Source organism: Camellia sinensis, chromosome 8, assembly GCF_055761805.1.
Source record: "Camellia sinensis isolate YWXY chromosome 8, ASM5576180v1, whole genome shotgun sequence".
NCBI classification, from domain to species: domain Eukaryota; kingdom Viridiplantae; phylum Streptophyta; class Magnoliopsida; order Ericales; family Theaceae; genus Camellia; species Camellia sinensis.
Window position 1 is genome coordinate 51,666,500 of NC_138968.1, and position 72,089 is coordinate 51,738,588.

Sequence of the window (72,089 nt, forward strand, 5' to 3'; positions counted from 1 at the left end):
AAATTCTTTACGTAGAGGTCACTATTTGAGGAACCCCAGTTAAGGGAAGCTTTTGACTGAGCTACCTGTTCTGTTTTCTGTGTTGTTGAAGGCAGTAGTTCGTCTGTCTGAACTTTAGTAGTCCCCCAATTGGACCAACCACTTCGCTTTGAGCTTGTTTGTTCAGCCTCCAAGTTTAGTTTTCTGTCAACCCCCCATTCGTTACTAGAGTCATCATTTTGACTGGGCTTCCAGGAATTTGAAGGTGATTCTTTTTTATTTCCTGATAGAGATTGAAATTCTTTACGTAGAGGTCGCTATTTGACAAGCCCCAGTTAAGGGAAGCTTTTGACTGAGCTGCCTGTTCTGTTTTCTGTGTTGTTGAAGGCGGTAGTTCGTCTGTCTGAACTTTAGTAGTCCCCCAATTGGACCAACCACTTGGCTTTGAGGTTGATTGTCCAGCCCCCAAGTTTAGTTTTCTGTGAACCCCCCATTCCTTACTAGAGTCATCATTTTCACTGGACTTCCAGGAATTAGGAGGTGACTCTTTCTTCTTTCCTGATGGAGATTGAAATTCTTTACGTAGAGGTCACTATTTGAGGACCCCCAGTTAAGGTAAGCTTTTTGACTGAGCTATCAAAAACGGTTTTGCCAATGCCATTTTAATGAAAACGGTTTTGGTAAACCCGTTTCACCCTATATTGGGAATAAAGTAGAAAACACAACCTATAAGTCGGACTAAAATATTCAAAATGCCCCAAACAGGGAAATTGCCCAGTCAATCCCAACAGCCGCACCATTATCAATCAATCTTCCATCATAAACCCTAACCCTAATTTTCTCTATTCAGCCTAACAAAACTTCTTCAATCTAACACACTTAACCCTACTAGTTCAATAAAATATAAACTACCCTTAACAACAACAACTACTCAAAACAAAAACCCTATTAAATCAGACTTCAAATTACATGTGCTACATATAGCAATGTTTTCTCAAGGCTGATTTCCTCTTCCTCTTGTAATTCCTGGTGAAAATGATCTGAGAATTCAAGAAAAGTTTGAATTTGGAATTGGAAATGAGAGATCAGATTGGATTGGATTGGTCTTACAAAGATTGGATTGGATTGGTCTTACAACGGATTTGAAAGTCACTACTCAACATAAAAACCAGAATAAAAGAGCTCAAGATAAATAAGAGGTGCAACCATAAAGAAAGGAACAAGTCTTTATCATTATACACAAAATTGTCAATAGACAATTCTACTTCAGCAAGTCATGCTGCACAACCAATAAATTCCTCCACTTGTTCTTTAAAGGGTTGAGAATCAACAAACATAGCATCTAGAGCACAAAAAATGAAACAGGCCTCTAGGATCATAGACTCATGATCATGAAAATCCTTGGACTTCAAAACATTGAGAAGATCATCCTAAAGGCACACTGCAGCCTGCTTGAATACCTGAACAATTGAATTTGTCATGATGTTTCCTTGTAAAATTTTGGGGGGAGGGCTGAGACCTGATGGCCCCGAAAGAGAAGAACCTAAAGGCTGACCAAGTGGAGTAAGCAAAGATGATTTGTTAGATTGAGCAGGTGACAGACTCGGCATTGCAATGTTTGGTGCTTCAGCATCAAATGTGTCGACATCTTGAGGGACAAAAATGGGATCAAATGCAGGGACAACACCTGAGAAGAAATGCAAAATAAATTTGAAACTTGGTTGCCAGACGTGAAGAAAAAGCTAACTGAAGTATATAGTCATACTTACAACAAAAGAAAGGCTTAGGAGCAGGAAATATCAGGCATTGAGATGGTGAAAACACAAGCCGTCCACACCAGCCCTTAACATTAAACCCTAAAATTTGACATATGGTCGTTCCCTTCAAACAATTATCTGTCAGGGCCAATGTGGTCGTAGGCAAGGCAGAATCATTGTGGTAGTAAGTAAAACCTACACAAGGTGAATTCATATAAGAACCACATTGACAAAATTATTTCTCCACAACCATTCATTCATTCTATTATTCATCCAAAATTATTTCTCACCTGTAACCTGTGCATATACAAAATTATTCATCCATCCATTCATTCATTCAATTCTCAACCATTCAATAAAAATATTTCTCCACAACCTGTAGCATTCAATTTTCAACCATATACACAACTTAACTATTAACCGTACATATCAAAGAAAATAAGAATCCATAAATATAGTATAATCTAACAAATACATATACTATCCGAATGAACAATTACAATTCAAACTTAAAAAAAAAAAAAAACTTAATAACAAAACATATCAGCTGTAAATGTTTTCCATAAACAAAAAATATAATGTAAATTGCGCCCATGCAAACATCATCAATCTGGCCCAAAAACATCACTGTATCTATGCCAACATTATCAATCTGCAACAAAAACCAGTGAGGTAAGTAATAAAAAATGTAGAGCTTGATGTTTGTTTAAACAGAATATGGTTCAATTTATTTAACAAGTAATTTAGCTTATGGAGAAGGAAAAAATTAGATAACTAACTCGGATGAATTTAGATGAATAACACAACGAATATACCAATTAATATAGCAAGACTATATTAATAAAAATCAGTCAATGATTCCTTTTAGCTTAACATATTGTTATTTCAACTAAAATAGGCAAATAATGATTTATGAGGATATAACACACAATATCAATTATACAGCAACAACGTGAGTTTATCAATTAGCTTTTTCGCACTCTTAACGCCCTTTTTACTTTTTCGCACCCTTAACGCCATTTTTCGATTAAGTTTAATGCATTTTCAGCTCTAACTCTCAACCTACTCTTGCTAATTACATTTCGTCTGTTGTCACAGGTCCTATTTGTCACAGGCAATGTAGCCGTGACTTCCGTAACGTGGTTCGGGGGCTGTATCGCAGTTTCACCCCTTTAATGCCAATTTTCGGTTAAGTTTAAGGCGTGTTCGGCTCTAACTTTCAACATACATGTGCTAATTACATTCTGTCTATTGTCACAGGTCCTATTTGTCACGGGGAAGCTGGCCGTGACATTTGAACGGTGGTTCAGAGGCTGTTTCGCAGTTTTGCCCCCTTAACGCCCTTTTTCGGTTAACTTGAAGGCATTTTCGGCTCTAACTCCCAGCCTACACGGGCTAATTAAATTTTGTCTATTTTGACAGGTCCTATTTGTTATAGGGAAGGTGACCGTGACATCCGAACGGTGGTACGGGGGCTGTTTCGGAGTTTCGCCCTCTTAACGCCCTTTTTCGGTTAAGTTTAAGGCGTTTTTGGCTCTAACTTCCAACATACACGTGCTAATTACATTCCGTCTATTGTCACAGGTCCTATTTGTCACGGGAAAGCTGGCCGTGGCATTTGAACGGTGGTTCAGAGACTGTTTCGTAGTTTTGCCCCCTTAATGCCATTTTTCGGTTAAGTTTAAGGCGATTTCGGCTCTAACTCCCAACCTACACGAGCTAATTAAATTCCGTCTGTTTTGACAGGTTGTATTTGTTATAGGGAAGGTGGCCGTGACATCTGAACAGTGGTTCGGGGGCTGTTTCGGAGTTTCGCCCTCTTAACGCCCTTTTTCGGTTAAGTTTAAGGCGTTTTCGGCTCTAACTTCCAACATACACGTGCTAATCACATTCCGTCTATTGTCACAGGTCCTATTTGTCACGGGAAAGTTGGCCGTGGCATTTGAACGGTGGTTCAAAGGCTGTTTCGCAGTTTTGCCCCCTTAATGCCCTTTTTCGGTTAAGTTTAAGGCGATTTCGGCTCTAACTCCCAACCTACACGGGCTAATTAAATTATGTCTATTTTGACAGGTCGTATTTGTTATAGGAAAGGTGGCCGTGACATCTGAACAGTCGTTCGGGGGCTGTTTCGGAGTTTCGCCCTCTTAACGCCCTTTTTCGGTTAAGTTTAAGGCGTTTTCGGCTCTAACTTCCAACATACACGTGCTAATTACATTCCGTCTATTGTCACAAGTCCTATTTGTCACGGGAAAGCTGGCCGTGACATTTGAATGGTGGTTCAGAGGCTGTTTCGCAGTTTTGCCCCCTTAATGCCCTTTTTTGGTTAAGTTTAAGGCGATTTTGGCTCTAACTCCCAACCTACACGGGCTAATTAAATTCCGTCTGTTTTGACAGGTCATATTTGTTATAGGGAAGGTGGCCGTGACATCTGAACAGTGGTTTGGGGGCTGTTTCGCAGTTTCGCCCTCTTAACGCCCTTTTTCGGCTCTAACTCCCAACCTACACGCGCTAATTACAATCCGTCTATTGTCACAGGTCCTATTTATGATGGGGAAGGTGGCCGTGACATCCGAACGGTGGTTCAGAGGCTATTTCGTATTGTCGCTCTCTTAACGCCCTTTTTCGGTTAAGTTTAACGCGTTTTCGGCTCTAACTCCTAACCTACACGGGCTAATTAAATTCCGTCTGTTGTTACAACTCCTTACTTAGCTTCATGTACTTCAAGCAAAATACAATGAGTAATTATGATGAAATCCCAATTGAATCATACCCATAAGGAATTTAGATGAAGCAAAGTGAAAAAATAAAAGGCACACATGAAGAAAAATATGCAAAGATGTTACTGGAATAAAAACACTAGTGGTACAAAAAACAAAGAATAATAACTATGCACATATAGTGATTAGTTTACAACACCTTGCTTTAGGGCAAACGGCAGCTGGAGATAATCAAAAGCTTCAGGAATTAGTTCTACATTCTCCAATAATACTTCTTCTGCATGAGAAAATCATCAAAAAAATTTCAATGCACATGCCATCTAAATGTAAAAAGAAACATCTTTGTACATATCAACATAGGGATGATAACAGCAGACAAACTATTATATAAATAGATTTTAGAGAGGTTGAAAAATTAATACTAATATCCATCCAAATAATAGTAATTACAAAAGAAGAGAGCATAATGATAAGAAAAGGGAAACAAATAAAATTGGTTACCATTCCATAGGCTGATCCTAAGTTGTTCCTTTTCTATATCTTTCATGTATTGGCCAAGATAACCCACAAGCAGTTGGCGAACAAGCCCTTCAAACATTGCCCTCTTTTTGAATCAAGAAACAGCAAGCAACCAGAATCAGCTACCCCTTCCTTCAAAATAGTAACAAAATAGTTCCAAGAGTTTGCTACGAAACACTGCTGCTCTACGTCCATGAAATAAAATAGTTCCAAGAGTTAGAAAGTTTGAAATTTCAATTCAAAGCTCTTGTTTAAATTTGATGCAGATAATCATGATGTACAATTATTTATGATTTAATGATGATTATATCCTTTTTAAGACAAACAAACAGTCCTTTTTGATACAACTGTAGATAATCTGAGACCATCATCTCCAGAGTTACATAATCAGCTGCAAGATTGGTTGTCCTAAAGATGATGTCGTTGTAAGGAAAAAAAAATTAAATTTTCATACAACTGCAGAATGTGGCAGATCAATAATACCAATATTTTAATCAAAAAGCATTGAATAACCTGAAATTAGGTCCACATATTGCTGAGGTGGTCGGTTGAAGGCAAGATTACACGTTGGATTTAGCTGAACTACTTGTTTAGGTGGATTTTCCCTATACAAATAGAATTATTAGATATTATAAAGAAAACTAAAATGGATAGTTAAAAGACAATCATATGTAGTAAATTAAAATTTTAATATTACACCTTAGATGAGTTCCAATCTCCTCCAAAGCTTTCATTACTGCAGAAACATCTCCTCATAACTGAATTTTACACAATTGATTATCATTTCTCAGCAGCAAAATTAACAGAAGGCATAATAATCAAGCATAATGTTGAGCCCAAGAAAAATCACTACATGTTAATGAATATAATTTCATGAAAAATGATCAACATTCTAAAAATATTCAGCAATTGCAGAACCTAATCCAGTGCACAATCAAGTTCCACCAATGGTGTGGGAACAAAGGGACGGTTCTCTGAAGCCTTAGCCTCGGTGCCCATCAACCAGGATAGTAGAGGACAGATGCATGCCATATTATGTGTTTCCAGAAAATACCAGGTTTAAATAATAGTACTTGTGACACTAGTCCAAAGCATATACTTTCTTTTATATGTAATTTAAACCACACTTAAAGATACTTGCATATTCAGGTCAGTCAACCATTACTTTGTTTATGCAGAAGCATCAATATATTTACGTTTTTTCAGCTTAAATATTGTGGTTTGTGATTAAAAAAACAGTAGATAAGTTCTCATTCCTTGCTTCCTCAATTAAAATACCATCAAATCATTCATCCACTAGTAAGTGACAGAGGCAGAACAAGCATAATATAAAGACTAATTAGAAACATTATAAAATTTGGAAAACCTGTACTCCTGAATCTTGCTTTAAGTTCATAACTGGAAAAAAATAAAAAAATAAAAAATCCTCACCTGCACCACTCGATCAGATTCATGTGCAGATGCACATAAAGGCAATTGACTTTGAGCAAGCACTGTTATTGTGGCACCAGAGGATATCCTAGGTTTCTCAATGTTCTGACCAGATATTCCAATCAAACCACCTGCTTGGAAACCAGCAATCAGAAGCCTTATTGTAATTGCAGCTACATGACCACCACCAACTTTCAGTGCCTCTAGATTTCCATCATCGTCCTATATGAGAGCAGAGACAATATGTTTTTCCATCAATCAACCATGACAAGGTAAGCAACTTAACTTCTAATCAGCTATATATGGACTCACAAAATGGATAAATAAAACCAATCCATAGGTAACATTTTTTAGAATCAACAGAATCAAGCAAACAAGAGTTGAGTTATGACAAGAAATATAGGCTGGCAACAATATGATGAATGCTATGAGTGCATGTCAATATATAAAAATTGAGAAGCAATGTGGTGGGGATTAAAATATCACAAAGTTTGAAACACTTTAATGCACTCTGTTGGGATCCTTTTTACTGGTTGGCTTTTTAGTTTTTTTAGTGACTTTTTGACTTTTTGGCTAAAAAAATAACTTGCAAAACGAGGCCTAATTGGTAGACAACATTTAAAACGCCAAAAGCACAGAGATGGCAAAAATTTTCAAAAAGCCCCACATTATAAGGTATATTTCAATTAAAAACGCATGAAATATTAAATTATATTCCACAAACACGATGTAAGAAATCTGGCTTTGACCCTATAAGTGCACAAAAAATTAATTTAGGGTTGACAGCTTGGCTATTCAATTTCAACCAAAACAACTGACTACCCATTAACGGTAGTAAATTGTAAGAAGAAAAAATTAACTAATGTATATAAATATATAACCTCTTGTTTCACAGAACAGGAAAAATATATATATATATATATATATGGAGAGGTTTCAAATTTGAATAGATTAGAAACATTATAAATTTAAATTCAGAAAGAAAAAGAAAAAGAAAAAAGGAGAAATCAAGGAGCATATCACATGCATTTGTTCATTGTGATGCTGCAATGGATGGACCATGAGGCACATATATTGTAAAATTAGCAAATACATGAAAACTCATAACTTTGACTGGGGGCCATTACAGATTGCATGATAAAATATATGCATTTTCTTTCATATGCATGATGTGTTAAACTCACACCATTAATGAACATGGGTATGATTATGATAACTGTGCATAACAATTTTAAAAAATGATAACCATCACATCATTGTAATTGAGCACATCAAATACATCACAGCTTTATTACATATTGAGAAATTACATGACCTTGAGAATCAAACTGGCTATTTGACGGCGTGCGTTTTCCACATCAGAAATTGTGTTGTCGCTATCTTTAGAGCTTATAATAATTACACGGTCTTCATGTCGCTGCAAACATCAAAAGGCAGTGAAAAATGTTGCCACTTTCAATAAGCAAATTATGCATGAAGTAGCTAAACAAATAGAAAATATAGGTATTCCAAATGTTCAGAACAAGCTTTAATTTAGTGCTTAAACTATCAATTCATTGACTTCTTTAGCTAATAGTGGGGAGCTGCAACACATCCAAAGCTATTTTAAGACCATAAAATTCATACCTAATTATCAGCTCACTGATCCAAGCCAGCAGCAGCAACACACAGTCGGCAGCAACCAGAATGAAGAAGCAGCAAGCAACCAGCAACCAGCAACCAGTAACACAGCAAGCAGCTACCCCTTCCTTCAAAACAGTAACAAAAATAGTAGTAGCATCAGCATCTAGAATCTTATAAAATAAGCCACAATTACAAGATAAGATAAGCCAAAAGCCAGAACTATAAAATAAGCCACAACTTAAACAATGTAGACTAATGTTGATTTAAACAATATAGACTAATCCAAGTGAAAACACCACCTGGTAGGTGATGTTTGAATATACTTACCAATGTTGGTTGTTCCTAATGTCCTAATTTTCCCCCTGTTCCACAACCCCTTCCATGGGTTTGTCTCCTGGGTCTCTTACTATATACTCTCAGTATATCTTGCGCTGCTGTACGTACGACTCCCTCGCCCGCTTCTGTAGAAGCTGGCTGCACATCACCAATGGTTGCAGTACAATCATTTGATACCATCTCCGGAACACCTTCACATACGGCACTAAGCTGTGAAACGCCATCATCCGTTGCATTATTGTCATGGTCTATTGCTTGGCGTCGCCCTCGCTTTCGCCCTCGCCCTCGACCTCTACTTACACCACGACGGCCGCCACAACCTCTACCCCTACTTGTCCCTCTGGTAGGTGCATGGACCTAGCCCTCTCCCTCCCCGTCAATGTGGAAGTCATGGGTAATGAGTGGATCAACATGGTAGGTGAAGGTTATATGTGGTGTAGGAGATGATGGTGGGGTAGGAGATGATGGTACTGTGAAAGGGTCGGGTGTGGTCAATGTCGACGCAGAGGGAATCATAGTAGACAGACATGTAGTAGACAGTGGTGCTAAGGGAGTCACCGGGGTACCAACCGCTGTCCTATATGGGGGTGGTGACCAGGAGGGGTCCAATATATGGCCATGGTGTGTGGAAGTATGTTCAGACATTAGAGGATCTACCTCAGGGGCAAACTGGGATGTGTAATTGGTACATTCAGGTGGGGAAGTCTGCGGTGTATGCATTGCTGTAGATGGACCATGAGGGGACAGGCCCATGGAAGCCCCCTCACCAAAGTTCCATATCGAAATAGTCCGATTGATGTGCATGACGTGCGGTAGGATGCGGTGAAGGTATTGATGTCGATGGCTTAGTGGATGGCATATTCGGGTGCGACATTGATGTCACTATGATATCTACCCCCATATAAGGATCCTCGCCAAAGTGGCCGAAATCTAGTCGGTCACGTCGGTGTGCCTGTTGCAAACCATCGTACAATAACTCCCGTATCTCGGCAATGGCATCCGATTTTTCTCTAGCATCGCGTGTAATATGGGCAGCGTCTGCCATGTGATATGCCCTCGCAACTCTACGAACCTGTAATGTAATGGTAGCTGTGTTACATAACCATCAATGCCAAATAACAAACATACACAAACTTAAGCAAATGTTGTTTTAGAGAATATAAAGAACTTACCAATCCCTCTAAACTACCTCCGACGCCTTGGTATCCGAAGGCAGCAATGTCACTCGGATTACTAAGTACTAGACGTGTATGACGGCGAAACCATAACATGTATGGGTCCGAAGATGTAAGCACTTCATTGCTCCTCTCAGCATGGACAATGGTGTTGCGTCGGTTGTTCCACTCACCAATAAATGTCTAGTATTCCTTTGTCCAATCAATGGCCATTTTGCCACGCCTATCTCTAAAATGCACAGCCAAGTGGGCGTCAAAGCGATCAGGCACACTCTGAACTCATCCAAATTGTCTAAGCACCCGGTCGGGGAGATGCCAGTCAATGATATCGAAGCATATAAGTGGCACTCGCGCAATCCATATGTCTCGACCAACGGTACAATACGATGGGAAGCTGGTCATGATGTCATCCTCTGTCCCATAAGGCTCCCATATGAACTGCAATAGCAATGCAATAATTTAGAGATCTATTCGTACAACGGAGGTTGACAAACAAAAAAATGGGTAAATTCATATGAACAAATTACAAACCTCCCCCTCCACCATGCGGTCAAACTAGTCCCGGAAGATGACACCGACATTAGTCGATATCACCTCATGGCTGAAGGGAACCCTCCACCTGCAAGCTCGCGGGCCAGGTGGTAACAGCTGGTCGCCCTCCCCTATGGCACGCTCGCCAGCAGCAATGTTCGACTTCTGACTAGGGGCGATCCTGCTCAATCTCTCCCACGCCCAAACCTACAATGAATGATGCCATTATTAATTTATTACAGTAGGCACTTTAGAAAACATGGCAATTGAGAATATGAGATAAAACTACAAATCATTGCAACTCACTTGTAACAACACTAGTGGGCCAGCGATCTCCTTCGTATCAACCTTAGTTGCCCGACATAACATCCTGTACAAACATGCCAATGTGGCACCACCCCAGCTGTACTCCTGGATATGGTCAAAGTCTCTAAGTAGTGGCAAAAACATCATCTTGACTATATTTTGTGACTTATCGGGGACGAGTACCCCCCCAATAAGCCACAAAATATAGGCTCGAGCATAATGATGAACCGTCTCATCGGATGCATCATGTGGAAGGTGACAGAAATGCTCTGATATCCATTTCAACTTAAGCGATAAGCCTATGAAGTCTTCTGCTGTAGGTGCTGCTCCTAACAACTCCACACATAGTGCTATTAAATCATCCAACTTATTTCCTGGGTCTTTTCCAGTGACTGCGTGTCCGTCAATCGGTAGGCCAAATAGAATAGCCACATCTTGTAATGTAACTGTGGACTCTCCAACAGGAAAATGAAATGTGCGCGTCTTTATGCGCCACCTCTCTACGAGAGTTGTAACGAGATGGTGGTCCAATTGAATAGGCCCAATTCGATACACCCCGTAGAACCCCGCACGGAGTAGGCAACGTAGGACTCCATGGTCCAAGGTGGTGTCCCATATGCCGGAATCAGATCGTCGGCATTTCAATTTCGGCTGATCTTTCGCCTGCACAAGACAACGTTGTGTGTAAGAGACATAATGCTTGTACAAATGACAATTGAAATTTCATAATGAACCCATCTTCTATTAACTAAAACAGTGGGTGAGATAACCAACATTTTAGTGGTGCATAGTGCGTAAGTGGTGTAAATGTACAAAGATAAATACATACAGACACAGATTTGCAGTGTCATGATATAGATATAAAAGGCTCCATCAAAACTAATATAAGTTTTAGAATGTTTGGTACACTTGTTAATGAAGTTGGGTTGTACCCTTCACTGTAGACTACAATGGGGGTTTATGTGGTTTTCAGTTAAATTAGAAGGGCGTAAAATATAACTAAGCCGCCATTTCATCATTGAGATAAGAATTAAATAAGTTAGGGATCAAATGAATACAATGAAATATTACAGACTAATATAACATATAATGAATATATTTTGAAGAGTTTAAAGTCCTTTATTTTGAAATGAAAAATGTCGCTCAAACTATATTAATGCAAGTTGTTGTAGTATGAAATAAGTTAAAAGTTATTTAAGTAAACGAACAATCTAAAATACTCACGTTGTCAATAATTGATATTGTTTGTGTTCTAAACTCTAAACTCTAATCGATGATTATCAACTTTCTTCGATACTCTAGTCATTAATATCATAAGCGTGAACTTGGGGTAATTGTTAAACTTGATGATTATTAACTTTTTAACCTTTTTTTTTTTTTGGTTAAGCTAGCGGTCCATTTAATATAATCTTCTTCGTTCTCTCTCTATGGACTAACGTTTACAGTTGAGGAAATTTGTCTAAACCATTGAAATGTCCAAATAGGATGATCCATGGACTAACATTTACAGTTTCACATTATATTATGTAACAACTACAGTGTTTGTGTAGTATTCAAATATCGATTACAAGTAAATAATTCATACCGACTGACGCCATATCGTATCAGCTCGATGCTGATGAGTCAATAATGGGATCTCCTCTGCTAAATGAGTCATAGACCTGCACAAGTTTTCATATATGAAATCGATGTCCGATAACAAGATGTTTGACAATAATACATACATATGTTGACAAAATTAGAATACGACCTGACAGTATATCACAGGTATACAAACTGCAACAAGTTAGGGAAAACAAAAAGAAAGGGTTTCCTGGAAAAAATTCTTGATAACTAAAAAACAGTTCACCACCTAACAAAATGTGGCTACGCATTGAATATTACATGTATTTATATTGGTGATGAGTAATTCATTTCACATTATTGTGATAGGAGATAAGGTACACATGGTACCTGTGAGTTTAAAGATATTGTCAACGCGTTGTCACGCCAAAATTATGACATGAAAACCCATGCTTTAAGTAGATTTCAAATCCATTACTCAAACTTTTTAGAACAACTAAGCATTTACCAATATGTACTAAATTTAAAACACATGATTGAATTGATAAAATGGTCTTCCCTCACGTAATGAATGTTTGGAAACTAAAAAAACAATTCACGACGTAACAAAATGTGGCAACGCATTAAATATGACATGCATTTATATTGGTGATTAGTAATTCATTTGACATTATTGTCATAGGAGATAAGGTTCACATGGTACCTATGTGATTAAAGTTATTGTTAGTGTGTTGTCACGTCAACCTGTATGACATGAAAAAACGTGCTTTCACTTTAAAGGAGTTGTCATTTGGGCAGGAAAGAAGTACGAAGGTTTGAAGAGAGTTTTATGTAGATTTGAAATACATTAGTCAAACTTTTTACAAGAACTAAGCATATATGAATATGTAGTAAATGTCCGAGAAATGATTGAATTCATAAAATGGGCCTTCACCGACGTAATGGATTTTGGAAAAAAGATTTAAAAAAAATTAGTTTCCCATATAACAAAATGTGGCAAAACACACATTGAATATAAACTGCATTTATATTGGTGATTATCAATTCATTCTGTGAATATTTGCATTTTTCTAACATTAGATAAACTCGTGTCCATCGAGGTCAGGACACAATCGACCATCAACGCACCGAAGTCTGCACAATCCAGTGCACAAAGGACACTTGCAACAACTAAAGCAATTGAAGAGATTTGCCACATTTGACCAAATCTATGTCATTAGTAATTGAAGTCGTAAATACATTATGAATTTACTGAATACTGATTCATTGAATATTACATTGACTCCAATTCAAAGAAAGTAGCATGGAACTAATATGTAAATAAGACAAACAACTACTGTCGAATCGAGCGGATTCTTGCTGGACATTTTCTCTTATCATGCCCTCTTTGCAAACACAAACTAAAATGGTGCAATCCACTTTGTCTAGAAGTATCCATTTTGTTGTGTATGCGGCTATGTTGAGGATGACCCGTTTTAACTTCACGTTGTCGAGCTGGAATAGCAAGCAAAGTTGGGTAATCATTGTCAGGCCAATAGTGCTCGTGCGGCATGGGCCTAAACTTCTGCGCGAAGATACGCTTGTGGACTTCCAACCTATACTCTGGTGCAACGAAAGGAAAAGGGTCCTCGCCCAAATCTGTTGTCACAGCAAGCATGTGGGAACATGGTAAGTGAAATAATGTGTACTTCCCACATGAACAACTCGGTGGTCGGAGACTAACTATTTGACGAGCACCACCCCCCATCCCATGCGGTGCTGTCCTCACCTCATATTCCCCTATTCCCCTGCAGGAAAAATGTATGTACGTGGATTAATATGCATATATGTTTAAATATAGACTAACATCAATGATCGACGAATGCGAAATGTTAATGTGTAGTGAATTCGGTGCATCCAATAAAAATTACCTATTAATTGGTACCAACATATGCACATTCGCTTCAGCTTGGTGCTCATCAATCCATCGTTGAACATTAGCCGTGTACAAGTGACCCCGATGGCTCGCATTTTTAGCAATGGTCCTGCCCTCGTCAAAATATTTCACGAGCCGATAAAAAGTTATCTCAACTGATGCTGCAATGGGAACACTGCATGGGCCTTTCAGTACACCATTAAAGCCCTCTATATGGTTTGTCGTCAATATGCCCCAACGACAACCACCATCATGGCACAATGTCCAATGAATAGGGTTCATCTGTCTAAACCACCGTTCAACATTCTTCTCGAGCTTGTAGATATCGTCCATAATCTTGTTAAACTTCCGCACTTGCCATGCTGAACCAGCTCTCCACACAAGATCCTTTGCTACTGTATTGCCGAATCTTTCATTGAAATTGCTACATACGTGTCGCAAGCAATACCTATGGTATCCTCTTGGTTGAACTGCTGGATTGTCCCAAATTCTTGACACGACACTAAGCAAAGCTGTGTGTCGATCGGATATCAATGTGACCCCCTCTCGGTCACGGCACACATGTTGCCTAAGCAGAGTAATGAACCAACCCCAACTCTCGATCATCTCCTTGTCAACAACGGCAAAGGCAAGAGGTACAATCTTGTCCGCAACAGTCACTGCAGTAGCCGCAACAATCTTCCCTTCGTATTTCCCGTACAAGTGTGTGCCGTCAATGCATATCACTGGACGACAATACTTGAAGCCTTCTATTGCAGGTTTAAATGCCCAGAACACATAGTTCAGGTACATTTCAGTTCCGATTAAGGTAGAGTGCAAATTCGGAATCATGTCCCACATGACAACTGTGCCTGGATTGAATGCCTGCAATGCAGCCATATATCTTGGCAACCTTCGGTACGACTTGTCCCAGTCACCAAACACCATTGCAACTGCCTTCGTCCTTGCAAGCCATGCTTTCTTATATGATATAGTGAACTGAAACTTCTCCTTCACGACCTCAATTATGGTAGCAAGAGGCAATTCTGGTGATATATGCAAGTATACATTATATTTGAATACATTACAGTCATAATGAAATCCTAAAAACAATAATGTATCTAGCATGGCACTTACCGCAATTTGTGCCTTGATGAAATGAGCAATGACCTTGGACTTGAGGTTGCAATTGTCCCTATTCATTCTAGGGTATACACACTGATGCAGCGCTTCGAACCTTCTAATTTGAAAGAAATCTTTGTTTTTCAACTTCGTTGCCCGAACCCTCCAGTTGCAGCCGTGCTTGCACTCGGCCACCCAACTGTTTCCTTTGGATTCTACGACCTTGCATTCTCGATTGCGCTTTAGGTTATACAACTGAACAGCGTGCACTAGTCTTTTCTTATCAGTAAATATCATTCCTTTCTCCAAATTAGCAGTTTCGAAGTCCCACAATGGCCAACGTTCGACAACATCACGACTAGTGATAGAACCATCATTGTCGAAATGCAAATTATGGTAGAAAGGGATATAGACATTTGTGTGTACCTCCTGCATATCATGATGCCTTCCAACTTCGTCATCACCAGAGTCATTGTCCGCACCTTCCCATGCGCCATCCAAGTCTTCCACGGAATCTTCATCACTTACTCCAACCTCGTCACACAATGGCACTGTATCATCGGAGTATGCATAATTTTGTACAGCCGTCTTCGGTGTACGTTGAACATTACAAACCGGTGGACATTCTTCATTCCAGTGGGGATATAGGGTTGTAAGAACCATCGGATTATACGTTGTTGGAGCACTTGGACCTGCTCCGGCACTGTAATAACCATCTAGGTTCTGTGATGCATTTAATTGATTGTAACTCTGAGAATGATTGAATGGAGGGTAATCTTCAGGGAACATGTGTGCAGACTGTATAAGTGTATTGTCAGGGGATTGCGATTGTGTCAACATTTGAGTGAATGGCCCACCCACCGGAATTGGCATCTCTGTGCCACCAAAATTGCTCTCCTTCTCCACATAGATTTCCAAAAAATAATCAGGGCCTAATTTATGTGGGAGCTCTAAAACATTACTTAAAGTCTCATTATCTTTGATTGGCAGCAACCTATACCTCCCCCGACATGGGAGTCTACATTTAAACTCTAATCGCATTATTTCCCCATGCGTACCAACCTTCGGCACCATCATAGCCTGCAACTCGGCCAATGTTATCCCCCTATGCACATTATACAACCCCTGAGGTTCAATGTCGTATGACATACCTTCATCGCGATTGCGCAAAATCTTTCCACCCCAATAGAACATAATGCTCACAACTTCCATGCCTACACTTTGCATTCAAAGTAACTCAATTATTTCTAAATAATAAAGTAAGAACATTTGAGAGCCAACACCACATATATTCACAGGAGTGCCTGTAGGCATGGGTCTTTTGGTATTACAAAATATTTAAGTGGCATATCGACATGAACATGGAAATGAAAGTTATTTGCTCCATATATAATAGCATCCTACATGACTTATATTTTTTGTATTATTTAGAAGGATTATCTATTTGTACATTTAAACAAAAAATCATGTGTGGGATCATTTCTCCAATTATCATGAATTAACATTGAATTCTTTTGTTGTGATTTGTCATGATTTCTTCATCCCTTCTTACGAGCATATGTTTTCCTTTACTCTTTGTTTTATGTTGTTATGGTTTCCCTTTGGTATTATTATTTTTTTAAAATAATTTTTTCAATTAAAACTCTTTTTTTGGGGCTTTCATGGGTGGGTGTTTTCAGATGCTTTGAAAGAACCTTTTCCATATCTTTAATTGACATTTTCTTCAGGTTTATCAAACCCGTTTTCGTCATGTGTTTCGCGTGTAGTTGCTTTCATACCTTGATTTTTTTAATTTCACATTCTATGAAATAGCATGCACATACTATAAGAACTCTTCCCACAACCTCACTGTGCGCGCCATAATTTCTCATTTCATCTTCATGTATTGAACCATCCATGTAAGACATTATAACCAATAGGCCTTTGATACAGAAAAACTCTACTAAACTAATTCTTCATACTACAAGCCCTAATTTTTCATACTAACAACCTAAGAACTTCCAACAGGAAAATCCTAAATTGTTCACAAGTTCAAACTCTAAACTACCATGCCCACAATTGTTCAGTCTGAAACAATAGTATAAAATATTGAAATTCCAACTTTCCATGAAGAATAAAAAGTATCTTGCCTTCTAAAAACATATGCACATTAAGCTTTTGGGTCAATCGCTAATCTAATAGATTCATGTAGCTACAGCTAATCAATTCATGCATGGAGTTACAACACCTCAGTTTAGAAGAAGCTCTGAGGATTGTTAAATAAACATTTGTTTTCTTAACTCCGTTTGATTGGGCTAATTACATTGATAAAGAGGTTATCTTTGCAACTTCGTAAAGTAAATGCCAGTCAAACAGATGTCAGATCAAGTGCAAATCAATGACACATAGACCCTTTGAACTTCTTTTGACTAAAAATCACCACAAGAATTAAGACCAACCAAAAAAGATTTTTTGAGACTTTATTGTGATAACAAATTAGCTACCAATTGTGCTCGTAGTCTAGAATCCATTAAGGAGCAATGCACCGATTGTTTATTTTTCCATGCCTACTGTTACAAGAATTTCGCAATTTCTTTTAATATTTTTTTCTTAAAATGGGAAACCCCTTTATCCAACTAAGCATTCATAACACTCAACATGTTCAAGTAATTAACTATTGAGAATTTATTAACATCAATAAAAGTTTTTGTTTTTTTTCCTAAATATTTTCATACACTTTCAAATCCTTTTGTTATTTCTCATGTTTTCAAAAAGTTTAAAAAGTTTCCAATTCTATTTTCATTTCCAACCTAACCGAAAGAACGTACGGAAACGAAATTTTGATCCTATTAGAGAAGACGGGAAAATTATCACATTTTAATAACTGCATTTGATTTCTTTAACATCAATTTATAACCCAAGTTTGACATCACATATGCACACCCATACAGTACCATCGAACAAAGTACTAGCCAAAATTAACAACAAACAAAGAAAAAAAGAAAAAAAAAGCTTACTAAAAATAAAAATAAAAATAAAAATAGGAAAAAATAAGCATTTTTTCATATTTTTTATTTTTTAGTGAAATTTTTTTCAGACTTCTCATAAATATTAAAATTTTAAGTATATTTATATTAGGTGCATCAAAATAAATAGATTTTTAATTAAAATGTAAAAAAAAAATCAAAAATAGATGAAGACAAATAAAAGCTCTTTTTTTTTTTTTTTAAATTTCTAAACTCTATTAGAATGTGTGCATTTCTTAAATTTAAATTTATCACAATAGTACCTGTAACCCCGTGCAAGGCACGGGCATTTTACCCTAGTATCTATATATCTGGCCCTAAAGGTTGGACTCTATCACAAAAATATGGTTTTACCATAAAATTGTGTAACATCAGTAACAAAATGTATAATCTCGTTACAATTAACATAATAAAATGTCCAAAATTTTGTGGTTAATGATGTAAAAGTTTTTGGCTTGGTTACGATATTTTTTATTATGCCAATTTGTAGTTAGGTTATGCATGATGTAAAAGTTTATGGTTTTGTTGCGGCATTTTTTGTTACGTCAATTTGTAATAGGATTACACATTTTGTGGCAGGTGCATATGGTAGCATTTTCCATATATCTAGGCTTGAATAACTCGATTTAGATATGTTGTTATTGCATACGATGTAATGGGTTGGGGTAGGCTGTGGGCTCATACAAGAAAATTATGGGCTTATTGTAGGGCTTGGTCCAAATGGGCCAGACTTCTATATCTAGAGGCTCTGAATTATAGGATTTTCCTTTCTTCAAAAAAGGTTTGATTCCCTTATTAGATGTGGACTTTTTCTTTTTATATTTGTTTTGAGGATCTTTCTTGCACATATTTATAGTTTTCTTTTTATGTACTAAAAAAAATGTAATTAAAATACAAGGAAAAATATGTTAAGTTTGTTGTGAAGTTTTCTCAAACCTATTATATTATTATTTTAAGGCATTTGTTATTCCCAAACTTTTAGAATTATGAACTTTTTTATCTTGTTTTTTCTTTTTTTTTCTTCCCATTTCTATTAACAAATTTAAAATCCAAATGTAGAAATTAAAATTAAATCTTCTAAAATATGCCCCTCCATTCCTCGGTCATTTGGCATATTAATTCCATGTTGATCATTCAAGAGGTAAAGTCTCAGAAAATTATGAAGTCCAAGTGTCCATCAATGGCTGTAGGGGGTTCGAGGACAACAATGTGATGTTCAATCACCAAAAACTCCAAGCAGCTCATTGTTGTCCTTTGTTTTTAATCTTTCCTCAACCCACTTACAAAAATATATATATTTTTTGATTGGTATCCGGCCGTAATGACTGGCTAATATGATCTCAAAAATACATATATATATATATATATTTGGATTGGTATCCGGCCGTATTGACTAACTAATATGAGAGATCAATCCCAACGTAGTGGACAGTGGGACAGTGGGATTAAGGGAAGAAGAAGAAGAAATCATAGAGTCCACTCTTTTGCTTATGTCTCATCTCTTTACTGACTGACTATAAAGCTAGTGTTTATATGGGTCAATCGTAAATAAGATAGTCTCTTGCTTAAAAATGCTATCTGTATAATTTGCATTTATTGAGAGAAAATTATACTACTAATACGTCTTGAATGTGGAGATTTAAAAGGTTGAATTTGGATATTTTAAAGGTTTGGAATCACTAGGAACTCCAATGATGTGTTAAAAATACCAAGTAAAATAGATGCACTACTTGAAATTGACAAGTTGAGAGTTAGCGAGTTAGCAAAACTCTTGCATCAATTCGAAGAGAAGATCAAAAGCTTTCACTAGGAATTTGCGTTAAGGATGTGGTCGTATTAGGCGGGGAATACTGTCACAACTTGGGAATTTTATCAAATATTTGAGTTACGAATTCGATTTTAGATTTATGTAAAATTTTGTAGAAATCCCTATAATTAGGTAGATAATTGTAGAATTTATTCATCATAAGGTGGTGGAATGATGTAGATAGCTTTCATACTACTAGATCATTGAAATTTATACATATGTAGACTATTAATTAAAATATATAATAGGCAATCATTTGGTTATAAAATGGAAGAATTAGATAGTTTCCACACCATTGTATTGTTGATATTTGTATATATATGTAGACTATTAATTGAAGTTTTGAAGGCAAAGGCATCATTTGGCCAAACTAACAAAGCAATGGTAAACTCTCCGTACTTCCAATTCGAACTTTACTTCTTCTTAACTTGCTATTTTCAATTCAAACTCTCTCTACTTCCAACTCAAACTCTATACCATCCTGAAAGTCCATCAGGGTGAGTACCACATGCACACAAACCATGGAAGGCCATTGCCTCCCTGCCTAGTATATATATATATATATATATGGGTTCATTTTATGAGACATGAAATACCTTATCTAATTTTCAATTTTATGCTCACAAGACATACAGCTATGCATTTACAAAAATTTGATTTTTAGGATTTTGATTTTTTAGGTATACATATAAAATTTTGATTTTTATAAAATTTTGATTTTTAGGTGTATTACCCTAGTATATATAAAATTTTGATTTTTTAGGTGTATTAGCTTATGGCCAAACGTGTGTTGTGTATACTTGTATAAATCTGTGTGTAGTGTGCTCAGCATCTCCATTGGAGATGCCCCAAGGATCCTAATAATGAGCCAAGGCCAGTAGTATTGCCCCAACTAGGAATGGCGTAGGAATAGAACACCACAAATCCAATCCCACTCTACTTCATTGCTATTCCTACTTTTGTTCTATAATTTTGGCCTATATTCCCAATACATTTCCAAACACAAGATTATGTATCAAGATTTCAATATTTCAAAATTCCACTACATCTTCTGGCTAAGAGTGTATTGAAAAAGAGGAAAAAATTGGCCAGGTGAAGATTACTAGTTTGGAACAAAATGAATACGAAGAAATTAAAGCAGAATTTCCTGCATAATTCTATAAATTGATGGCAAGAAGCAGTTAAATTGACTAAAAGAAATAGATACAAGCACAAACATACATACATACATATAGTTGGGTTTTGAGAGCATATAATCATATAATTTGAAGAAATAAAAATTGGAGGAAAAAAAATTAAAAAAAGCAATGACCTTCTTTTGAGTTTGAGCTGCTTTTCTTGATACCTGAGTTTTGCACATAAAGATTCAATATCAGTATACAAAAACTCCTCCATCTCTGTGTTTTTGTTTTTATCACAACTAGATAGAAAGAGAGAGAGAGAGAGAGAGAGAGAGAGAGAGAGAGAGAGAGAGAGAGAGAGAGAGAGAGATGTTTTGTTGGGCTAGGGTTTTTTAGGGAACTGACGAGAGAAACGGGTTTGCAACCAACGCAGGATTTATACAAAAAATTCCTGTGTTGTTGAATGAAAAGTTTACAACCCTCATTTCGAAATTTAAAATCTGAAATCTGAATCCCTAATTTCGAAATTTAAAATCCCAAATCTAAAATGAAAACCCTTATTTATGCGATACAAACCTGAGTGAGGGAGAGTGGTGTTCCTCGTTTTGCTGGTGGTGTTCCTCTTCGTCGTCGGCTGAGTGAGGGAGAAGAAGATCGGCTGAGTGAGGGAGAAGAAGATGGGTTGGATATCAAATACGGCTTTCGTAAGTTGAAAGGGAGAAGGGGGGCTGTTTTGTTTGTAATGAAAAGCGTTTTTAATTAAAAAAAATATTTGGTCAAAAAACGGCTTTTGTAAAACTGTTTTTAATTAAAAAAATTTTTTGTCAAAAACCGGCTTTTCTAAAACCGTTTTTTATTAAAAATATTTTTGGTAAAAAATATTTATGTTGAAAATATAAATTAAAAAAAAAATTAATGTAAAAACGGTTTTACCAAAACCGTTTTTAATTATTTCAGAATTAATTAAAAATTAAGTAAAACCGGCTTTTGTAAAGCCATTTTCTGGGTCCAAAATTTATTATTATTTTAATCACAAAATACGGTTTTTCAAAAATCGTTTTCTGAAAAACGGCATTATAAAAACCGTTTTACCCTATAATGGGAATAAAGTTAAAAACACACCCTAACGTGGGACTAAAATGTTCAAAACGCCACAAAGAGGGAAATTGGCCGTTTTTTTGTTTTGTTTGTTATAGATGAGTGAGGTGCGTGAGGTGAGATCAGATGAACGAACGGTCAGATTTGAAAGAGAGAAAAAAAAAATATTAATGCGGGCGGGTTGGGCGGGTGCGGTTTAAACCCGCAATCCGCCCACAACCCGAAATTTATATAAAATCTAAACCGCACCCTACTCTAATGTGTTTGCGAAACTGCCCACACACGTGCGGTTTGGATCGGGTAGGGCGGTTTGGGCGGGTCGGATAACTCTATGTTCAGCCTTAATTTTCGCCATATGACATTTTTAAACATCAAACATTTTATTGAGTTATCTATACTGGGCTTTTTGCTCACCCTACGTTGAAACAACTTTCAAGTGTTGATGGCGTGCCTCCGCCAAGATGATAGCTTAGGAGGATCTTAGAGCTTAAGGCTCGTTATTGATCAAACCCAAAAACTCATAATACCTTTAATGGCGAAGTTGAACTGACAATGGTCGACAATGAAGGAATCGGTGGAGTGGCTGATAGTGAACGTTGGAGGTTGAAATATAAATTGATTTTAGAATGTTTAGATTAGAGGGTCATTTGTATGTTTGAAAAAAAATATGATCTGGAGAGACAAGGAATAAATGTAGACGATCTCAAACCAATGTTGTTCACTCTATTGGTGATCATCCATAGAAATTCTAATTGGGATTATGGATGTTGCTTCTAGAGCAGCAGATTCAAGCCTTCAACTCACTAACATAAACCTTAAAACCAAACTGTAGGATGTGACCCAACCCAATAAAACCCAAAGAAAGTCCTTCATTACTGCAAGAGAGACAATGTCGTTGGTCCAAAAAAAAATCAATTTTCAATTTCGAAGGGAAGCCTTTTGCTTCAATGACTTAGTTTTCAAAGGGAGTTTTTTCCTCCAGCGATGGTGACAACGTCAAGGATGAAGGCGGTGGTTATAGCGATGGTGCAAGATATGATTGGTTTTTGTATGGGGTTTATGGATTTAATGCGTAGTTAGGAAAAATAATGTTGAGCATGAAAAAAGAAAGTTAGGAAAAAAAGAAAAGAAAAGATGAATGGAACCCTTACAAACATGGCATGTTATTTGTGGAATGGAATTCCATATCAATAAAAATGATATGGTATACCAGTTACACCACATACTTTCTCCCCAACAGAGAGGTCCATAGATTGAAAAAAAGGCATTTGTGAAATTAAAGAGAATTTTGGTTTTCACCTCTAGCACTAACTGATAATTGATTCAGTGTTATGTTTATTAGCAGACAACATACAAATAGCAAACGAACAATCAATTATGGGATGAGAGCCCAAACGATAAATACTCGACCCACAACAATTAACTTTTATACATGTACAAGCTTGACTAGTCATTCTTTAAAGCTCAAATCCAACAATTTTTGGGTGTAACCAAGTAAGGGCAAGTCCTGTGGCTCAAGGCTAGCCAACCAGCCAAGAAAGCCCAAGCCCTAAAAGTTTTAGGCCAACTAGCAATGTTTAATGCAAACCCATATGAACATAAAATGACCCAATAATGTCATTCTCTAGAGATTTGATAAGTAATCAACTCATTTTCATGGGGATCTCTATAGAGGTAGTCATCTATAGTGATTTGGTTGTCTTAGGCATGCTAAAAACCAATGGTGCATATCAAAGGTTGACTTTACCTCTAGGCAAGTGTCTAAGGCTTCTACCTCATCAGCTTATTTCACACAAAAGTCAATCTTAAATTACTACTAAAAGGTTGGTTAGTACCTTTGGTATTGCAAAACACCATTCCTAGTCTCCAAAGGTAATTAACCATCTTTGGCCACCTCTTGTTCCTTCAAACATTGAATAGAATAAATCAACTACAGAGATTTTACATTGTTCATAGTAACTTTTCATTTTTTGGAATAAATCACTTATATATATATATATATATAACCATATATAAAGGTGTGTAATTGCATTATAACGCGTACTCACGCTTGAACCCCAACCTGCTCCTCGATGTGTCCTTGCACCAATCGAAGACGTTGCACTTCTCTTCCTCCTAGAAATTTCCCAAGTTAGTGTTTCATAGCAATAGAAGAATAGTAGATCTGGAGATCCTCAATCTGGTCGTTGATGTATTTGGTCGTTGGTCGTTGCAATTCTCATCCTCTTAGAAATTTCCCAATTCAGTGGTTTGTAGCAATACAAGGATAGGAAAACAAGAGGGCGTAAGTTGTTTAGGTGGTGTTTCTTTTTGCCATTTTGTATTTGCCTTTGCAAGAGACACGCATTTGCTACATTTCTAAATCACTACAATTCGATATGCATAGAAAGATAGACCTCATTCTGATGTCTACCAACAGTGGATTTTGTCTTTAATGCCACGTGCCTTTGCAACAAACCTTAGGTTTCTCACAATATATTTGTCTTTGGTGGAATTTGTATTACATTGTGCTTCACATTGTTATCAAGCATTATTGTTGGTATTGTTACTCTCGTGATGTTATTCAACTTGCTATTTTAACACTATTTTCTCATGCTTGCAAATTCTGGTACATACCAAAGTTGTCAATCTTGTAATGTACCAGACAAAAAAGGAAAGAACATAGCTCAATACCATTCTGGCTAAGTTTTTGGGCAGTGTAACGCCCCGAAATAAACCAACACAAGTGAGGTACATTAACCTACATTCATTAAGGAACAAAGATAGATCTCCAACCTTTTCATCATTAATCAATAAAGTGTGTACAAAAGTTCTACATGCGAATTATACATTCAATGGTATGAAAACACATGAATCTATAGCATGTAGAGCATCAAATCCCAAAATAAATAAAATGCCCTTAGGGGCTTACATATTCCAAGGCTTAAGCCTGGTTACACAAAAATGGTTTCACGAATCCATACATTTAAAGTCCTTGGCCAACAAAGAATTCACAACAAAATAGAGTCATTTTACTCTCCACAAAAATATGTCCATGCCCTCAACTCGACGGGATCACCATATCCTTTCCTGCACCAAAATCCCATAGGGGTGAGCATTAAGCCCAGTAGATAATCCTTACAAAGTATATACATTTATGCAAATTTCAAATGTTAAATGCAAATGCCATGCAGTGCCAATATAAAGAGAATTTCATTTACATGCTCTTTTTGAAAATCACCATGTTCAACAACAGTTTGAAATCTCAACAATTTCGAAACTTACAATTTTATTCAATAGGGGCGGTAAATACGACTCAGGTAATCCCTAGGTTGGTGTTTGCAAGTAGGCTCAATTAGCACTACCAAAAACCCCACTTTATCGGTTGCTAACCGGAAGGGAAGTGGTACCTCCTCTGCGCGTGTTTTCGATTTTTCACCCCGGACACTCAGGCCAACTTATCAATTTCATCAACACCTCCTATTCAGACTTACCAACGTATTTACCCCATAAACATTTCCATGATTTCATTTCACAATATTTCATTTTTAATGAAAGTTTCAATTCCCAATCCAATGATCATGACATGCAAGGTTTTAGAGAAGCCAATACAACAATTATCTATACTATGTCATGTATCTCCACTTTTAACATAATTCCAACGAATATTCTATGATGATCAAAATTTCCTTTTTCTCCTTTCAATGCCATTCCACAAATAGCCAAAAGTTTACTACCATTTATCAATAAATATAACAACATGTCCACAATTCATGTACTTCCATCATTTTCATCATTTCAAAGCTGTAACAAAATTTGGACAACAATCTCCAATCTCAATAATTCTCATGTGTAGAGAAACCCATCATCAATATATATGCATTTGCAATAAAACAAGGAAACTCTTCACTTTCTTTACTTATCATGGACACAACTATGAATTTATATATATATATATATATAATATCACCCATAAACCTTCATCTTCTTTCATTCAAGGAAACCCCCAAAATTTCTAGGTTTTCTTCTTTACAAACAACACACACACACTCTCTAAACGCTTGAAAGGGACCCTTAAGAACACACCATTTTCTTGCCTAAGATCATTTCAACCCTCAAGATGCTATTTTAGAAAGATTTGAGATTTTTAAAAAAAACCACTTTTGAAAATCTCTACATTTTGGGCCACAAAATGAAAACCAACATAACAACTTCAAGAAAACCTTTAAATCAACATCAATATTGCAAAACATGTTTATATAACTCAAAAAAGTCCCTACCTCAAGTTTTGGAGAAGATGAGAGAAGAAACCCTAGAATCAAAAGGTGCCAAAACTCAGTCTCCACCACACACAATGTAGTTCTTGCTTTACTCCCCAACTTTGATAAAGGAACTTAGGTCAAAATGTGTATGGATTTGGAGGAATCAAAGATCTTGTGGAGCTTTTGGTATGGAATGTAGAGAGAAGGGAGAGAAATGTGTTTTTAGAGAGAGAGAGATATAGGATAAATGAGATACACTCAGCTTAAAAAGAAAGAAAAACTAAAAATTTCGGGCTGCCCAGAATCCCGCACGTGCAAAGCGTCTCCCCCGTACGTGCGGCCCTCACCCCTGCACGTGCGGTGGTCCCTTCCTACACCTCACTCCGCACTTGCCTATAGTGTGCAACCCTCTAAAGCTCACCCTTCCCGCACATGCGGCCCTGACCCAACAGCCCAGAATTTTTTTTGTTCGCTCCCAAGCACTCCGGACTCGGCCGTGCACCCTCCGAACAAGTGACTCTCCTCCCGGAGTTAGACAAGAACCGGAGTTTGAAAGAAGGCTCTCGAACACCACAGACTCAAAGAGGACAAAAACGAAACGACACGCAATGAAATCGATCATCACAACCTCCCCACCATATGAAATTTCGTCCCCGAAATTTAAACAAGCTCACCAAACTAAAGGGTTTTAGCAATTATAACTACACTATCAAAATTTCAAATCGTAACATCGATATTCAACCAACATTTACCATGCTCATCATCATCATTTCATCAAGACGACAATTACTTATAATAGACATTTGAAATGAAGCATTTTTAACAAAATATCATTCCTTCCCTCACAATCTCATGCTTAGATTAACAATACATATAACAACATGTGATTAACAATTTAACACTTTTTCCCTTCAGCAGTAGGGAACATTACAAATAAAAAAAAGGCAACTAAGTATTTTCAAACAAATCTGGTTACTTGGAGCGGACTTTCGACTTCCTTTGGCACGTTTCTTCTTCAACCCCGTGGTGCCTCTATAACACCTTTACTAACGATATGGTTTTGCCCCGTAGTACTTGCTCTCGGGTATCTAATATTTGAACCAGTCGCTCTTCATAAGAGGCATCCTCATCTACCTCCAAATCAACCCAATCCAACACATGAGATGGGTCGGGTTCATACTTCCTAAGCATAGACACATGAAACACGTTGTGAACCCCCGAAAGTTGTGGCGGTAAGGCCAACCGATATGTCATTTCCTTAATTCTCTCCAATATCTCGAATGGCCTAATAAACTTTGGAGACAACTTACCACTCTTACCGAATCTCATCAAACCCTGCCTAAGTGAGATCTTAAGGAAAACATTGTCATCCACTTTGAAAGATAAAGGTCATCTCCTCTTATCGGCATAACTTTTCTGTCGGCTTTGGGCTGTAGCTAACCTTTTCCGAATGAGAGCAACTTTCTCGGCTGTCTCCCTAACAATTTCCAGACCCAACAACAGTGCATCCCCCACCTTGCCCCAACAAACTGGTGATCTACAAGGTCGGCCATACAAGGCCTCAAACGGCGCTATCTCGATACTAGCTTGGTAACTATTGTTGTAGGCAAATTCAATCAATGACAAATGCCTCTCCCAAGACCCCTTGAAATCAAGGACACAAGCTCTAAGCATGTCCTCCAAAATCTAAATGGCACGCTTAGATTGCCCATCGGTTTAAGGGTGGTAAGCGGTGCTAAAGGTTAACTTAGTCCCCAATGCCTCTTGAAGGCTTTGCCATAACCGGGTGGTAAAGAAAGGATCCTTATCCGATACAATGGTCACATGAACTCCATGAAGTCGAATTATCTCTCTGACGTACAACTCTGCCAAGTGCTCAACTAAGTAGCTGGTACGCATTGGAATGAAATGTGTAGACTTAGTTAACCTCCCACTTCCACTCGGCTATAGATAAGGGTTGTAACAAACCCGCTGGTCTTTGGTGTTTAACCTTCACTTTTTGACAAATAAGGCATTTCGACACAAAGGAAGTGATAGCCCGTTTCATACCCCTCCACCAAAACTGACGGCTAAGGTCATGATACATTTTGGTGCCTCCCGGATGTACCACAAGGCGTAAGTGATGGAACTCCCGAAGCACTTCCTCTCTACAAGATTCAGGTACAAACAAACGGTCTAGGTAACGTACACTCTGATCTAAGCGAATATTCAAACCCTTCTCTTCCTTCCCGTTGGAGATTCTATCACGAATTGACTTTACTTCACGGTCTCCTTGTTGTGCCTCTACAACTTTACTAATTAAGGTAGGTTGAGCACTCAAAGGAAACAAAGTCGCACCCTCTTCAGACTCACCCAAGTGTAATTCAAACTCGTCGATGTCGCCCAACATGACCCATTCCCGAATGGCTACACTTGCCAACCCACTCACGGATTTTCGACTTAAGGTGTCGGCCACTATATTGGCCTTCCCCGGATGATAGTGTAACTTAAAGTCGTAATCCTCCAAAAATTCCATCCACCTCCATTGGCATAAATTCAAGTCTTTTTGGGAAAACAAATACTTTAGACTCTTATGATCGGAGAAAACCTCAAACTTCTCGCTATACAAATAATGCCTCCAAATTTTCAAGGCAAACACTACTACTGCTAACTCCAAGTCATGGGTAAGGTAATTCTTCTCATGAGTTTTCAATTACCACGAACCGTAGGCTACAACCTTTCCCCCTTGCATCAAAACACAACCAAGCTCATCCCGAGACACATCACAATAGATGGTATAGCCTAAACCTCTTTCCAGAATTATTAACACTGGTGCGGTAGTCAGCCTAGTTTTAAGCTCTTAGAATGACTTTTCACAAGCCTCACTCCACACAAACTTAACCCCCTTTCTAGTCAATCTAGTCAAAGGCACGACTAGTCTAGAGAAATCCTTCACAAAACGCCGATAGTACCCTGCCAATCCTAAGAAACTTCAGATTTCAAAAACATTCTTAGGTTGGTCCCAATTCTGTACAGAGTCTATCTTTGAAGAATCTATAGTTACTCCCTCTCTTGACACTACATGGCCCAAAAACTTCACCTCGATGAGCCAAAACTCGCATTTCTCAAATTTGGCATACAATTGATGCTTCCTAAGCAAATCAAGCACTACCCTTAAGTGAGCCTTGTGTTCTTCCTCGGATGTCAAATAAATTAAGATGTCGTCCATAAAGACGACCACAAAATGATCCAAATATTCTCTAAAAATTTGGTTCATCAAGTCCATAAAGGAAGCCAATGCATTAGTCAACCCAAATGGCATTACAAGGAACTCATAGTGGCCATAACGTGTACGAAAGACCGTTTTCTGGATGTCCTCTTCCCGCACTCTCAACTGATGGTATCCCAACCTCAAGTCTATCTTCGAAAAACAACAAGACCCTCTAAGTTGGTCAAACAAATCATCTGTTCGGGGTAAGGGATACTTGTTCTTGACAGTAACCCGATTCAACTTACGGTAATCAATACACAGCCGTAACAACCCATCCTTCTTCTTGGTAAAGAGAGCTAACGCTCCCCAAGGCGATGTACAAGGGCGAATGAAACCCTTATCTAAAAGCTCTTGGAGTTGAATCTTCAACTCATGCAACTTCGCGGGAGCAAATCTATACGGCGCCATGGAAATTGGTGCCGTTTTAGGCACTAAGTCAATGGTGAACTCGATCTCTCGGTGGGGTGGCAAACTGGTAAGATCCTTGAGAAATACGTCCAGGTATTCGCAAACTACCCTTGGCAATGCAACACGAGTCCCGTCACTCTCACTATCCAAGAGAGTAGCAAGAAGGCCACTAAGCTCGTTCTTACTACGAGGGTCAAATACTGGCGATGAGACCCTATCAACCTGGTCCCCCAGAAAGTAAAAACAATCACCACTCGAGGTGTACACTGTGACCCTCTAACGAAAACAATCAATCACTACTTGATATGAAGACAACCAATCCATGCCTAGAATGACATCAAAACTCGACATGTCTAATAACACGAAAGCAAACGGGAGTCGATGCCCGACAACCTCTATTTCACAACCACGGCACCCCTGATCTAAGTCAACTGTACCCCCAACTGGTGACTCTACTCTGAGCGGAGATGCTAACAGTGCCACTTCTAATCTCAATGTAAACGCAAATGCAGTAGATATGAATGAATGAGATGCACCCGTATTTATCAACACATTAGCTAAAGAATTACACACAATAAAAATACCTCTCACAACTGAGGATCCCGACAACTGCTCTGGTGCAGTAACGACATGCACACGCCTTTGTGGCCTCTGATCAACTTGCTTATCTCTCGGAGTATAGGCCTATTGCACTGACTGAGCCGAAACGGCTCCCTGATTAGTTCGTGAAGTCTGTACTGAGAAAGCGTACTGGTGGCTTTAAGTCTGCCTCGACCCTGATGCGTCAGATGCGCCTCCCAACTGCCAGCAAGCTCTCTTCATGTGCCCTGCTAACCGCGCTGATAGTAAGTAGGCCCCTGTCCCCTACTTTGAGACTGAGTCTGAGATTGGTTAGGTAGTGGTGGTGGCAACATCTGCTGTTCTCCTCCCTTCTGTGGACATGCAAAGGCCTTGTGACCCGGTTGGCCACATTTGAAGCAAGAAAACCCACTCGGTGCACTCTTTCCCGGGCCCGCACCAGGCAAGGAAAAAATAGATCTAGACTGTTGCGGTTGGGACTAGAATGAAAAGGTGTTTATGCTCTTCTTGTTGGGCCTATAGTCCCTCTGTGACCCTTGACCCCTCGACCTTGACCCTCGAATTCTCTCATCTTCGGCCTCCACTATAATCTCTACATGTGCTGCCGCTTCCACAAGCCAGTTCATAGTTCCGGATCATGTTCCCAGCAACCTTGAACAAGATCTTGGTTCTAAGTTTCTTCTCAAACTCAATGCAATGGCGCTCTTCCGTCGCTACCAACTCCGGTGCAAACCGGGACAAACTAGAGAAGGCCGCTTCAAACTCGGCCACAGACATATTGAGTTGCTTAAGGTCTTGGAACTCCTACCTCAACCTCTCCCTAGCAGTAGGAGGTAGGTACTTGTCTTGGAAAGCCACCACAAATGCTTCCCATGTTGGTTCTATTCGGCCCTCGGTGTATTTCTACCATTGGCCCGCGTCCCCCTTGAGGTAGTAACTCGCAAGAGTCACTCTAAGCTCACTGTCTTCGATGTGAAGCATCTTAAACTTCTTCACTGTTTGTTCAAGCCATTTATCCGCTTTCTTAGGCTTGGGGCCACCATGGAACTCATCCGGCTTGGCCCGCAAAAACTCCCTCGTAAGGAAACTCGCCCTTGTCTCTACAGCATTCTCCCTAGCTTGGTTCTCCGCCCTTAGTATATTCATAGACTCCCTCAAGGCCCCTGCCATTTCGCGGGCTAAGGCCCCTATTGCGGCTTGGCCCGCTTGCCCCGGTATCTCAGCTTGCCCTACTTGCTCGGCCATATTAGCTTGGCCCAACCCCTCCCCTACCACGCCTTCCACCTCTACCTCCTCGGGTTTGACCCCTTTCTGACATCCTAATTAAGGAATCAAGATGAAGAATTTATCACACAATTCCAAATGCGTTCGCAACTAGCCTCAAACGTTAAACTACCACAATTATGTATATGATCTACCACACAAACAATTCAATTCACTCCACACAAACACTTAGACACATAAACACATACGGATTATTCTTTTGTGATGAGATTCGTCCCACAAAAAATCAAGAATTCTTAATAGAATGAGTATTGATCAGGTACCCCTCTAATAAGACCTCAAGGAATTTAATAGGCGCAAATAACATCCCAAAAGTCCAATCCCATACCCATATAGTCACATAAGCATGTTATCACATAATCACGAATAAACAAAACATTTTCTAATCATGTGAAATGAACCTATTGTGGCAAAACAATCACTTCCTGCGAGCCCCAAGTATTCAAACCCGGTAGCTCTGATACCAAGTTGTAACGCCCTGAAATAAACCAACACAAGTGAGGTACATTAACCAGCATTCATTAAGGAACAAAGATAGATCTCCAACCTTTTCATCATTAATCAATAAAGTGTGTACAAAAGTTCTACATGCGAATTATACATTCAACAGTATGAAAACACATGAATCTATAACATGTAGAGCATCAAAACCCAAAATAAATAAAATGTCCTTAGGGGCATACATATTCCGAGGCTTAAGCCTGGTTACACAAAAATGGTTTCACGAACCCATATATTTAAAGCCCTTGGCTAGCAAATAATTCACAACAAAATAGAGTCATTTTACTCTCCACAAAAATATGTCCACGCCCTCAAATCGGCGGGATCACCACATCCTTTCCTGCACCAAAATCTCATAAGGGTGAGCATAAAGCCCAGTAGATAATCCTTACAAAGTATATACATTTATGCAAATTTCAAATGTTAAATGCAAATGCCATGCAGTGCCAATTTAAAGAGAATTTCATTTACATGCTCTTTTTGAAAATCACCATGTTCAACAACAGTTTGAAATCTCAACAATTTCGAAACTTACAATTTTATTCAATAGGGGCGGTAAATACGACTCAGATAATCCCTAGGTTGGTGTCTGCAAGTAGGCTCAACTAGCACTACCAAGAACCCCACTTTACCGGTTGCTAACAGGAAGGGAAGTAGTACCTCCTTCGTGCGTGTTTTCGGTCTTTCACCCCGGACACTCAGGCCAACTTATCAATTTCATCAACACCTCCTATTCGGTCTTACCAACGTATTTACCCCATAAACATTTCCATGATTTCGTTTCACAATATTTCATTTTTAATGAAAGTTTCAATTCCCAATCCAATGTTCATGACATGCAAGGTTTCAGAGAAGCCAATGCAACAATTATCTATACTACGTCATGTATCTCCACTTTCAACATAATTCCAACGAATATTCTATGATGATCAAAATTTCCTTTTTCTCCTTTCAATGCCATTTCACAAATAGCCAAAAGTTTGCTACCATTTATCTGTAAATGTAACATGTACACAATTCATGCACTTCCGTCATTTTCATCATTTCAAAGCTGTAACAAAATTTGGACAACAATCTCCAATCTTAATAATTCTCATGTGTAGAGAAACCCATCATCAATATATATGCATTTGTAATAAAACAAGGAAACTCTTCACTTTCTTTACTTATCATGGCACATAACTATGAATTTATATATATATATATATATAATATCACCCATAAACCCCCATTTTCTTTTATTCAAGGAAACCCCCAAAATTTCTAGGTTTTCTTCTTTACAAACAACACACACACACACACTCTCTAAACACTTGAAAGGGACCCTTAAGAACACACCATTTTCTTGCCTAAGATAATTTCAACCCTCAAGATGCTATCTTAGAAGGATTTGAGATTTTTAAAAAAAAACCACTTTTGAAAATCTATACATTTTGGGCCACAAAATGAAAACCAACATAATAACTTCAAGAAAACCTTTAAATCAACATCAATATTGCAAAACATGTTTATATAACTCAAAGAAGTCCCTACCTCAAGTTTTGGAGAAGATGAGAGAAGAAACCCTAGAATCAAAAGGTGCCAAAACTCAGTCTCCACCACACACAATGTAGTTCTTGCTTTGCTCCCCAACTTTGATGAAGGAACTTGGGTCAAAATGTGTATGGATTTGGAGGAATCAAAGATCTTGTGGTGCTTTTGGTATGGAATGTAGAGAGAGGGGAGAGGAATGTGTCTTTAGAGAGAGAGAGATATAGGATAAATGAGATACACTCAGCCCAAAAAGAAAGAAAAACTAAAAATTTTGGACTGCCCAGAATCCCGTACGTGCAGCGCCCTCTCCTGCACGTGCCGCCCTCACCCCCGCATGTGCAGTGGTTCCTTCTTGCACCTCACTCCGCACCTGCCTATTAGGCAATGTGCAACCCTCCAAAGCTCACTCTTCCCGCATGTGCGGCCTCATCCCCTACACGTGTGTCCCAGGGCCCCACACGTACGGCCCTGACCCAACAGCCCATAATTTTTTTTGTTCGCTCCCAAGCACTCTAGACTCGGTCGTGCACCCTCTGAGCAAGTGACGCTTCTCCCGGAGTTAGACAAGAACCGGAGTTTGAAAGAAGGCTCTCGAACACCACAGACTCAAAGAGGACAAAAATGAAATGACACGTAATGAAACTGGTCATCACAGGCAGTTTCGTGAATTTTGAGAAATACCTTATGGAAAATAAAATTTCAACGGATTAAGCGATACCCAAAAAAAAGAAGAGAATTTTTTGAATTTTTTATTATATATATTTGATATATGAAATATATTATATTATATACACACGATTGTTGCCCTAATTAAAAAACTCATGCTCAGATAGGAAATTAATGTTCAGACATTCATCTCCTTGCCAACTGAATTGAAGTTGCTATCTGAGGTTGGTCTCTTCTTCTTCAGTTGCTCTATTTTCCAGTCGATCTTCTCAAGTTCTCAAGTCTCTCTCTCTCTCTCTTCTCAATCTAAGGTTTGATTGAAACACCCATCCTTGTTTGTGATTATCAAATCCATTCAGTTGCTCTCTTCTCCCGTTGATCTTCTCAAGTTCTCAAGTCTCTCTCTCTCTCTCTCTCTCTCTCTCTAAGGTTTGATTGAAACATCCATCCTTGTTTGTTTACCTTGTTTGTGATTATCAAATCCATGAATGGGTTTTCCCTCTCTCATAACAGTAATTTGTAATCTTTGCTCTGTTTTAGAATTATGGGTTGAATTTATGAAGAACAAATATTCATTAATTTTAGATTTTTGAAATGAATCACTGTTGGTTGCATCTAAATTAAACCCTCAATTTAAATCCTCATTGCTTTTACATTTTATTTTTCTTTGGCTACTCTTAATTATTCAAATAAATATCACTAGTTTGATTTGATCATGATGAAGTCTATTGTTATGTTTTCCACATATATGTCGTGTTAATAGTTCACAGTGTCAAATATTAGTGTTTGGCTCTTGTAGTAGCTATATTGAAATAATGAAATACTATTATTGCAACTAAATTAAATCCTGATTTCAAATAACAAAAAAAAAATGTCAGGAACAATATGGCAAATAATGCTTCAAATGTTGCTACATCAATAGCTTCAGCTCCTTCAAAATCTGATGTTCTTGCTTGGGCTCATGCTAAAATGGTTATGGTGAACAACAACAATACATTGCCTCTATTGTAATAAGCATATTAGAGGTGGTGGAATCACTCGATTGAAGTATCATCTTGCCAGAATTAAAGGGGAAGTTGATCCTTGCAAAAAGGTGCCACCAGATGTAAAATGGCAAATGAAACAAGTGCTTGAAGAGTATAAAAGAGAAAAGGAAATAAGACAAAGGGTAAGGAATGAAACTGGGTGTGGACTTCCTATTGATGAATATGATAAGGATAACCCTTTGAGTCCTCCTTTTATTGGTAATGATCAATCTAAAGGAAAATCAAGTGTAGTTGAGGATATAAATAAGAAAATGAAAAAATCAAGTAACTTTTTTGCTCCAAGGATAACATCGGGCACTCAACCTTCTATAAGAAGTGCAATGGCATCTAAGGAGATGGTTGAACAAGCAAAAATGGCAGTTACCCGATGGTGGTATGATGCTAATGTTTCATTTAATGGGAGTCTATCCAAGTACTATCAACCAATGATAAATGTAGTCCATGTTTGTTTGGGTGGACATGAGCTTGGGATTGGACTAATAGTCCAATAAAATTATTAATCCGATATTTAGTTAAACAATTGAAGTACGGACTAATTATTTTAAACTTGACTATTAGTTAAGATAGGATACATAATCCAGCAGATTCGTAGTCTTAGGACTATTAGTCATGGGAATGCTAATCCAGTCCGCTCAAACAAACATGGCCGTAGTGTTAGATGTTGGACCGGGCTTCAAAAGACCTTATCATGACTTGAGGTGCAACCTTTTGAGCAACAATATTCGTGAGGTTAGAGAGTATCTTCTTGAAATTCAAAAATCATGGAGGACTAATGGATGTACAATTATGTCTAATGGATGATCAAGTCAAAAACAATTGATTGCCATAAATGTTTTTACGTATTGTCCCAAAGGTACTATGTTTTTTATGTCAATTGATGCTTTGGGTCTTGTCAAAGATGCTGATACATTGCTCGATATTTTTAATGATGTTGTTCAACTTGTGGGACTAAGTAATATTGTGCAGTTTGTTACTAATAATGAATCTGCTTATAAAGTGGCAGGGAAAAGGTTGCAAGCAAAGTATGGAAGCTTTGATTGGTCTCCTTGTGCAGCTTATTACTTAGACTTGATGTTGGAGAATTTTGCCAACTAAAAGTACTTTTTGCAAATAGATGTCACCATTCACATGGGTAAATGGATCAATAAGTATATCTATAATCATGCATGGGTTGTTAACACAATGAGAAAAGATTTCATTGAGGGTAGAGATTTGTGTCGCCTAGGAATTACAAGGTTTGCAAGAAACTTCTTGAGTCTCCAATGTCTACTCGATTTCAAGAAATAACTTAGACAATTGGTCACTAGTGATAAGTGGCTTGGGTGTCGTTATGCAAAGTCTAATGTAGGGACATAAATTGTCAAAATTGTCTCAAAAGATAGCGAGTTTTGGTCACAATGCCAACTTGTGGTGAAAATTAATAAATATTTGGTAAGAGTTCTTCGTCTTATGGATGGTGAGGAGAAGCCCTCCATGGGGTATGTGACGCCCTAAATATTTAATTAATATCACAATCAATTATGATAATAATAATAATAATAGTGGTAGTAATAGTAAAATAAAATAATTAATTTTATGATGGTATATCAGAAAAATAAAATAATATATAATTAGGTTAAAAATTGGGCCAAAGTAAAATTTAACCTAAAGTGGAGCATTTTAGATAAGCATGAGTTAATGAATTAATGGCTAAAGAGTGGGGATTAGATGCGTGGGCAACAGTGTGGCTTGGTGCCCACAGTTGTCTCTCTATATGAAGGGGGGGATTTGCTCAGGGTGTGCCCAAGATCAAGAAGAAAAAGAAAAAAAAAAAACAGAGGGAAAATATATTGGCCGAAGGCAACTATTAGGTAAGACGGTCTTTGACAGTAGAAAGTAAGAGTGATGAATCACTATTAAAGTGAATTATATTATACCTTGAGTCACCATAATATATTTTACGTATGTTTTGAGTTACTATAATTTATTTTATGCCATTCGTGTTTTATAAATTATATTAATATTTCGATTACGTTGATTATTTTATGAACTCTTCTTACTTAAATTGAAACTCATGGATATATTTATTTAAATTTTAGAAATTATTTGACAATGATTTTATAAGCAATTATTTTCTGTAAGTACCACCAAGAGAGTCCCATGCCTTGGGGGACTTGAATAAACCATTGGTCTCTAATTCGTCACCTTGTGACCCTCTGTTTATCATGGACCCATTGACCTCTGTTCTGACTGTCACTCTAGTGACCTCTGTTTTGTTTTGCACCGTGATTATGGTTATTTATTTACATAATTTATGTATTTCAGTTTCTACCATTTTAAATAATTTGTTTATTCAAATTAAGTTATGTTAATGTTTTGGCTTAAATAACTATTCATAGTTATTTTGTGTCTCCTATACTCTTGACATAATATTTCTCACTCTGCTGTGTGCTTATAGCTGTTAACCCTTTCAGCTGATAAGATGTAAAGAAGAACTGTAACCTCGTACAGTGGGACCCGCAAGGAATTTGATGCCGACTTATTACATTTTGTTTTACTTTTCTTTTTCTTCTTTTTCTAAAATTTTGTCACTGCATAATAAAATAATAAAAGCCCCAATGATGTATTTCCGAACATTAACGAAGTAAATTTTCTATTTAATTATTTTCTTACTTCCATTTTGCCTCTGGCTGCACCATTTAATTTGTTAAGATTAGAATTAATTAGTAAGTTGCGATTCCAGCCCTAAGCCCCTAGGGTTGGGTTGTGACAAAGGTGGTATCAAAGCAATGATTTTTAACCTTCCTTGTAGAATCTTACGTTTGTACCATAACTAATTTTGGTGATGTAGGGATGTCCAAGTTTATTCTTAGTGAGGCGTTCTGGAACGAGCTCGAGGCTTTGAGTCTGGAGGGAATCTTGGTAGACTGTCATGCCCCCGCCTTGCTAGAGGGATGGGGAGATTCAGAGAGCCTTGTTAGACAAGCCCACCCAGGACTTGATTGACTCATAGGGAGACCTATATACTTATAGGCTAACCCTGATGACAATTTCTAGTTTTGGAGACTTAGCCGAGGCAACACACGTGAGAGATACATTGAACCGACCCACGTTGTTGGTCTTGCACCAAATCTAGGGCATCCACACTTTCTGGTTGCACCTTTGCCCCTGGGCTTTGATGAGAGGAAATGGCACACGTATCCCAACAGTCACATACACACTACGACACCTCCCCTACAGCATGTTATCCATGTCCCAGTTGTGGACTTCATTGATAGCACGACATACTTGGAGGTACCTATACAGATTACTAGGCGGGAGTTCGATTACGGCGTTCTTGTCTTTATAGTCCAGGTTGTATGGCGTTGTTTTGGACAGAGGTTGGGAGTTTGAGTCCCTCATGCAAAGTGAGTTTGCGGGATTATTTCATGGCCCAGTTTTTCAGAGCCAGTTTTCATGGTTACCTAGCGGTCCATTTTAGATAGTTGACCAGGAGATTTTTGTGAACTAACCATGATTAGTCTAATCCTTATTTTTGTATTGGTAGGATTAGACACTAACTCTTAACTATTATCTAAAAATGTTGTACTAACATCTTTTCTTTTGCATAAGTAAGAAAAGTGTCGTGTAAATTATATATGTGCTGTTATAGTATCTTTCTGAAACATAGATGTAATATTGCGATGATTAAGTACGTGATAATTTGGAACTACTCGACTAACCATTTTCACCTTGTAGTAATTAACGGCTAACGATGGAAATGGAACCAGATCATCGGTTAGGGTTGCCGACCCAATAGAGCAAATCATGGAAAGAGGAGTTACCGGTTTTCTATGGGCCCTACAAACCAACATGAATAATGGAATGCCTGAACAGCAAGAAGAACCAGTTACGATAAAACAGTTCCAAGATTTGAAACCCACCACATTCACTGACATTCCAAACCCAATGGTAGCAGAAGCTTGGGTTAAAGACATGGAAAAGATTTTTCGCGCACTACTCTGCATTGAAAGACAGAAGATAACGTTTGCCACTTTCACTTTCAAAGATGATGCATAGGAATGATGGCTTCCTACACTAGAGAAAGAAGAAATTGTGACTTGGTTAAGATTCTTGGAAGTATTTTATGAAAAATACTTTCTGGACTCATTACGAGAACCAAAGGCATCAGAATTCATTAATCTTAAGCAAGGAACCATGACGGTGGCCGAATACGAGAGCAAGTTCACGCAACGAGCTCGATTTGTGACATATGTCATCTCCATCGAAACTCGAAATACAAGGAAATTCGAAGCAGGATTGGATGCTGAAATCAAAGATAGGCTTGTGGTTTTGAAACTACCAACTTATGCGGATGTGGTGGATCAAGCACACATCGCGGAAAAAGGGATTAAAGCCTCCCATTCTAGAGAAACAAGCCAAAAGACGCGATTTTGGGAAAGAGGCAACAAAAAATCCGGTGCTGCGCCCCCAAAGAAGGTAAATATGGGCACAACTAGTTCAGGTAATCAAGGTCTTACTAACCCCAGAGGTGGCATTATTCCTAATTGCCCTACTTGTGAAAGGGCTCATTGGGGACAGTGCCATCGAGATACTGGAGCATGCTTTAAATGCGATCAAGTTGACCACTTGCTGAAAGATTGTCCAAAGCTTACCAATCCTACAGCAGGCCCCTCTGAACCAGCCCCAAAACCTGCAGTACCTGGAGGAGTGATAAAGGACCAAAAACGCCAAGGAAGAGCTTTCGCCTTGGTGTCTGGAAACCCGGAGGTTACCGAGAACGTTGTGTCAGGTACACTTTTTGTTTGTGGTCATTTAGCTCATGTCCTCATTGACTCTAGTTCAACTCATTCTTTTGTTGCACCATACTTTGCTTTCAAGTTAGCATCAACACCCGAACCCTTAGGATATGTACTGTCGGTGTCTTTTCCTTCTGGTAATTCTTCCCTTGGTACTTATATATATAAATCTTGTGCTATATCCTTAAAAGGCGGAACCTTATACGTAGACTTGATTCCGCTCTGCATTGGTCACTTTGATGTGATCTTAGAAATGGATTGGTTGGTTGCCAACCATGCCTCTATTGTTTGCAAAGCCAAAAAGGTCTCCCTCCGGTTACCAAATCAACTCAAGCTTGTCTTTGATGGAACTGGAGTTTCTACCCCTCCACGCATCATATCCTCCATGATAGCCTAACGACTTCTAAGAAAGGGTTGTTGTAGTTATATCTGTTATGTGATCGATACTCAACAAGAGGCCTCCACACTTAATGCAATCCCCGTGGTTCGAAAATTTATGGATGTCTTTCTTGAAGACCTACTTGGTACCCCGGTTGACCAAGAAATCGAATTCACCATTGAAACTCAACCTGGTACACAACCAATCTCAAAAACTCCTTATCGTATGTCAATGGCGGAATTGAAAGAACTGAAGACCAAACTCCAGGAACTACTAGACAAAGGCTTCATTTGACCTAGTACCTCACCCTGGGGAGCTCCAGTATTGTTCGTAAAGAAAAAAAGATGGAACGATGAGGTTATGCATCGATTACCGGGAGCTAAACAAGGTCACCATCAAGAATCGATACCCTCTGCCATGAATCGATGACTTGTTCGATCAACTGCAAGGCGCCTAAGTATTCTTGAAAATTGACTTGCTTTCTGGCTACCATCAACTAAAAGTCAAAACGGAAAGTATTGAAAAGATTGCCTTTAGAACTCGTTATGGGTACTACAAGTTTCTCGTCATGTCATTTGGCATCATAAATGCTCCAGTAGCCTTTATGGACCTCATGAACTGAGTGTTCAAACCATATATTGATGAGTTCGTTATCATTTTGATTGACGACATTCTCATATACTCCAAGTCACCAGAGGACCATGAGCAACACTTGCGAACAGTCCTGTAAACACTACGTGATCACAAACTATATGCCAAATTAAAGAAATGCGAATTCTAGATCACTAGTGTACACTTTCTCGGTCACGTCATTAACAAGGATGGCATCTCAGTTGACCTCCAAAAAGTTGCAGCAATCGTGGACTGGCCACGGCCTACTAATGTGTCATAAATTCGAAGTTTCTTGGGTCTAGTTGGCTATTACCGATGCTTCGTGCAAGATTTCTCAAAGATAACATCACTCTTGACCTAGATAACTCAGAAGAACACACCCTTTGAATGGACTAACAAACAGAAGCATTGTTTCCAAGAGTTAAAAAGTAGACTTGTGTCAGTTCCTATACTAGCACTCCTTACAGGAGCAGATGGATTTGTAATTTACAGCGATACCTCATACAATGGTTTGGGTTTCGTTCTTATGCAAAATGAAAAAGTCATTGCATATGCCTCACGACAACTAAAGAGTCACGAAAAGAACTACCCAACTCATGATCTAGAGTTGGCTACGGTGATTTTCGCCCTCAAGATTTGGCAACATTATCTCTACGGTGCAACCTGCAAGATTTACATTGATCACAAGAGTCTTAAATATCTATTTACACAGAAGGAACTGAATATGAGGCAACGACAGTGGCTAGAATTTATGAAAGACTATGATGTAGAGATCTAGCACCATACAGACAAAGCTAACGTGGTGGTAGACGCACTGAGACGAAAGATGACCAGAAGTTTGGCATGTACTATCGTTTTTCGCCAGATCAATGGATTGCTTGCTAATATAACCGTGGAACCCACTTTGATTGAAGAAATTAGAGCACGTCAATGTGAAGATAAACTTTTGAAGAATAAGTACGATGAACAAAGAAGTGCGCTCGATCCTAACTTCACTATAAGCAATGGGATGCTAAAATTTTGAAATCGAATTTGCGTAACCGAACTTCCAGAACTCAAGAAGAAGATATTGGTAGAAGCTCATTGCTCGAGGTTTATGGTCCACCCTGGTAATACAAAAATGTATCATGATTTGAAGGAACACTACGGGTGGACAGGAATGAAAAGAGACATAGCAAGCCACGTCTCCAAATGCCTGCATTGTTAGTGTGTTAAAGCAGAACATCAGAGACCTGCAGGAATGCTGTAACCACTCCCTATTCCTAAATGGAAATGAAAGCACATTACTATGGACTTCGTGGTCGGGCTACCACAGTCAGTCTCGAAGAACGATACAATATGGGTTATAGTAGACTGATTGACGAAGTCGGCACATTTTCTACCAATCAAAATCATGTACTCCCTTACTAAGTTCGCCACTCTATACATCAAGGAAATTATTCATTTGCATGGTACCCCAGTCTCAATCGTATCTGACCGAGACCCATATTTGTCTCACTTTGGAACAAATTGCAAGAAGCTTTGGGAACAACACCGAAGTTTAGCACTGCTTATCACCTACAAAGTGATGGACAATCCGAAAGAACAATTTAGACTTTGGAAGATATGTTACGTGTCTGTGTGCTAGACCTCAAGGGTACTTGGGATGAGCACCTATTGCTAGTGGAATTCGCCTACAACAACAGTTACCAAACAAGTATTGGAATGGCATCGTATGAAGCACTGTATGGAAGGAGATGTCAATCACCTCTGTATTGAACGGAAGTCAGAGACAGGAAATTGTTAGGCCCTGAGATCATGCAAATAACAAGTGATAAAATTCAACTTATCTAATAGCGAATTCGCACTGCCCAAAGCCGCCAGAAAAGTTATGCAGATACAGGGAGACGAGACTTAGAATTTCAAATAGGTGATCATGTGTTCCTAAAGATCTCACCAACAAGAGGGGTTATCTGATTTGGAAAGCGAGGCAAGTTAAACCCACGTTACATCGGGCCATTCGAGATACTGGAAACGATTGGTCCTATGGCATACTGCCTTTCCATGCCACCTGAACTGTCCAATGTCCACCATGTGTTTCACGTTTCGATGCTTCGGCAGTATCTTCGAGATCCAGAGCATGTTATTGATTATGAGGACCAGGAAGTTCAAGAAGATCTCTCTTATGAAGAATAACCTGTACAGATTCTCGATCGTCGTGATCAAGTTCTCCGAAATAAGACCATACCTCTGGTAAAAGTCTTATGGTGGAATCATCATGTTGAAGAAGCTGCGTGCGAAATGGAGAATCAAATGCGAGCCCGATATCCACACATTTTCGAAAACTAAGGTACGACAAGTTTGAGGACAAACTTTTCTTTAGGAGGGGAGAAATGTGACATACTAAATATTTAATTAATATCACAACCAATCATGATGATAATAATAATAATAGTGGTAGCAATAGTAAAATAAAATAATTAATTTTATGATGGTATATCAGAAAAATAAAATAGTATATAATTAGGTTAAAAATTAGGCCAAAGTAAAATTTAACCTAAAGTGGAGCATTTTAGATAAGCATGAATTAATGGCTAAGGAATATGGATTAGACGCATTGGGCAGCCGTGTGGCTTGGTGCGCACGGTTGCCTCTCTATATAAAGAGGGGGGGGGGATTTGCTTAGGGTGTGCTCAACAAGAAGAAAAAAAAAAAACAAAACAAAGGGAAAATATACTGGCTAAAGGCAACTATTAGGTAAGACGGTCTTTGACAATAGAAAGTAAGAGTGAGGAATCACTATTAAAGTGAGTTATATTATACCTTGAATCACCATAATATATTTTACGTATGTTTTGAGTTTACCATAATTTATTTTACGCCGTTTGTGTTTTATAAATTATATTAATATTTCGATTACGTTAATTATTTTCTGAACTTTCCTTACTTAAATTGAAACCCATGGATATGTTTGTTTAAATTTTAGAAATTATTTGACAATGATTTTATAAGCAATTATTTTCTGTAAGTACCACTACGAGAGTCTCATGTTTTGGGAGACTTAAATAAACCATTGGCCTCTGATTTGTCACCTTGTGACCCTCTGTTTGTCATGGATCCATTGACCTCTGTTCTGACTGTCACTCCAGTGACCTCTATTCTATTCTATACCGTGGTTATGGTTATTTATTTACATAATTTCTATATTTCAGTTTTTGCCACTTTAAATAATTTGTTTATTCAAATTAAGTTATTTTAATGTTTTAACTTAAATAACTATCCATGGTTATTTTGCATTCCCTATATTCTTGGTATAATATTTCTCACTCTGTTGTGTGCTTATAGCTGTTAATCCTTTCAGGTGATGAGATGTAAAGAAGAATGTAACCTCGTATAGTGGGACTCGCAAGGAATTTGACGCCGACCTGTTACATTTTGTTTTACTTTGTCTTTTTCTAAAATTTTGTCACCGCATAATAAAATAATAAAAGCCCTTGTAGACACCCCATTTTTGACCATCCTCAAGACTTGGACGTCACCATTTGAACACCCGGTGATCATCCATGTTCGTGTTCGTTTGGAGTTCCCGGAGGTCTCGGCTACGCGCTTTGCCTCAGGATCTCCGAACTCGACTGTTTAGTGTCTGGTTTTGCACCAAACCCTTGTGTTTTGCCTTGGAGGGGCAGGGAATGCCTTGTGAGGCATCCCCACACATCACCGGCCATGGCCAAAGGCCACCGGCTGGTGTTTTGTTTCCATCGGCAATGTATATTGCCAGTCGGCATTCTTTGTTGCCGGTCGGCAGTCCATTTTGCCAAAATGGCAATTTTGAGTAGCCGACTACTGTTCATCTGCTTTTGCAGATATTTTAATACAGCTGGCTTGCATTTTGTTCCCCTCCATACACGTGTATGGAGGGATGGCTTCCTTGTTAGCTTCTTGAGTAAGCTTTACAAGATTGGCTTCTCTATAAGAGGAGCTCCCCTCTCCCTTGCTTAGGGTTAGATTTTTAGAGAGAAAAAACATTATTAGAAGCTCTGGTTCTAGGGTTAGAACTTATATACATTCTATCTCTATATCTCTCTCTCTTGAGTGTTCTAGGTGTATTTGTTCATAGTATTGCACACAAACACCTACCATTACACCTTCCCTTGGCTATTGAGGTTCTAAGGGATTGTTTTCAGAGTTTTGGAGCTGGTTTGGAGCTTAAGAAGCTGCTGGAGCTTCATTTGTGAAAGAAGTCTACAAGGGTAACAATCTTACTCTTTTATTCCCTATTTTTTCATACTATTTTTTCCTATCTTAGAACTGTTTTTAAGCTTAGTGTATAATATAAAAAAGTTCTATTTTTAGGCCCTCTAAATAGTTTGTTTAGAGTGTTTTGTGGTTTGGAGGTGTTTGACCCCTTTTAGGCCTTGAGAGGCCCCATTTTGAGCCATTTTGAGTGAGCTCCGGGACCTTGGTGTTTGGGCCTCCTCACCACTGAAATCTTGAGGGATTTCAGATGTGAGGATGGTGCCTTGAGGTCCTAGGGATGAGAGGGCCACCCTCTCTCCTTGTTGTCCTTGAAAAGGACCATTTTTGCCTCTTGAGGGAGCATCTAGCTTAGGCTCTTGTTGACCATGCCTTAGCTGATTTTTGTGCTTATTATGTCATAATATGCCTCTATTTTTAGTTGGTTTTGGTACACCATGCATGCTTAGCATACCTACCTTGTAATGCCATGTTTAGGCCTTAACATGCCTTAGGTTGTAAACCATTGCTCGAGCATATTTTAGGTCTAGCTTTGTGAAGCTTTTGTGCTTATTTTGCCATGCTAGAGGTTTGTCCTTAGTTGTTTGGGTTGACTTTGGCATGCTTAGTATAGCCCCTTTGCATTTTTGGTTTGTTGGCCTTAAGTGTGTGAATGTATAGCATGCATCCTTGCTTTAATTTAGTGGGTTGGGACCATTTGCCATGTTATTTCAGTCCCTTTAACATGCTTGTATGCTTGCCTTGGATGCCTCTTTGAAGCTTTGAAAGCTTGTTTTGCATGCTCCATGTTTTGGTCATTGTGCATGCTTTTGAATTTGAGCCACTTAGATGCCATCTAGGTGTCCCTTGGGTGTTGTTTAGGTTCGCATTAGACCTATTTTAAGTCCTCTTAGCCTTGTGAGGCTTGGTTGACTTAGTCTTGGTTTAAGCCTCTTGGCTTGTCTTGGGTTTTTGGCTTTGTTTGCATGCCTTGTTTATCTTGTTTAATTGGCTTAGCACCTTTTGTAACATGATTTTCAATGCTTACCTTGCATGCCATTAGTTCATGTTATGCCTCTTTCAAGCGTGCTTGAGAGTTGCCCTTTTGTGCTTGAGTGTTAGCCCTTTAACATAAGCATGTGTGTATGTGTGTTTAGTCCTCAGTTCATAGCACTTGTGGCCACTGTTTTGGGCCTAATTAGAGCTGCCTAAATCATGCTTAAGTCCATCCTTTGCTTGCTTGCATGCTTACCTTGCATGTTTGTTTGCATGCTTGCATGTACATCTTGCATTCCCATGTTGCATCCTTAGCTTGCATGCCTAGGTTGCATTGCATCCGGCATGCATGTCTTATTCCTTGATCTAGTGATAGGAATTAGGCTTTGGTTTGTTGGTTTGCATTGCATTTGACATCAAAATGTGCACACTTGGTCCCTTGGGCCATCACGCATGGAAATGCGCGATTGATGGTCCGAGAACCAAGGAGCATGTCCCTTTGACTCATTCACATGATAAGGGACATGATTGGTGCATATATGGCTTGAATTGCATTGCCATGCAAAGTCCTGTCCTCTGCTACTGTCAAACAGGTTCTGCAGGCACCTTCTGCCGATTGACTGCATAGAGTGCCGACCGGCAACCCATTGATGGCCGATGGATGCATTCTTGGCCGATGACCACCAGATCACAGCCGGTGATGATTCCTTCCAGCCGATGGCATTCCCCAGTATCCAGAGAAGCAATTCTGAGACTTTGATAGTCTTCAGAGGAGCAGAGCAGGGAAAACAGAGGCAGATTGCGCATGGCAGTGAATTCCCGAGCAAGACCGAGCATGCATTGCATTGAGCTCTCTTCCCGAGGCGGTTTACTGTTTTTCCTAGCTTAGTTAGTTTGTTAACTAATTAGGTAATTTGTAATAATTAATTAGCTAGGATAGTTAATTCATTATTCGAATTGTATTATTCTTTTGGTCCCTCTAAGCGAGGGCGAATCTGTAATAAGTGTGGGTGAGTGTGTGCATGTCTTCCAACCCCCACTTCTTTCTCCCTTTTACTTACCTGCTTTGATGGTTAGTAATAGGTCATGTTTAATTTAGCATACCTTATGCTATGCATGCGTGCATCATTCATCAGTATTGCACGCACCGGGCTCGGCGCATCATGTTAACTGCATTAGTATTTCAAATCTAACTTGAATACATGCTACTTGTGCATTTTCACATGTCATTCATAGACTAGCTGAGCCTACTCTAGTGACATTCCGTATGCGTTGCATTAGACATTCAAACATGGACTTGGATCATGCATTGATTGCTAACAAGTTCTTCGTTTTGGCACGGAGTGCGATATAAGTATTTATGCTTTAGCATCCTTGCATGCGTGTGAGTGTTGCCATGATAGCATGATTACCATGAGGCTAGCTGCTTATGTGATATAAACTGCTTGAATGCCTGTGAGTGAAGGTTGGATTGTCTGAGTTGGAATAGCTCATTGAAATCCGTGTTTTAGCCTACTTGCGAGTAGCAAATTCCAAAACATTTTTCCAAAACAAACGGATATGCAATACTTATTCCCAAATTAGGCAATCTAGTCTATACTTTTGTGCTGTGCGCATAACATAGTAATTCTAGGCTAATAATCGGGATAAGAACACATAACGTTTTCAAAAACGGATATCATGGTTAGTAGAGGCCGATCTTCGGATCAGGCGAGAGGGGGTGCTCATAGCTGACCTTTCCCAATTGTACCCAAGTTCCCGAGCCGAGGCAACTTTGGTGATGACGGACACGTGGCCTTTGGCACCGAGGGTTTCCTAAATTCTCCCATTTTAAAAATATTTAGGTGGCGACTCTGTATTTGGCAAAGCAGTCCATGTTTGGCACTTCTTTCAAAAAAATCTGTTTTCTCAAAACGATTTGCCGGATTTGGACTCTTTGGTTCAGACTTAGAACCGTGACAAATTGAGAGTCCTGAACTGTAGTGAGCCCAATATCGAACGGAACGGGGGGACTCGTTCCTCCCCAGTGCGTTCGAGGACGTCTACAGCCCCAATGATGTATTTTCGATCATTAACGAAGTAAATTTTCTGTTTAATTATTTTCTTACTTCCATTCTGTCTCCGCCTGCTCCATTTAGTTTGTCAAGATTAGAATTAATTAGTAAGTTGGGATTCCATCCATAAGCCCTTAGGGTTCGGTCGTGACAGGGTACTTGTATGAAGTAATGGATAAAGCAAAAAATGCAATAAAAGTTAGGCTAAACAATAAGATTTCTTTATACACTCCATATACTAGGGTGATTGATGCTAAATGGGAAAAGCAACTTGATAGCCCTCTTTATGCTGCTAGTTGCTTTTTTAATCTTGGGATTTTTTTCCAATCCACTTTTACCAAAATAAGTTACTCCAAGGTTGCTTATGGCAATTACATTGTTGGTTCGAGATAATACTATGCAAAATCTAATCGGTTCACAACTTGAAGAATACAATGAATTAACAGGTGACTTCAGTATGTCCATTGTTATTCATCAACGTGAAAGATTAAACCCAGGTAAATTTAAAATTTTATGATTTTTTTTATTTATTAAATTTTGACAAATGCGTTATCATTTGAATTTTTATTTTATTATAGTTGCATGGTGGGAGCAGTTTGGAAATGATTGTCCAAAATTATAGAAATTTGCAATTAGAATACTAAGTCAATGTTGTGGTGCAACTGGATGTGAAAGGAATTGGAGTGCATTTGAATTTATTCATTCTAAGAAACGAAATAAACTAGAGCATAAAATATTGAATGATCTAGTCTTTGTTCATTACAACTTGAAGCTTCAAGAGGTATAATTATGATTAAATGTTTAATCCCTTGAATATAGTATTGTGAAGGTAAATCTAATGAGAATTAACATGTTACATTTTTAGGAATATTAGTCGAAGAAAAGATACCCTTGATCCAATTAGTCTTGACAATATAGATGTGATGGAATATTGGGTATGTGAAGAATCTGCTCTACTTGATGGAGATAATCTTGGATGGGAAACTATTGAACCACCATCACTGGAGACTTTGACATTGGAGGATCCCGAGTCTTATTTTGATGATGTTGATGTTAATCTTCCAAATGAGAGTGAGAGTCAATATGATTGGGGGGTAATGCAAATTCGTACTTTGGAGAAGACCATGATCCATTTCAATATTCAATGATTTCTTTTTTTCTTGTTTTGTTTCTGTTGAAGTCTCTTTAGAAAACTTAGTTTATTAGTGGTTTGTAATATTAAGTGGTTTGAAGAATTTTGTGTTATGTTGTAGACATGGTATGTTTTCAAATATCTTTTACATTTAAATTTCTGTGTCATAATATTGTATGCTTAAATTATTTGCTACTACAAAATAATTTTAATACATATAATATTTTTGCGATACACTGGAAACGGTACCCGGAAACATATAGGTACTGGTAGGTACCATATTAATTGAAAAACGATACTCTGCTCAGTACGGGATTAACAATTTTGGTATGTACATACCTATTTCCACATTTATTTGTATTGTACAATATCCAACCATGTAATTTTCAAGCTTGTATGTGTTAGGGAAAATATATGATTTCCCACAAGTAAATCAATTAATGAGAATAAAAACTAATGCGGAAAAATTAAATCAATAACGACACAAGAATTTTTACGTGGTTCTCTTAATGTGAGTTACATCCATAGGATCGAAATTCAATTCCACTATCAACTAATAGTTTCCAAACGATTACAAATGAGACATGAATGGTCTCACAAAACCACCCTTAGGTAAATTCCAAATAATCACAAATAAACAAGAGGAAAGACCTCACCAAATAGATAAACAAAAGTCTTCGAAACAGAATTGAAGAAGACCCAAAATAATAACCCAAATCAGAACCGAAAACTGAACCAAACGAAAAAGTAGCACTATTGCTTGTTTGCCCAAGCAACACACACATAATACCCTTGAATAATGCACCCAAACCAATCACACAACAAACTTGGTATATATTCATTGAAGCTGGTACTGTCTCACCGAATTATAAGAATCAATATTGGCTGCCGCTACTCACTGCCTCGGGGCAAACAAAAACAATATATCTATATGTTGTTGATTAATGGGCTTCTTTTCTTTTTTCTTTTTTTTTTATCAAAACCCTAGTTGTACCAAACTGATTATAAAAAATATTCATTGGGCCTTCAAAAGTTAGATATAATATATTAAAAATATATTATAACCAGCACCAAACCAAATTAAATTCTTTTAATAAACCAATTGGGTCCCATACTCCAATAAGGAGGTATACCCAACAATTCTCCCCCTACCAACTTAGGTGGAGACATCAACCATACCTGCCAAAGTTTGACACTTCAAATGTTTGTCCCTCGACAAAGTCTTAGTCAATATATTTGAAATATTATCATCCGTGTGAACCTTTTCGAGTTGTAACAATTTTGAATCTAACACATCACGAATCCAATAGTATCTCACATCAATGTGTTTCGATCTCGAATGAAAAGTAAAGTTTTTACTCAAATGAATAGCATTTTGACTAACACAATAAAGCACGTACATTGCTTGCTTTGAACCTAATTCTTGCAAAAATTTCTTTAACCATAACTTTTCTTTGTAAGCTTCTGTAATGGCGATAAATTCAGCTTCGGTAGTTGAGAGAGCAACACATTTTTGTAATTTAGATTGCCATGCCATAGCCCTTGCAAAAGTCATCAAATACCCCGAAGTAGATTTCCTAGAATCAACATCACCGGCCATGTCAGAATCTGTGAACCCATCAAGTATCGATTTATCATCCCCAAAACACAAACACATCTTCGAAGTCCCTCGAAGATACCTCAGAATCCATTTCACCGCTGCCCAATGTTCTTTACTCGGATTAGAGAGAAAATGAATCACCACACCAACAGCGTGAGCAATATCGAACCTTGTAAAAACCATGGCGTACATCAAGGAACCAACTGCTGAAGCATAAGGAATTTTCTGCATCTCTTCCTTGTCTTTCTCACTTGTAGGATATTGATTCGAACTAAGCTTAAAGTGACCCACAAGTGGACAACCAACCAACTTTGCTTTATCCATGTTAAAACCTTTTAAAAATTGTTCAATGTAGCTTTCTTGAGACAACCAAATTAGCCCCTTTTTGCGATCACGAACAATTTTCATACTAAGTATTTGCTTTGCTAGCACCAAATCTTTCATAGCAAAAGTCTTGCTCAACTCCAATTTCAACCTGTTAATCATAGTGTAATCTTAACCCACAATTAACATGTCATTAACATAAAACAAAAGAACAATAAATTTACCATTTGGAAAATTTTTCACAAACACATAATGGTCCGAAGTGGTTTTAGAAAAACCATTATTCATCATGAAAGAGTCAAATTTTTTGTACCATTGGCTTGCTTAAGGCCATACAAACTTTTCTTCAATTTGCAAACAAATTTCTCTTTCCTTTTCCCTACAAAACCTTTCGGTTGCTCCATGTAAATTTCTTCTTCAAGGTCACCATGAAGAAATGTGGTCTTCACATCAAGTTGCTCAACTTCAAGGTTCAGAAAGTACAACCCGAATAGAAGACATCTTCACAACTGGCGAGAAAATTTCATCAAAATTAATACATTTCTTTTGCCTAAAGCTTTTCACAACAAGATATGCCTTGTACCTCAAATTCTTGCCATCGTTCTTCAATTTGAAGACCCATTTTTTTTTTAGAATTTTATCATAAGTGTGATTTTCAAGAAAGGAATTCATCTCCTTTTCCATGGCCTTTTTCCAATCATTTTTCTTTGCATGCTCAATTGTTTCTTGGTAGCTCTCGGGCTCCCCTTGATCAGAAATCAATACAAATTTATTGGGGGGATACTTTCTTGAAGGTTGCTGGTCCCTTGTAGATTTCCTCAACTCAAGTTGTGGGCGGTTCTTGAGTTGGATGCTCTTTCTCAATTTCTGGCTCAAGTTCATTAAGATTAGTATTATTTTCCACATCTTCAATATGTGGCTGCACATCTCCCCTATTTTCATCATCCACTGAAGATGAAGGAAATGGATCCATGTCAATGAGATCACTAGTTTTTGGCTTCGGTTGATCACCTTTGCCAAAGTCTTTAATTTTTGGTCTTCAAGAAACACAACATCACGGCTTCGAATGACTTTCTTGTTGACCGGATTCCACAATCTATAACCAAATTCATCACACCCATAGTCAAGAAAAATACATTGTCTTGACTTGCTATCAAGCTTAGACCTCTCATTTTTTGAAATGTGAACAAAAGCTTGGCAACCAAACACTCTCAAGTGCTCATAAGACACATCTTTACCGGTCCAACCTCTTTCGAGAACATCACCATTCATAGGATAGGAAGCGGACAAATTAATCACATCAACCACTGTCATCATTGCCTCACCCTAAAAGGATCTTGGGAATTTAGCATGTGTAAGCAACACAGCTTGTTCTTTCCACAATGGAGTTGTTCATCTTCTCGGCAGCGTCATTTTGTTGAGTAGTCTTCTTAATTGTCTTTTGATGCCGAATACCTTGGCTGCAACAACACTCATCAAATGGCCCAATGTATTCACCACCATTGTTTGTTCGGATGCACTTCAATTTATGCCATGTTTCTTTTTCAACCATGGCCTGAAAAATGCTTAAATACATCTAGAACTTGAACTTTAGTTTTTTGTATAAAAGCCCAAACTTTCCTTGAATAATCATCAATGAAAGTAACAAAAAAAAGTGCACCACTATGTGTTCTAACTTTTAAAGGACCATAAACATCCGAATGAATCAACTTCAAAACATTTTCTTTTCTAGAAGCAACATTTTTTTGAAAATAAACTCTATGTTGTTTACCCGCCAAACAATGAATACAAGTTTTAAGATGTGTACCTTTCAAACCGGGAAGAAGCTCTTTCTTGAACAAAACTTGTAGCCCTTTTTCACTCATGTGCCCAAGCCGTTTGTGTCACAATTCGGTAGAAATATCATCAAGTGCATTGACAACACCTTTACAAATTTTTTCTTGCATCGAATAAAGTGTATGAGTCTTCTTGCACTTAACCACCACCAAAGAACCCTTTGTGAGCTTCCATATTCCATTGCCAAATTTGTTATTGAAGCTTTCATCATCTAGCTTCCCGGTAGAGATCAAATTAAGGTGAATGTCGGGAACATGCCTCACATCTTTAAGCAACAACTTGTAGCCCAAATTTGTTTCCAAGCAAACATCACCAATGCCAATAATCTTGGACAAACCTTTATTACCCATTCGAACACAACTATAATCTCCTTTGGTGTAGGTAGTGAAGAAATCAACTCGAGAAGTCACAGAAAAAAAAGCACCGGAATCAATCACCTAATTACTCTCTTGGCCCACAAAATTGATACAATCATCTTCACAAACGACCATGAGATCATCGGTAACAACCGCCATTATGTCTTTTTGCTTCTTATCCACACTTTTGTCACGTCTTTTCTCTTTGTTCTTGAGCTTTCAGCATTCTCGCTCCATGTGCCCTTTTTCATGGCAATAATGATACCAAATATCTTTCTTTGAAAAAGAACTATCTCTTGATTTGTCATGGCTTTGATCACAACCATGAGAAGTCTTACTCCTCCCCCTTGATTTGCTTCGGCTTCTCACAACAAATGCTTCTGAATGAGCGGAACCTGCTGATTTTCTTCTAGTTTCTTCATTTAACAAGCTACTAATGACTTGGCTCATTGTGACAACTCCATCGGGCGTCGAATTACTAACTGTCACAACCAAAGTCTCCTAACTTTCGGGCAAAGAACTAAGCAGTATCAAAGCCTGCAACTCATCATCAAAAATAATTTTCATAGAAGCAAGTTGGTTAACAATACTCATTATTTCATTCAAATGTTCCGGAATAGGGCTGCCATTATATTTTAAATTAACCAACTTTTGAAACAAAAAGGCTTTATTTATGGTTGATTTCTTGTCATAAAGGCATTCTAATTTTTTTCATAAATCATGTGCTGAAGTTTCAGTAGCAACATGATGAAACACACTATTATTAATCCATTGACGGATAACACCAACGGCTTTTCCATTAAGCCTATTCCATTCATCATCTTTCATGCCATCGAGTTTGCCACTGTCACCCTCAATAGGCCCATTCAAATCTTTTCAAAATAATAGGTCCTCCATTTTAGTTTTTCAAGCTACCTAATTACTTCCATTGAAGCTAGACATACGACCCACATTCCACTCCACTGATTTACACAAATAAACAAACCCAAATAAACCGTAAGCTTTGATACTAGTTATTAGGAAAAATATATGATTTCCCACAAGTAAATCAATCAATGGGAATAAAAACTAATGCAGAAAAATTAAATCAATAATAACACAAATTTTTTTTATGTGGTTCCCTCAATGTGAATTACATTCATGGGATCGAAATCTGATTCTATTATCAATCAATAGTTTCTAAACGATTACAAACGAGACATGAATGGTCTCACAAAACCACTCTTAGGTGAATTCCAAATCATCACAAATAAACAAGAGGAAAGACCTCACCAAATATGTAATAACCCGACCCTCATATGTGTTTCTGGTATCATATCAATCCCACGTTCTGTGCATTCAAATGCTTATTGTGAAATTCTATGTGAAATTAAGATTAATTAAGTGAATCCTATGATTAAGGATGCGTATCTGTTTGATAAGAAAAATATCTGTTATGATTATAATGTTTGGATCAGAAATTGAGGGCCTTGGAAGCCTAATTATTTGAAATTGTTTTTGTATTTGGAATCAGCGTAATTTTTAAGTAATAAGAAGCATTTTTTGTGAAAATTCAATTTGGAACGATTAAACTGATTAAATTTCGTCTCTATCTACATTAGACATATATGTATGTGAGTTCCTTAGCTAGGACTTAGTTCAACATAATTTCTGGGAAAGGAAAGTAGAAGTGTAGAGAAGTTAGAAGGGAGTTGCAACAAAGAGTAAAGATTGAAGATTGACTAATCTAGAGGGAATTTGGGAGATCTAACTTCAAAGTAAGTTTGTTTATCTTCTATACTCTTGAATTGGGAGTGATTCAACCATAATTGTGTAACCTAGGACTTGAATTTGAACTTAGGGTGTAAGTATTGCTAGACTTGGATTAAGGTTTGTCAATTGGGTGATTTTGAACTAAGTTGCTTATGCCTATTTGTGTGGGAACTATCTTTAGTTTCTTATTTTCTGATGAAGGTCATGAAGTGATGTTATATGTGCTGTTAAATGCAAAAGAAAACTAGGTTGTGTTTAAGAATTCAAGAGCTAGTGTATATCTAGATTGATGTGCGTGTTTGAAGCTCCTATTAACATGTTTTTAGACCATGTTCTATCAATTAAGAAAGCTAATTTGAGCCTTGAAAACATCCACCAAAAGATGAGATTTTGTTGCAATTTTCGGATTGTTTTGCACAGAATCGCCGCACGTGCGAGGATCATGGCCGCACATGCGGGAACCCCAGCCGCACGTGCGGGAGTCATGGCCGCACGTGCGGGGAATGAGGAATTTTGGCATTGTGAACACTGCTAAAAAAGCACGTGCGGGGCATCACTGCCGCGCGTGCAGGGGTATTTGCCGCACGTGCGGAGTTTACAGCTGCATGTGCAGCCCAAGCTGAGAAAAATAGTTTGCTCTATTTTGCGTGTTCGACCCTCGGATATTTTTAGAAATTGTATTTTATGCCTACAAATGTTGTAAAATACGTTTCAAGTGAAATGACTCAGGAAATAAATCAGCAAAGAAAGATGAACTAAATAGCAAATTGTGAATGTGTGCAGGACGTATTCGGGAGGAACTAGCGCGTCATCACAACACTGTGAGTAGTAGTACTGTAATCGAACGATATTATCGTTAATGATTAATGTTATTGACGTTCTGTGCTTCGTAAATGATTACGTTAACATTTGTATAAAATTGTCGAGAACGATGAACATATTTTGGTGCCATTAATGAATAAACAAATATGATGAAACGGTGATATGAACGATGAAATAAATGTATATACTTCTGTATGCTTCTGATTAATAGTTGATATGAACATTCTATTCTCCGTGAGTAAGTGACGTTGTTCTTAAGAAATAAAAGGGAACTTATGTTCATTCTTGAATAACGGTTTCAGTGTAAATATAAGAGCATACTGTTTTGCTACTAATGGGCCTGAGGCCGTCCAGGTATAAGTCAATGAATATGAATATTTCCGAAGAGCCAGAGTAATACAAAAGTTATGTGTATCCGTATGAATCTGAAATAATTCTGTTGTGTTCCATATGGACCCGAGGTCGTTCAGATTCTATGATATAAATGCGAAGGTTTAACGTTATTATGTGCGCTCTGCAGTAGTTATTATTCTTATTCTGTTATACGCGAGACAACCATGTTAATCTGAAACTAAACCATGAGAAACTTATGTGCACTATGGTATTCTTAGGAAACTGAGATTATTCTGCTTCTATTCATGTTCCGGCATGTTTTGGATTGTGCGGTCTTCAAGACCTAATGATTTTTGGTATGGAACAAAGTGCTGTACGGAACTAAGTGCTGCAATGCGATCCACCTCTAGAATCCGTACGAGCCACCTCTTGAGTCCATACATATGTGAACTGGGCTTAAAGCCGATGTAAAAGTTATGAGGCCTATGGCCGTTCTGTAATATCTGTGAGGCCTATAGCCAATTGGTGACATCCGGGCCTATGGCCATTCTGTATGATCTGTTAGTATGAAACAAAGTGCTGCACGAAACTAAGTGCTGCCATGCGAGTCACCTCTAGAATCCGTGCGAGCCACCCCTTGAGTTCATACATTCTGACAAGGGCTTAATGCCATTCTGACAAGGGCTTAATGCCTTTCTGTTAAGGGCCAATTTGTGTTGTGAAGTTATGAATCTATGAGGCTGAGGGCCAATTTGTGAATATGTGAACCCACCAAGCTAAGGGCCAATCTATGACGTTGTGAATCGACAAGGCCGTTCTGAAGATGAGTACAGAATCAGATTAACTACCTGTCTCTTACATTATATACGCATTGTTCCCCATCATAATGCATGTTGAACATTGAGTTATTTAAGTACTATTATTCACTGTGATTGTCTCACTCTGTATTTTGTCTGATTCTGTAGGTAATAACTCTGGAGGTCAGCCATAACCCTCGATGCTCGTCTCCCTTTGTCAGCCTCTGTATGACCAAGCATTTGGGTGAGGCCTACCCGTTTTTATGAATTATACTAAGTTCGACTTGTACTCTAATTGTCTATAACATGTTGAAGTTTCCAATGTTTTTGTTATTCGCCCAAACAAAGGGCGAAATTGTATATGTGTATATAAATATGTATCATCTGATGCACTGTTTGTGATCCTGGCATGATAGTGGTTGCTCAATGGATGTAGTTTCTTTTTATTTCATGTTATTTTATGATATATAATGCTTCCGTTCATGCCCCATATGTAGGTATTCCGAATTTTATGTCTGTTTTTGAAGTGGTCATACCCAAACTTCTAGGGGTGAGTTTGGGGTGTGACAAGTAGTATCAGAGCACGAGTTGCTATCTCACACACGAATCCCTTTAGGATGTCTAGAAAAGACTTAAGTATCATGCATGACATCCTTAATGCATATGAAATGTTTGATGGCAACGATATTTGTGTGTGTAATATTTGCTAACCGCAATGGTTACTATCCGAGTCTATTGTATATCCTTCGTGCATTGTAATTAATTATGATGCAAGACATAATGAGTATAAGATGAAAGATCTGGAGGGTTCTACCTCCGCCTGGCTAGACAGATTGAAAAGAAAAATGAGATTGGTGGACAACGCAAGGCATGCAGATGGGATTAAGATGATGACATTGCACTGCGGAAGTGTGGTGAGGGTTCGAGCTGGTCGGTAAGACAATTTATTTGCAATTTATATGCAAATGGTTAAATGAAATGTGTGTTATCAGTTAGTAGTCACCTGCGGAAAATGATGATAACGTGATTGTGCTTTCTAGCATCTGTGTAGATGAAGTGATTAAACTCTAAGTATGGAATATTTCTAAGATCAAAGGAAATGATTCATGTGATGCTTAAACTTTTATGATATAGTTATGTCTTCCTTGCCATAACAATGTTTAGATCTGCGATTTGAGAAAATTACTGTGTTTGAATGTTTGAGGAGATGTGTTTTGCGCGATAATTGAAATTGTGGAATGACTGACTGTAAGAAAAAGTATTGCCTATAGTGATCCCTCTTAAAGTTACGTAAGGAAGTAATTGATTGTGACCTTGTTCCCTATTGATGATTTATATGAAATAAGTATGTTTGCAAATTTGGTTGTTAACCTTGAACCAATTGGGTCAAGCACTATGAACTATGATTTCGAAACAAGTGTTAATTAATATGATTTCATGAGTCGAGAAAATTAGTGACGACTTCTGATGGGGAACCGAGAAAGTTATAGATGGTATTGAATGAGTTTATCTATGAGTAATCGGGATTTGATTATGGGAATTTGAAATATGAAATCTGTAATTTGTCATCTGTACTTTGTAAATTGTTTTGTTTATGTGTAGTCTGTAATCTGCAATCAGGATTTCTTGAAAGAAAAGATTGTATGGCATGAAGAACCCCACCATATTACATGTCTACGCACATGATACTTGTAAAAGATGGGTAGTTATTGACTACTTCGAAAACGAGATTTAATAATTGATAATCTGATAACTTATCGTAAGAATTAAAATCCTATCTACGTTTATTCACGACTTAAGATTGAGAAAGCATTTCTGTAATATGTCTTTGTGGAAAAAAAGAAAAAGAAAAGTTATAATGTGAACTGTTCTGCATGACATTGTGAAGGTTGTTAGAAACAAATGGTGAACGAGAATCTACCTCCTCTTGTAGGTTTAAATAAATTTGTATACTCCACACTACGTGGTTCCGAATTGATGTACTATCATGTTGAAGTGATTTTACCAAGAATTCTAACTCTGATATTAATTGGTTAAGTCATTTTATCGTTATACTGTTGAATTTTTAGATATTGTGGAACCCGAATGGATGTGGTTACTGTATACTTAATGGAATTATAACCCTATAAACGGATCTAGTAGAACCTACGTTTGAGGAATAATTGGCTACCCTGTTTAAGTTAATTGACTGGACCAGTTGACTAGTCTTTAATTTCCGTAGGGTTGTTTGTTAACCCACTGTAATTAGAAATTGTGAGTATGAAACCATATGGTGGATCTTGTATCCTACAGTAGGGAAAGGAAGGAAGAATTATTTGTATAGTTGAACACCGAGATGATTAAAAAGACGTCAAATTAATTTGTGCTGTCACTAGAAGAAATACTTATTAAAAACAAAAAAAAAAAGATGTTTCCCTTTGCACGAAATGATGGTCGTTCTATTTGTACCTATTGCTCGGACTTGAATTCATGGTAGTATAACTAAGTGTTTATAATAATATGTCTGTATGAATTTGTAAAACTGTTTGATTCAGAGTAGGATTCTTTTTGTAATACTATACGTCAAGGTAATGTTGTCAGAAATCAACGATGTGTATTTGTTGTACTGACCTTGTCAAGGTATGCTTTGTCTAATAGGTAGAACCTTGTTGGTACATATCATGAATTTCTTTTAAAAGTACATATCACCTTAATTGATGATTTACTTTGAGAGAATGGTTAAGCACGAGTTACCCAAGGAATTACTTAACTGAACAAGTTTGAACATGTACCTTCTAATGAGAATAGAGTATGCACTATTAATGCTGAGTCAATCTGGTTATGCGCATAGTAGAACACATTTTGTCATTGTGAATGAAATTAACGTATGCTATGAGAAAATATGAATGATGCGCTTAAGGAAACAGTATTTATTATATTTTTGTATCTAAATATTTCATATTTCAGTATCAGAGAATTATGACTATGAAACTTGTTGACAGAAAAATATTATGATTATAAACTCTGCCCACTGAAGATTTTATACCTTGTGTGTCCTGTAATGGACTCTTATAGTCTTATCTTATCAGCTACGTGATTCTATGCAATAGACGATACGAAGTTTGTTGATATTTTTCACATAGGTGTAGAGAATTTCGGATTGCCCTGTGACCTGTTTGAACCGAGGAATTAAATATCGATAATGGAACTGAACAATGGTACGAGGCCAATATCCGTATCTGTTTCTGTCTTAAGATCAAACAAGTTTGAGGGACCAAATTTATTTAGGGGGGGAAAGTGTAATAACCCGACCCTCATATGTGTTTCTGGTATCATATCAATCCCACGTTCTGTGCATTCAAATGCTTATTGTGAAATTTTATATGAAATTAAGATTAATTAAGTGAATCCTATGATTAAGGATGCGTATCTGTTTGATAAGAAAAATATCTGTTATGATTATAATGTTTGGATCAGAAATTGAGGGCCTTGGAAGCCTAATTATTTGAAATTGTTTTTGTATTTGGAATCAGCGTAATTTTTAAGTAATAAGAAGCATTTTTTGTGAAAATTCAATTTGGAACGATTAAACTGATTAAATTTCGTCTCTATCTACATTAGACATATATGTATGTGAGTTCCTTAGCTAGGACTTAGTTCAACATAATTTCTGGGAAAGGAAAATAGAAGTGTAGAGAAGTTAGAAGGGAGTTGCAACAAAGAGTAAAGATTGAAGATTGACTAATCTAGAGGGAATTTGGGAGATCTAAATTCAAAGTAAGTTTGTTTATCTTCTATACTCTTGAATTGGGAGTGATTCAACCATAATTGTGTAACCTAGGACTTGAATTTGAACTTAGGGTGTAAGTATTGCTAGACTTGGATTAAGGTTTGTCAATTGGGTGATTTTGAACTAAGTTGCTTATGCCTATTTGTGTGGGAACTATCTTTAGTTTCTTATTTTCTGATGAAGGTCATGAAGTGATGTTATATGTGCTGTTAAATGCAAAAGAAAACTAGGTTGTGTTTAAGAATTCAAGAGCTAGTGTATATCTAGATTGATGTGCGTGTTTGAAGCTCCTATTAACATGTTTTTAGACCATGTTCTATCAATTAAGAAAGCTAATTTGAGCCTTGAAAACATCCACCAAAAGATGAGATTTTGTTGCAATTTTCGGACTGTTTTGCACAGAATCGCCGCACGTGCGAGGATCATGGCCGCACATGCGGGAACCCCAGCCGCACGTGCGGGAGTCATGGCCGCACGTGCGGGGAATGAGGAATTTTGGCATTGTGAACACTGCTAAAAAAGCACGTGCGGGGCATCACTGCCGCGCGTGCAGGGGTATTTGCCGCACGTGCGGAGCTTACAGCTGCACGTGCAGCCCAAGCTGAGAAAAATAGTTTGCTCTATTTTGCGTGTTCGACCTTCGGATATTTTTAGAAATTGTATTTTATGCCTACAAATGTTGTAAAATACGTTTGAAGTGAAATGACTCAGGAAATGACTCAGCAAAGAAAGATGAACTAAATGGCAAATTTTGAATGTGTGCAGGACGTACTTCGGGAGGAGCTAGCGCGTCATCACAACACTGTGAGTAGTAGTACTGTAATTGAACGATATTATCGTTAATGATTAATGTTATTGACGTTCTGTGCTTCGTAAATGATTACGTTAACATTTGTATAAAATTGTCGAGAACGATGAACATATTTTGGTGCCATTAATGAATAAACAAATATGATGAAACGGTGATATGAACGATGAAATAAATGTATATACTTCTGTATGCTTCTGATTAATAGTTGATATGAACATTCTATTCTCCGTGAGTAAGTGACGTTGTTCTTAAGAAATAAAAGGGAACTTATGTTCATTCTTGAATAACGGTTTTAGTGTAAATATAAGAGCATACTGTTTTGCTACTAATGGGCCTGAGGCCGTCCAGGTATAAGTCAATGAATATGAATATTTCCGAAGAGCCAGAGTAATACAAAAGTTATGTGTATCCGTATGAATCTGAAATAATTCTGTTGTGTTCCATATGGACCCGAGGTCGTTCAGATTCTATGATATAAATGTGAAGGTTTAACGTTATTATGTGCGCTCTACAGTAGTTATTATTCTTATTCTGTTATACGCGAGACAACCATGTTAATCTGAAACTAAACAATGAGAAACTTATGTGCACTATGGTATTCTTAGGAAACTGAGATTATTCTGCTTCTATTCATGTTCCGGCATGTTTTGGATAGTGCAGTCTTTAAGACCTAATGATTTTTGGTGTGGAACAAAGTGCTGTACGGAGCTAAGTGCTGCAATGCGAGCCACCTTTAGAATTCGTACGAGCCACCTCTTGAGTCCATACATATGTGAACTGGTCTTAAAGCCGATATAAAAGTTATGAGGCCTATGGCCGTTCTGTAATATCTATGAGGCCTATAGCCAATTGGTGACATCCGGGCCTATGGCCATTCTGTATGATCTGTTAGTATGAAACAAAGTGCTGCACGGAACTAAGTGCTGCCATGCAAGCCACCTCTAGAATCCGTGCAAGCCACCTCTTGAGTTCATACATTCTGACAAGGGCTTAATGCCATTCTGATAAGGGCTTAATTCCATTCTGACAAGGGCTTAATGTCGTTCTGTTAAGGGCCAATTTGTGTTGTGAAGTTATGAATCTATGAGGCTGAGGGCCAATTTGTGAATATGTGAACCCACCAAGCTAAGGGCCAATCTATGACGTTGTGAATCGACAGGGCCGTTCTGAATATGAGTACAGAATCAGATTAACTACCTGTTTCTTACATTATATATGCATTGCTCCGTATCATAATGCAAGTTGAACATTGAGTTATTTAAGTACTATTATTCACTGTGATTGTCTCACTCTGTATTTTGTCTGATTCTGTAGGTAATAACTCTGGAGGTCAGCCATAACCCTCGATGCTCGTCTCCCTTTGTTAGCCTCTGTATGACCAAGCATTTGGGTGAAGCCTACCCGTTTTTATGAATTATACTAAGTTTGACTTGTACTCTGATTGTCTATAACATGTTGAAGTTTCCAATGTTTTTGTTATTCGCCCAAACAAGGGGCGGAATTGTATATGTGTATATAAATATGTATCATCTGATGTACTGTTTGTGATCCTGGCATGATAATGGTCGCTCAATGGATGTAGTTTCTTTTTATTTCATGTTATTTTATAATATATAATGCTTCCGTTCATGCCCCATATGTAGGTATTCCGAATTTTATGTCCGTTTTTGAAGTGGTCATACCCAAACTTCTAGGGGCGAGTTTGGGGCGTGGCAAAATAGATGAATAAAAGTCTTCGAAATAGAGTTGAAGAAAACCGAAAATAATAACCTAAATCAAAACTGAAAACTGAACCAGACGAAAAAGTAGCACTATTGCTTGTTTGCCCAAGCAATACACACACATCACCCTTGAATAATGCACCCAAACCAATCACACAACAAACTTGGTATATATTCACCGAAGCAGGCACTGTTTCACCGAATTATAAGAATCAATATTGGCTATCGCTACTCACTGCCTCGGGGCAAACAAAAACAATATATCTATATGTTGTTAATTAATTGGGGTTTTTTTTATTTATATCAAAACCCTAGTTGTACCAAACTGATTATAAAAAATATTTATTGGGCCTCCAAAAGTTAGATATAATCTATTAAACATATATTGTAACCAACACCAAATCAAATTAAATTCTTTTAATAAACCAATTGGGTCCCATACTCCAATAAGGAGGTATACCCAACAGTATGTTCCTTTGTATTTATGTATAGTAGATGCATACCATGTGTTTATTACTATGCTTCAAAAAATGACAGCAACAAGAAATTTGATCCTTCTATGTGTACAAAATTGTGAATTGCTTGGAAGTTATTGAAATTGTGAAATCAAGGGACCTTGCAACATAAACAAATAAACATGTTTACAATGATAAGGCAAACTAAAGTAGTATTTTGTCAAAATATATGAAGCAATTGTTGTTGTAGAAAAACTTGAACAAGGAAGCATAATAGCTTGGAAATATTCTTCAAAAATAAATAAATAAATAAACCTTGGGAATCTAGGGTCAAAAAAATAAAATAAAAAATTAAATGTAACAAATTTGATTTTTATACATGAAACTATGAAGTGACAAATGGATGTAACCTATACTCTAATTGGTAATTAAAAAAACACATGGAAAATTCTAATTCTCACTTGAGTTGGGTTTTCAAAACTAATTGTGCAAAGGCATAAAGGAGTTTGGCTGCAAAATCCACTCGTTGAGCAGGGACGGGAGTCGGCCTTAGTGATCCAATAGTGTCGAGTAAAAAGGGTCGTCGCTCAACAAATAAAATTACTCCAGGGATAACCGATTGATCTTCTCCAATAGCTCACATTGACAGGAAGGTTTGGGACATCGATGTCGGCTCTTCACCACCTTGGGTTGTAATTTGTTCCAAAGGTTGGGCTATTCACTCTTTAAAGTGATACGTTATGAGATAATTTGGTCCATATTCGATGTAGGCGTTAGAGCATTGAGAGGACCTTTCCCAAGTATGAGAGGACGACTCACGGATTCAAGCAATCTATTTTGATGATGACATTCTTATGTTCAATGATCTACTCAGTGTATACAAAACATACTATTTCTCCAATGGTATCATCAAATACATTGATCATCGAAATAGAATTGTAGACAATGTGATTGAAATCATGCTCAATCCTCAAATACCAATACAAGAAGTTGAAACAATAGAGGAATCAAATACATCACAAGCATACAACTTCATCCAACTGTCAAATGCATTTTGCTACATTAAAACAAATATAAAATTTTGTAACCACCTAAAATTTATATTTATTTCATATGCCCAACAGATATTGTTACTATTACAACTAACGTCATACCAACAAGAACAATCACAAAGTGTGTAAATGGATACCTAGCAAAAGTCTAAGAGATCCTTTTGATCGATCAATCGTAAGTTTTTCAACAATTCTTATACATATTCTACCTTCGAAACACCACAAATAATTTACAAAATAAAGCTCCATCAATATTTAAGCCCAATTATCTACTAAAACAAATACAATTCACGTAATTGCTTACTCAAAAAAATAAACACACTCTAAAAATAAATTCTTACTTATGATCTTAACATTACACATATCAAACATCAAATTAACATGTACACAAATGTTCTCATCAATAGTAACCACCCTATGAAGCTTTTGGCATGAGATGACTTCACCAAAAATAAATGTGAACACATTGGCTCAATCGTCACTGAAAAATCTGCATTTGTGGCCACAAATCTAAAAGCAACTGCATTAAATAGCAAGTTTACATATCATTTTCTCAGAAATAAAAATTGTTAAAAAGTTTTCTTACAATTTTTACAGTTGAATATCTCTCAAACAATAATATATTTCCAACACTTTTAATTACAAATACAGAATGCTCACTGTCCACCACTTCAACAACTGCATTCATTTTCGACATCAACATAGTTGAAATATAGACATTGTGCGACTGGTATAAACTAAAAATACAATATTTGCATTACTGCTCTCACATTCTATACTAACAGCTCCTTAATTACATTAACGCAATCAAACAACAAACCAACAAAAAATTGAGGATATTGCAAATTCGAGACACATGTTCCTATCACCATCTACAACATCATCTTCAGAAACATTCGAGTTTGCTGCCATCAACAATTTATCATCACATGAAGTATATGTCGTTTTGTCTATCTTCTTAGTCCAAACAACCATATAAAAATAATTCGTACCAAAATACTTATATTCTTCATTTGTTTCAAACAAAGTAACGTTTTGATCAAAGGCAAGATAACTACAGAACTAATAATTCAACGGCCATAGTACATTGCATGCAACAAGTGTAACTGCAATACAATAGAAGATATTGGAGCCTCATTCAGCTACATCAAATGCAACAGAAATGAATCCATGGCAACAACAAGGTACATGAACCATAACTTTATACAAGCAAACTCATAGCACATATTAATTAAACAACATACAATTCTACCATTGAACCATATTACAATGTAAATAGAACTTCATTATCATGCATATTACATTATATTATACTCATCTCAGTTACATGCAGATCCATCATTCGATTTCAAATCAAAGACAACAACGGCAGCTTGCAAGCTGCTATTTTTAGGCCACAAACAGAGAAATTAATAGGGTATTTAGTAAACACATTGGCCCAACTTAACGTCAATGCAAGTCTCTCCTTACAATTCACATTTATTACATAAATCTTTCCACCTACTATTGAAACTAAATTTAACCAAACTATACTTTAATTAAAACATTACGACAATTACTTAGTATACCTTTATTTTTTCAAATGTAGGAATGCATACATAAAATAGCCTACATGAACATAGCTTCCAAGGATAAAGAATACTACATTTGACTTGTCCCCACAAACAATGCAAATTCAACATAGGCAAACAACAAATGGAGCGTCAGACAAGTATAAGATGTATAAGTCTTTTCCTCTAATATAGTATAGTAAATAGACATAGACATTACTAATATATCTAGAGATATATGTTCATGTATGAACCTGGAAGTTAGATATAGTTTACTTTTGTTTCTGAACAATATATAACTTATTTCTGCACGTAATATTTTTTTTGATCGGCAAAGAAAAATTCCATTAAAAACATGAAATTTACAGGTACAAGGAAAGAAAAACGTAATGAGAGAGATTCGAAGAGTAAAAATTTACTTTCCTACTACTGCTACTCGCGTTCTTACAACCAACCCCTTAGTCTCACGATTTTAAAATTTAAAAAACAACAACAGAAAACTAAAATAAATTAACCCACACTCTTGAGCCCCAACCTAAAACACAGCTACACACCCCAACCATCTGACTGCAGTAGCTACACATCTAGAGCCCCACGCCTGACCCGAAACCCTGCACCATTGCCGGACACTCAACCTCCAAATTGCCGAACCCTCAGGCTCCATTGCCGTCGAGCACCATCGACTGCCACTTCTTGCTACACCATCGAGAACCACCCTTGCCCGAAACTACTGGCTTCACCTCTGAACATCGACAGCCTCTACTTGCTTCACTCTCCTCTTCTACATCTGCTGCAGCCTTCTCCTTTGGTTCTTCACCGAGACCCAAACAACTCCCTCTGGTTCTACATCTGCTACACTCTTCTCTGCTACATTTGAGCAGTCCCCTCTTTGTTCATCCAGTGCCAATCTCCTCATAGCCGAACACAAACACCAACCACCAACGAAGTGAACGGAAAACACCCCTCAAACTCCCACTCGCACAGGAGCGCCTGAATGGAGATCCAAAATAACTCTGAATCCTCCACCCCTCAAACTCCCGTTCGAATGAAGTGCCCGAATGAAGTTCTTGAACCAACCCACCCATTTCTGCACGTAATATAATATCATGCTTTCTAACTTCTAAGCACCACATGTATCCTACTCAAACTTAACTTCCTCATTGTCTTTACATATTATCTTCGTAAATAGTTACACCTCCAAACACACACACACACACACACGCACACACACACACAAAGAAGCTTTTAATGATGGGTGATGCTATGGTACATTTTGGTGTACCATACATTTAGTTATGAACTTATATGATTTTATATCATAACCTATACCATATTAGTCATAACTATCACCATATTAACTCATAACTTAGTTATATTTAATTATTTATTTATACCATATTACTTCATAACCAGGTCATAACTAAGTTATTAAATAATTTTTCTCTTAAGTTAGGCAACCGGTGTAACAGGTTACCAAACCCAACAGATCAAAGTCAGAAGCCCAACAGTCCCGAAGCCAGTTCTCTGGGCTCTTGCTCTTGCTCTTCTCTTCTCCTCCCTCCTCTCTTCCACCATAGCTGGAGCTTCAGCCATTGCTGAAGACCACCAGCCCCGTTGGCGTCGGGACCACCACTCTCTCAGTCGTGTACCAGGTTACCAAACCCAACAGAGCAAAGTCAGAAGTCCAACAGTCCCGAAGCCAGTTGGCCTCCCTCTCTGTCGTGCTCTTGCTCTTGCTCTTCTCTTCTCCTCCCTCCTCTCTTCCACCATAGCTGGAGCTTCAGCCATTGCCGAAGACCACCAGCCCCGTTGGCGTCGGGACCACCACTCTCTCAGTCGTGTACCAGGTTACCAAACCCAACAGAGCAAAGTCAGAAGTCCAACAGTCCCGAAGCCAGTTGGCCTCCCTCTCTGGGTCGTGCTCTTGCTCTTGCTCTTCTCTTCTCCTCCCTCCTCTCTTCCACCATAGCTGGAGCTTCAGCCATTGCCGAAGACCACCAGCCCCGTTGGCGTCGGGACCACCACTCTCTCAGTGTAACATCTGTCTTCCTTGCTCTGTTTTTGTGTTTTTGAGTTATATGGTTTGAGTTATGCAGATTTTATTATGGTGTGCAGATTTTAGTGTGTGCAGATTTTATTTTTGAGTTATTATGGTGTGTGCAGATTTGAGTTATGATGGATACATTTTTAGAAGTGTTTAAGAAGTGTTAGTCCCCATTACATGTCTGATATGAACATGGCTTCCCTCCATGTCCATGCTACTTAGTTTGATTGAATTAAATTTACAACCCTCATACCCCTATGGTCCTGGTAATGACCTTAAACTGCCCATCATAGTTTGTCTAGTAAAGATCTTCAAAGGTACAGAAAGATTATGCTATTGCACTAACTTTTTCATAACATGCTTTAATGCAAAGAGAAAATCTTTTCAGTAATTTGACAGGTTCTAGCGAAAATCGAACCAAAACCAATTGTGTGATTGGATTGATGTGAGGATGGAGAAGAAATTGAAAATAAAATGAGAATCTAACAATGTGATCTATTATATTGGTTTTGGTGAGGACTCCCAAAGGCTAAAAGTACATGCACATAGTGATTAGTGGCAGTATGTGGGCATGCATATGTGGTTAGATTTCCATTTTGCTCTATTGGCACGTGCCATCACCAACTAATGATACAATTACATATGGATAGTAAACCCCACTTTTAAGATATTACATCTTTCATACTAATTTAGTAACCGCAACATATACACGGTGCTCTAGACGGTAACATGTCATCGGATGGTGATACTAAGTGTTTATCACCGTTGCATTGAATATGTTTCCTCTCTCTCACAATATCCACACAATAGCCATTAAAGTAACACTAAAAATGATGCATCATTATCACAGTTTAGCAATGTACTGTTTCAAAATGTACCCATCTGGTTACACTCTAATTCGAATTGTGACTTGTCTCTATGTTTGACAGAAATTGTGAAGAGTATAGAAATCTAGGTAAAAGTAGTTATCTCTAAACAATCAAAAATCACCAACGATTATGTTTCACAAATAGTTCGCTGCAAATAATTAACCATGTTTGAGTCTTAAAATGAAAGTAATCACTACACACGTTGGCGTCGGGACCACCACTCTCTCAGTGTAACATCTGTCTTCCTTGCTCTGTTTTTGTGTTTTTGAGTTATATGGTTTGAGTTATGCAGATTTTATTATGGTGTGCAGATTTTAGTGTGTGCAGATTTTATTTTTGAGTTATTATGGTGTGTGCAGATTTGAGTTATGATGGTTTGTGCAGATTTTATTGGATCTTGAATGCTTATTGAGTTATACGGTTTGCAAATTTTATGGTGTTTTATGGGTTGGGGTTTTCAATTTTCCTTTCTTTTGTATTTTCCTCTGCTTTCTCGTTAGCCACACACACACACAGAAGATGTGCGTGAGTGTGTTGAAATCAAAGGTATGATGGAAGAGTCTGACAATAAATAAATAAATTAATTAAAAAATATTATTGTCAATTTTAAAATTTCGACAATATTGAAGTTTTTTTGGCAGTCATGGCAAATCTTTTGTGCATGCTTTAGTTATCTCTTTGGGGTCTTTGTGCATTTTGGACTATTTTTGGATTTTGAATTTGTGAAGCAATTTGTTGAGAGAAAATAATAAGGAAGAGATTTTTGTGAAAAAATTCATTCTCTATTTCATTCACAAATCCCTTTTTTTTTCTTTTTTTTTTTGTGAAGATTTTTTTTTTCTTTTCATTTACAAATCTTTGCACAAATCCTTTTATTTCTTGCAAATTCATGGTATGTTTATGTATGCCTCATATATACTTACATTTACATCACTGTTGCTTTCTTGTTGGTGCAACCCAATTGAATTTGTTGTAGAATCTGCAATGGTTTGTAATTAATGTCCATGAAAAACAAATCATAACATTTTAATATATAATAATAACATACATTTTCGTTCTAATTTTAAAAACGTTACTAATGCATGATGGATAGACACTCGCATGTTTGTGGCTCCCATTTTGTGTGAGATCCATAAACATGTGAGTATTTGTATATCATTATGTGATTTATTTTATATCAGTAGTATTTTTTAGTCCTTAATCTTTTGAATAATTTCGTAAAAATCTCAAAACACAAGAATCTTGAAAATTGTTGTGTAGTGAAAAAATAAAAAAGTGAAATGCCAATTAAATATAAGTTTTAAATTTCTTTTCTCTTTTCTATTCTCTTCTCAAATCTTTTCAAAATTTAAAATTCAAACACAACTTAAAAAAAATTAAATTCGCAACAAATGATAGAGAAGGCAGAGAAACAAGGACCTATTTGGGTTGTGGTTGGGAGAGAGCAATTAATGCTTCCTTTCTAATCAGTGGGACAGTCACAGACATCATTCTCAACCAAACATGCACCTCCATGGAAACAGAAAATGTCACCACATGGTGCCCCTGCAAGCTCACAGTGCTCTCCACTATGCCCTGTTTGGCACTGGCATTTATAACTCTCACCCTGAACTATCTCCTCGCAAGTCCCTCCATTTCCACACCAAAATGAGTTAGTCCCATCACACATTGTCATTTCCTCATCACAAAACCTCCCCCTGTTAATCAAAACAATAGAACACAAGAAGTTCCATGATGTTTCAATTCCATGAATCTAATCAACTAAAAAACAATGAGCATCAAGTATAGAGACAAAATTCTTTCTTTAAAAAAAAAACTAATAAAATACAGTACTGACAACACTATATTTATTTTGGATAGAGTCACATTCTATCAAAATAAATGCAATATTAATACTGATAGTATGACATTTATTTTGAAAGGAGTCACACTCTATTAGAATGAATGTGATATAGGCCGCATTTTTTCAATATACTTTTGTATGACAAATTTATGTTTATAACATTATTAATTATATATAATACCAAAAAAGTGCTTGTTGAAGAATTTCAAGATTTTCTTATATTGGTGTTTGGTACATTAATGATTCAAGTTGGTATGAAAACTTCCATTGAAAATCATATGGTTATAAATTGAGAAATAGTTTCAAAAATTGCACAAAATATAGTGTTGGCAGCACTGCATTCATTCTAGATGAAATTATACTAGAATAAACGTAATGTTGGCAATACTACATGTTGTACATTTTTCTATGAAAAAATTGTGTTCGTAGCATTACTTGTTTCTTTTTCTTCTTCTTCCATTTATTTATTTATTTTTTTAAATCTTGCTAAAGAATTTCAA

The 72,089-nt window shown here is 37.5% G+C and overlaps 2 protein-coding genes and 3 long non-coding RNA genes across 6 annotated transcripts in view; 1 reads left to right on the forward strand and 4 right to left on the reverse strand.

Annotated features, from left to right (window-relative positions):
* Positions 1-1,192: 1,192 nt before the first annotated feature.
* LOC114319799 (serine/threonine-protein phosphatase 7 long form homolog) lies at positions 1,193-21,664 on the reverse strand. Of its 2 annotated transcripts, XM_082882618.1 has the most exons (6): positions 21,463-21,629; positions 21,078-21,110; positions 11,960-12,035; positions 10,375-11,037; positions 9,535-10,275; positions 9,223-9,434 (listed from the first exon to the last, which is right to left on the reverse strand). In XM_082882618.1, exons 3-5 carry the CDS (start codon positions 12,029-12,031, stop codon positions 10,093-10,095), a joined length of 918 nt encoding a protein of 305 aa, XP_082738744.1. In that variant the 5' UTR covers positions 12,032-12,035; positions 21,078-21,110; positions 21,463-21,629; the 3' UTR covers positions 9,223-9,434; positions 9,535-10,092. The 2 variants fall into 2 exon arrangements, 1 of the variants encoding a protein (XP_082738744.1); XR_014337673.1 differs by lacking the exons at positions 9,223-9,434; positions 9,535-10,275; positions 10,375-11,037; positions 11,960-12,035 and adding exons at positions 1,193-1,666; positions 1,749-2,388 and having other exon boundaries at positions 21,463-21,664.
* On the reverse strand, positions 5,508-7,820 carry LOC145796532 (uncharacterized). Its single transcript, XR_014337007.1, has 4 exons — positions 7,719-7,820; positions 6,404-6,625; positions 5,672-5,730; positions 5,508-5,577 (listed from the first exon to the last, which is right to left on the reverse strand). It is a non-coding gene; the product is annotated as an uncharacterized LOC145796532 (long non-coding RNA).
* Positions 21,665-39,668: 18,004 nt separating the features above from the next.
* LOC145797754 (uncharacterized) lies at positions 39,669-40,667 on the forward strand. The gene has a single exon (XM_082885167.1). It carries the CDS (start codon positions 39,669-39,671, stop codon positions 40,665-40,667), a length of 999 nt encoding a protein of 332 aa, XP_082741293.1.
* Positions 40,668-65,887: 25,220 nt separating this feature from the next.
* The window catches only part of LOC114319821 (uncharacterized), a 36,877-nt gene continuing 30,675 nt past the window's right edge, over positions 65,888-72,089 (reverse strand). The window contains exon 2 of the long non-coding RNA XR_014337674.1: positions 65,888-66,389. This is a non-coding gene — a long non-coding RNA (uncharacterized LOC114319821). The remainder of the gene's footprint in view (positions 66,390-72,089) is intronic.
* The window catches only part of LOC145796926 (uncharacterized), a 3,360-nt gene continuing 1,848 nt past the window's right edge, over positions 70,578-72,089 (reverse strand). Inside the window, exon 3 of the long non-coding RNA XR_014337669.1 lies at positions 70,578-71,443. This is a non-coding gene — a long non-coding RNA (uncharacterized LOC145796926). The remainder of the gene's footprint in view (positions 71,444-72,089) is intronic.

Bases quoted from the DNA above. Each gene is read 5' to 3' on its own strand.
- LOC114319799 (XM_082882618.1), bottom strand. From the start codon at position 12,031: ATGACTCATTTAGCAGAGGAGATCCCATTATTGACTCATCAGCATCGA. The intron at 11,038-11,959 runs GTATGAATTATT...TGTCTTGTGCAG, and splicing joins ATACGATATGGCGTCAGTCG to GCGAAAGATCAGCCGAAATT. The intron at 10,276-10,374 runs GTGAGTTGCAAT...CATTCATTGTAG, and splicing joins GCCCACTAGTGTTGTTACAA to GTTTGGGCGTGGGAGAGATT.
- LOC145797754 (XM_082885167.1), top strand. From the start codon at position 39,669: ATGACGGTGGCCGAATACGAGAGCAAGTTCACGCAACGAGCTCGATTT.